This window comes from Psammomys obesus, unplaced genomic scaffold (genome assembly GCF_907164565.1).
Source record: "Psammomys obesus unplaced genomic scaffold, mPsaObe1.curated_primary_1811, whole genome shotgun sequence".
Lineage (NCBI taxonomy): Eukaryota > Metazoa > Chordata > Mammalia > Rodentia > Muridae > Psammomys > Psammomys obesus.
The window spans coordinates 30,562,451-30,629,077 of record NW_026596040.1 but is presented as its reverse complement, the minus strand read 5'-3'; the positions used below and the strand labels follow the sequence as shown (position 1 = coordinate 30,629,077).

Genomic DNA, 66,627 nt, shown 5'->3' with positions numbered 1-66,627 from the left:
AGGGAGGTTCTCCTCTTCTTTCTGATCTTAGTCTATCAGTTCTCATCAAAAGTGGATGCATTGTCCTCTACTGTGGCCTGATAAGGCTACTCCCCCCTCAGGGGGAAGTGATCAACGAGCAGGCCAATCAGATTATGTCAGAGGCAGTCCCTCTTCCCATTACTATGTAACCCACTTGGACACTGAACTGCCATGGGCTACATCTGTGCAGGGGTTCCAGGTCATCTCCACGAATAGTCCTTGGTTGGAGTATGAGTCTCTGGGAAGTTCCCTGTGTTCAAATTATCTTGTTCTGTTGTTCCCCTTGTGGAGTTCCTGTCCCCACCAGCTCTTACTATTTCCCACTTCTTACATAAAATTCCATTCACTCTGCCCATCAGTTGGCCATCAGGCTCAGCATCTGCTTTGACAGTCTATACTGCAGAAGCTTTCAGAGGCCCTCTGTGGCAGGTTTCAAGGTGGTTTCCTGTTTTCTTCTGGCTTTCAGAGGCCCTCTGTAGCGGGTTCCGAGGTTGTTTCCTATTTTCGTTTTCTTCTGATGTACATCCTCTTTGCCTTTCAGGATGGGGATTGAACATTTTAGTTAGGGTCCTCTCTTTTGCTTAGTTTGTTTAGATGTACAGCTTTTAGTGGGTTTATTCTATATTGTATGTTTATATGAGTGAGTATATACCGTGAGTGTCTTTTTGCTTCTGGGTCAACTCACTCAGGATGATCCTTTCCAGGTCCCACCATTTACCTGCAAATTTCATGATTTCCTTATTTTTCATTGCTGAGTAATACTCCATTGTATAGATGTACCACAGTTTCTGCATCCATTCTTCAGTTGAGGGGCATCTGGGTTGTTTCCAGCTTCTGGCTATTACAAATAAAGCTGCTACAAACATGGTTGAACAAATGTCCTTGTTGTGTACTTGCGCCTCTTTTGGGTATATGCCTAGGAGTGGTATGGCTGGATCTTGAGGAAGCGCTATTCCTAGTTGTCTGAGAAAGCGCCAGATTGATTTCCAGAGTGGTTGTACAAGTTTACATTCCCACCAGCAGTGGAGAAGGGTTCCCCTTTCTCCACAACCTCTCCAGCATGTGTTGTCCCTTGAGTTTTTCATCTTGGCCATTCTGATGGGTGTAAGGTGAAATCTCAGGGTTGTTTTGATTTGCATTTCCCTAATGGCTAATGAGGTTGAGCATTTCTTTAAGTGCTTCTCTGCCATTCGATATTCCTCTACAGAGAATTCTCTCTTTAGCTCTGTTCCCCATTTTTTAAGTGGATTACTTGGTTTGCTGCTTTTCAGCTTGTTTAGCTCTTTATATATATTGGATATGAGTCCTCTGTCAGATAAAGGGTTAGTGAAGATTCTTTCCCAATCTGTAGGCAGTCGCTTTGTTTTGATGACGGTGTCCTTTGCTTTACAGAAGCTTTTCAATTTCATGAGGTCCCATTTATTGATTGTTGCTCTTAGAGCCTGTGCTGTTGGTGTTCTGTTCAGGAAGTTTTCTCCTGTACCAATGAGATCTAGGCTATTCCCCACTTTTTTTTCTAGCCGATTTAATGTGTCTGATTTTAGCTTGAGGTCTTTGATCCACTTGGACTTCAGTTTTGTGCAGGGTAATAAGTATGGATCTATTTTCATTTTCTACATGTAGACATCCAGTTGGACCAGCACCATTTGTTGAAGATGCTATCTTTTTTCCATAGTATGGTTTTGGCTTCTTTGTCAAAAATCAGGTGTCCATAAGTGTGTGGGTTTATTTCTGGGTCTTCTGTTCGATTCCATTGATCCACCATTCTGTTTCTATGCCAGTACCATGCAGTTTTTATAACTGTTGCTCTATAGTACAGCTTGAGATCAGGGATGGAGATACCTCCAGAAGATCTTTTATTGTAGAGGATTGTTTTAGCAATTCTCGGTTTCTTGTTATTCCATACGAAGTTGAGAATTTTTCTTTCCAGGTCTGTAAAGAATTGTGTTGGCAATTTGATGGGAATTGCATTAAATCTGTAGATTGCTTTTGGTAAGATGGCCATTTTTACTATGTTAATCCTGCCAAGCCATGAGCATGGGAGATCTTTCCATCTTCTCATATCTTCCTCTAATTCTTTCTTCAGAGACTTGAAATTTTTTTCATACAAGTCTTTGACTTGCTTGGTTAGGGTTACACCAAGGTACTTTATGTCATTTGTGGCTATTGTGAATGGTGTTGTTTCTCTAATTTCTTTCTCAGACCTTTTGTCTTTTGTATACAGGAGTGCTACTGATTTTTTTTGAGTTAATTTTGTACCTGGCCACTTTGCTGAAGGTGTTTATCAGCTGTAGGAGTTCCCTGGTAGAGTTTTTGGGGTCATTCATGTATATTATCATATCATCTGCAAATAGTGATAATTTGACTTCTTCCTTTCCCATCTGTATCCCCTTGATCTCCTTCAACTGTCTTATTGCTCTCGCAAGGACTTCCAGCACTATGTTGAAGAGATATGGAGAGAGTGGGCAGCCTTGTCTTGTCCCTGATTTCAGTGGGATTGCTTTAAGTTTCTCTCCGTTCAGTTTGCTGTTGGCTATAGGCTTGCTGTATATCGCTTTTACTATGTTTAGATATGTGCCTTGTATCCCTGATCTCTCCAGTACTTTAAACATGAATGGATGTTGGACTTTGTCAAATGCTTTTTCAGCATCTAGGGAGATTATCATGTGGTTTTTTTTCTTTCAGTTTGTTAATATGGTGGATCACATTGATGGATTTCCGTATATTGAACCACCCCTGCATACCTGGGATGAAGCCTACTTGGTCATAGTGGATAATATCTTTAATGTGTTCTTGGATTCAGTTTGCAAGTATTTTGTTAAGTATTTTTGCATCAATGTTCATAAGGGAGATTGGCCTGAAATTCTCTTTCTTTGTTGAGTCTTTGTGAGGTTTAGGTACCAAGGTGACTGTGGCTTCATAGAATGAGTTTGGTAATGTTCCTTCTGTTTCTATTTTGTGGAATAGTTTGAAGAGAATTGGAGTTAGCTCTTCTTTGAAGGTTTGGTAGAATTCTGCGCTGAAGCCATCTGGTCCTGGGCTTTTTTTGGATGGGAGACTTTTGATGACTGCTTCTATTTCTTTGGGGGATATAGGACTATTTAATTGATTTACCTGGTCCTGATTCAGCTTTGGTAAGTCGAATCGATCAAGAAAATTGTCCATTTCATTTAGATTTTCAAATTTTGTTGAGTATAGACTTTTGAAGTAAGTCCTAATGATTGTTTGGATTTCCTCAGTGTCTGTAGTTATGTCCCCCTTTTCATTTCTGATTTTGTTGATTTGGGTGGTGTCTCTCTGCCTTTTAGTTAGCTTGGCTAAGGGTTTGTCGATCTTGTTAATTTTCTCAAAGAACCAGCTCTTGGTTTCATTGATTCTTTGAATTGTTTTATTTGTTTCTAATTGATTGATTTCAGCCCTGAGTTTGATTATTTTCAGCCGTCTACTCCTTTTTGGTGTGTATGCTTCTTTTTCTAGGGTTTTTAAGTGGGCCATTAAGTTGCTTGAATGAGCAGTCTCGAATTTCTTCTTGAAGGCACTTAATGCTATAAACTTTCCTCTTAGCACTGCTTTCATTGTGTCCCACAAGTTTGGGGCTGGTTTTGATTTTTAGTTTTTGGTTCTTATAAAGATGTGGTTAAAAGTAACATGAAAACTTACCTAAGTGAAAAGCTTTAGTGTCCCTTGAGCAAAAGACTGTGAGATCGAATGGCTAGATCATATGACAAACATACATCCAAATGCTTAAGAAATTGCCAGTTTTCCAACGTAGCTTCACCACTTTTCCTGTCCTATCAGGAGTGCTTGGGTTAATTCAGTTGCTCCAAATTTTCAGTACTGGGCAGACTGTGATTTCTAGTATTCTAAGGGATGTTGGGTGCTTAGCTTCTAGAGGTTTTAATTTGCAAATGTCTTTTTAAAATTTTTTTAATTATACTTTATTCACTTTGTATCTCCCCTGTAGCTCCCTCCCGCCTCCCCTCCCATTCCCTCCCTTCCTCCTTCTCCAAGCATGCTCCTCCCCAAGTCCACTGATAGGGGAGGTCTTCTTTTCCTTCTTTTTGAGCCTAGTCTATTAACAAAGATGCCAAAACCATACAATGGAAAAAAGACAGCATCTTCAACAAATGGTGCTGGTCTAACTGGATGTCTACATGTAGAAAAATGCAAATAGGTCCATACTTATCACCCTGCACAAAACTAAAGTCCAAGTGGATCAAAGACCTCAATATAAAACCAGACACACTAATTTGCAAATTTCTAACAGCTAATGCATTAAGCATCCATGGGCTGGAAAGAAGGCTCAGCCATTAAAGACTAGGCTCACAACTAAAACATGTGTCAAGCATCTTTTGTGTTTATCTATGTATCTTATTTCATAAAGTAATTGTACAATCATTTTTGTTCATTTCTGTCACATTATTGTTTTATATTTTAATAAGCATATAGTATGGGTTTAAACAAATCTATATACATTGTGGAGGGCATCTCTAATTCCACAGTAGTAGTGGTTTAAATAAGAAATGTGTACCACCCTAATTGCCACCAGAATGTCAGACATTAGAATATGTGCTCTCTTGTTAGTGACACTGTTTGGGCAGGTTGTTACTGTAGCCTTCCTGGAAGAAGTAGGTAAGTAGGGGGCAGGCTTGGAGATTTAAAAGCCTCTATGACTTCAGTTCACTCTCTCTGCTTCATGCCAGCTGTTCAAGACGCACTGTCAGCTTCTAGCTCCTGCTATCAGGCTATCCCTACCACTGTGGACGCTAACCATCTGAAACAGTAAGTCAAAATAAACTCTTTCTTCTATAAGTTGCATTCGTCATGGTGTTTCATCACAGCAACAGAAAAATAACTAAGATGATGACTTTTTGGTTTGCTTAACAGTGCTTTCCAAAGAATGAGGATTTGAATTTTAAGGAATTCAGGAAGATCTTTTAGACTTTTGTAGTTCCTATTATTTGTGTGATACTGTAAAATCTCCCCCATTTACTGCTGCAAAAGTAATTCTTCTTAAAACTTTGTTCTTGCTTTACATTTAGTATTTAGACATATTGTTAATTTAAATAGTATCATTGTATATGTTATCAATATTTTTCTCCAATCATAAATTTCCAGTGTCTTTAGAAATATTAAGAAGAATTTCTCTCTCCCAAGGGATAGCCTTCTATGCTTTTGCCAAAAATAAATTATATGCAAACCTGTTCTGGGCTTCTCTTTTTTCTTTATTGACATATATGTTTCCTAAGATAATGAGTTTTGCTTGTTAGTTTTATAATTGGTGAGCTTTAACTTCACTTATACTAGTAATGTTTTACTTTTTCCAGTTTGAAGTATAAGCAACAAACTCAAACTGTATATGTTTAAGATATACACCATACATTTTGATGTGCATAAACCATTATAATTATCACTGTCAATTTAGTAAAACTATACATCATTCCATGTATACACTGAAGATTTAGGAACTTCTTTCAGTAGATTTTTCTGTCTCTCAGATATCCAGAATCTAATACTTTTGGTTCATTTGAGTTCTCTGTGCTAACTGTCCTAGATATAAAAGGAAATTCCTACCTTTTCCTTTGTCACCTGTGTGCTTCTTCTTTCTATTTTTATTACCCTTCCCCTTCTAGTCAGTGCTACAATATTTAAGACAAGTAGTATTAGCAGGCATCTTTGGCTGTTTGTTCTTTTGCTGGAGGTTGGTATTCCCTTTATAAATGTGTGAACTGAAAGGTTGTCATGAGTGCTCTTTTTCACAATAGCAAGGTCTTTTGATTCTGTTTTTCACGAATTTTCATCATAAGTGGGTGAATTTCTTCAAGTGCTTTAATTCATTTTTTAAATAGTCATTACTCTAGTTGATTTTCTAATTATAAACCAATCTCACATGTTTACAGTACATTCCAGTTTTCCAGGATTCTTCCATCATTTTTAAAACACACCTTAGGCTCTTAAACAGAAGGCAGATTACCAAAGAAACAGATACAATTTAATTTAAACTTTATACAATATAGATACCTTCAGAAGCAGATGAAGAAATGGATAAAGTGAGTTTTAAGGTAGATTTGAAGATAAAGTAGATAAGAACTAACTTATTTGCTCAAATCTTTTCCTGTGTCTGCCTTTAAAAGGGGGGGGGGCAATTCCTTTATTCTTATTATAGGAAGGGTACCCCTCAAATGACGGTGACATAGAGAAAGATTGGAAAAATTCTTGCTGTATTTTCTTACTTGTTCCATAGCATAAAGAGAGAAGGTAAGAGTGATATCCTGTTTCTGCTATTTTTTTTCAAACACCAATGTATCATAAATGTCATTAAAGTCCATTTAACTGTAGAAATTAGCAAAGAAGATTATTTTGATTACTCAGATATTTCCTACATTTTTAATAGTTTATATGAAGAATAGCAGGGGGGGAAGGAAAGAAGGAAAAGAAGAAGGCAGGGGCTAAGGAAAAGGAAAGGAAGGAGGGAGAAGGTAACTACTCCAAGTTTGACACAAGGTGAGCTCCCTTTTCATTTGAGTTAATACTTTACTGTTGATGTGACTTTTAGAAATCTTTTGTAGGTTTTTAAAAGGCAAGGATTTCAATGGGAAGAAGTACAAAAGAAAGTGAAAGTATGTATGCTTCTCCTAAATATTTTAAATATTATTTTTCAATTTACAGTAATAATTTAAGATTGTGTGTCTAAGTAAGTAAGAGAACAAGGACCCAGGTTTAATCCTCAATACTAGGAAAAACTGAATGTAGTTTTTTTTTTAATTAAAAATTGCATCAGAGAAAATTAACAACAACAGCAGAAAGGAAAATTTGAGAAGGTGTTTATGTTCATTAACTAGAAGACAATCCCTAAGTTATTTTTATGACATAAACAATCAAATAAAAATTAACTTATTTATAAAGCTTTCAATATAAAAATATATACTATAAAATTAATTTTAACAAAGAATAAATAATTGCTCAAATATCTAATTTGTAAATTTATTATAATAATATTTTGTAAAAATTTGCACATTCATGGAATGAAGGGAGATTTTTGAATGACACTATTCCTGAAGAGACATGATAAGAACAAATACCTATTCACCCCAATTAGGGAACCAACCACAGATCAAAGTATGGATACCACAAAAATTCAACTTGATGAACAAATAAAATTTAATGGAATTATGGGAATAGGGGTGAGGGGCTACTTAAAGGAACATACATGACTCAAAGACAGCTGTATCACCACAGTCTCCCCCCTCCCACAGCACAGGAGTACGCCCATGAAAGCTGAAAACCTGGAGCTGACTGTGTGACTTAACAGACATATTGCTAACTTGGAAAGTGAGTCTTTCAGGCATTCAGATCATCTCAGCCTGTTCTGGATGGCTTGGGTGTTCTCTGTCTCGTCCAGGTGGTTTTACTGTTCTGAACCTCTTCTAGGCAATTCAGCTTGTCTGAGAATGTGTTTCAGTAGTCTAGCCTGTTAATATAGGCTTGGGGAAGGAAAGGCTTACAGAAACTGCTCGGTTTCATGGACTTCCTGAAACCTTTCAGTTGTTAACTTTCCGAGCTTCAGGAGCAGTCTTTGCAGAATAAAACATAAGACAGCCTCCTTTTTATTAATCTTCTCTTCAAAATGGAAGGTTTATCTCAGAGAAATTGATACACAACACAGATCTATATTTCATTTTATTTCCTGGTTTTACAAATGAGTTCATGGCCCATCTCAGACATTTCTATCCAATACGTTGATTAGTGCAATTAAAGCAAGTTATCGAAACCACAAAAAAAAAAAAAAAAAAAACCCAGTGGTTTTTGCCTCTATTTCCTTAGCAGATAGTACTTGCACAGTAATAGTTGTTGTGTCTTTTCATCATTCAGTACTATTTATTTCTAAAAACATTTCAAATAATAAAAGCCAAAACCACAGAATGTTGAAAGTGAGCCACAGGTAAGAAATGCAACACTACTACAAAGACACGCTTGCATTTGAAGTCTTTCTGGACTCAGAAATGGCTCACTGTTTTTTTTTTCAAGCAGTCTAAAGATGGTTCCAAAGTAAACCATACATCATGAGTGACTGTCTCATCTATAATGTGCCAAACTGTGTTTCAGATTTAAAAATAACATACTAGTCGGACATGGTAATTAGTTATGTCTGTAATCCCAGCACTCTGAGAGGCAAAGGCAGGCCAGTGTCTGTGAGTTTGAGGCCATCCTGGGCCACAAAGTGAGTCCAGGACAGCTAAGGCTACACAGATAAACTCTATCTTGAAAAAAACAAACAAACAAAAAAACAGCGAAAATAGCATACCACAATCAATGCAATATTCAACAGTGTCTTTGCTTTAGAATAAACTATTATAGTAGAAGTTATCCTGTTAGCAATAAGCTATGTTCCTGACTGCCATCCACAGCCATCAAAGATGCTGAGTGTCTGTTCACTGAGGCAAGAAGGAAGACATCAGCATAACTGAGCACCATCTTAGACCCTCAACTGAACAAAAAGAATTATAAATTATCCATGTAGAGTCAAAAGGTTCAGATCTATGTCTACTGTTGGGGCTGGGCCAGTATCTTCATTGCTTTCATATATCTTCTTTACAAAAAGAAGGATAGTAGTTTGGATCTGTTTGTGAAGGCTTCAGGGAAGAGTAAAAGAATTTATACAGTAAGAGGGTTAGAATTTTCTTGACATAAAATAATTACATCCTAAATATATCTGTATTTTAAAATCTAGTAAACATGGCTGAAGAGATGGCTTAGTGATTAAGAGTACTTGTTTTTGCAAAGAAATGGGGTTCAATTTCCAGCACCCACATAGTGCCTTACAACCATCTGTAACTTCATTCCCTGGAGATCTGATGACCTCTTCTGAGCTCTATGGGCCCCAGGAATGTACACCTACATACATGCAGGCAGAACATTTATAGACATACAATAAAATAAATAAATCTAAAAATTAATTTAGAATATCTAGCAATCATTAGACATGTTAGCAATAACACCAAAAAATATCATTATGTAACATTTCCAGGACTGCTTTACCTGGATGGATTTATAAATACATCATGTTACTTCACCTGTACATGCATTTAAATACTTAAAAGGTAACATATTTCACATGGCAATTGGACAGATTGGAAGCATCCTTCCTGAGAGAATGCCCCAAGGCTTAAGGGAAAGTTTCCTTTTGCATGACTGTACTGGCTAGTTTTATGTCAGCTTGATACAAGCTACAGTCATCAGAGAGGATGGCGCCTCAGTTAAGAAAATGCCATTTTCTTAATTACTAATTAAGGATCCATTTCCTTAATTAGTAATCAATGGGAAAGAGCACAGTACATTGTGGGTGGGGCCACCTTTAGCCGGTGGTCCTGTGTTCTATGAGAAAGCATGCTGAGCAAGCCATGGGGAGTAAGCCAGTAAGCAGCATCCTTCTTTGGCCTTCTCACCAGCCCCCGCTTCCAGGTTCCTGCCCTTCTTGAGTTCCTGTCCGACTTCCTTCAGTGATAAAGTTATATGGAAGTGTAAGCCAAATAAACCCTTTCCTCTCCAATTTCCTTTGGTCATGATGTTTCATCACAGTGATAGTAATCCACGCTAGGAGAGTGACTGAGTGCCTCTCTCTTTATTCAACAGAAACGTGGTCTGCTTTCCTGCAGGTCAGCATTTCTGAGGTTCGAGTTTGTTTGTAACTCATAGCCCTCACAAGCCTCGCCTTACATGCAGGCATGCATCAGAATTTGTGCACACTTTCACGAAAACGCCAGCCGTAACATTCCAGCTCAGAAACTAGGATTCTTCCTGGCTTGGATAGCAGCCATTGTTCCACTGAGCTGAACAGTTTACATTATTATGGAGATAATGATTACATTATGTTGTTGCCACGTTCTGTCCTTCTACCTAATTATTTTAGATAGCATTCATATCAAGAAGAAAATGAGTAACAGAGTAAAATGCGCCACGTGCAGCCATATGTGTGTGTGGTTTTCCTCTAGCAATCTGGAACCCCTAAAGAGCAATGGCCTTCTAAGGTGGTAGAGGCAACTAGAAGGCCATGATTCTCAACCTCAGAGGCCAGCATTCTGTGTCAAACAATCCTAAGAGAATCTCTTTACTTCCTCTTTATATCAACCAGTACACACCAATTCTCTTAAAAACAGGGTGAGAGATGAGACTATGACATAGTGAGATATTTATTATCTAAAAGCCAAATTAAATTAATTATTCATTCATACACAAATTTTACACACTTTCCTTTACTTATACATAGAAAAACTATCAAAGGTCAAATCTGACAACCTTAAAGGAGCATCCTTAGTAAAGTATTTGAGGATATAAAATCAAATTTTATTTTTTATTAGGTTTAAAGCAGAATTCATCTTCCATGTAAGAAAGATCCTGATGTCTTGGCCTGTTTTTTTTTTTGGGGGGGGGGATGGAGTTTCTTCTCTTGCATAGACATTTGCTGCATTGTCTGAAATATCATCTTCCTATTATGCTACCGATGTATAATAAGTTACGTTTAAATAAATACTGGCATGACGTCAATTTAACTTGGGAGCTGAAACTGCATTTCAAGGAATAAGTAAGATCTCTGTAGTCCTCTGTCAGAGCTTCATCCTGACAGTTCATTTCCGTAGCCTAATCAACATCAAGTAGGGAGAAGCACCGTCAGTCTTCAATTCGCTGTAGGAAAGACAACATAAATTATCAAAGTGGAACAAGGTATAGTCTAGTAATACGATGGCTATACTATCATTATCTAAGGATTGGCCTAGTAGGCCGTCCTCAAGTGCTACCAGACTGCAAAGTCTGATCTAAGAGGCAGCCGCTAATGTATCTATTCTGATGGATTTCCCCATGGGGTATAGTAAAATCATGCAGGGAAGGCATTTATCATCAATAATTTCATATAGGTTGAGTCGGGCAAGAGTGAGGCAGAAGGGGGGAGGGCAGAGAGTTGGTGACTTTCCACTGGGTGGAACTATGCAACAGAGCAAATTGAAGATGAGAACATTCAAAACGTCTGTTTCAGTTCTGTGGATTCTTCAAGCCTGAACCTCCTCCCTTACCATGAGAGTCTAGTATTAAAAACTATGCACATATGTGTATATGCATATATGTACACATCTATATATGTATGCATGTGTTTTGTAACAAGATGGAGTGTTATCTCAAACATATCACCTCCTGTATTCAGCATAAGAAACAGCCCTATGCTGCTTAGGGACTAAAAATCCTGTGTGTACATAGTGATGTTCAGGATAGAACAAGGTCTTGTGGGAAATATGATCGATTTATTCAGACAAGTTTTAACTGTTCTCTCTCTCAAATTATAATTTCATTGTATATTGGAAAAGTCCAGGCTTCACTTACCAAACCGTGTAGCAATGACATTCTTAAAGCAACTAGCCAACTCAGTTTTGAAAATGCACAACAGAATTTATGCCCTTAACACTGGAGCTTTTGTGCTTAAAAAAAACACAAAATGTCCAGTTTCAACACTTCAGTTAGGAAGTTCCTCTTAGTTGAATTTTTCTAATTCATGGAAAGAAAACAAACTCTTTAACAGTATAATTTTGAGCTGTCAATTAATTGCAGGTCAAAGGCATCACCAAAGGAATCATTGTTCCCAGCATGCCTCCCCTCTACCAGGCAGATAGGCACCACTCAATGCAGCATCACTGTAAATAGGCACATCCAGCACTTCCTCCACAACCCCCCTCTGGCTCTGTTCCCTGTGCATGATGCTCACCAAGTTCTAGGAAACACTTGTGCAAGGCAGGAAACAGAACACCGACCACACTCCCTTCTTCAGGAAAGCTTGCTTTCTCTTTAAGACCCTCTAGGGCTTAGCTTTTTTTCTTTTTAGAAGTTGCAATGCTAGTGACCAACAAGTTGAGATTTTCGCACCTGGAGATCTGAGGACTTGATTCAAAATGGCTTCATCTCTACTCTCTAATTATGCACATCATTAGCAAACTGAATCATTGTTGCTAGGAGTTTTAGAGACCAATCCGTCTGAATTCCTAGACTAATGTTAATCATAGCGAGTCTGATTTTCCACCTCAGGCCTGTGCCCAAGAGTCTCTGAAAATGAGATTCTTCCCTGTAGGGACCAGACAGTGGAATTCAAAAGCAGCTAGAACAGGAAGTTTTTAATCACTTTTTAAATGATTCATGTAATTACAGGCTATGCTTTCTCTTAAGTGATCATTTCCTAAAGCTTATGGAAATGAGATTTAAGTTCAGATTCAAATTCTGATTTAGCCAACAACAATAAATATCATGCACAAAGAAATCTGTCTGGTTTTGAGCATCATTTTGATTGCTTCCTTGGGTCATTATCATTGCTTGAAATCATCCATTGGTAACTGGCAGTTGTTGACGTTACATGTTCTTAGTAGTACAGAAAATGAAAAGAAATAGGAGGACCCAGTGATTTCCTGGGAGTATTTACAATCTATTTGATTGAGAGCTGACATGAAAATTCTCGTAAGAACTAACAACTCATGATTGAAACATCCATTAATGGCACAAAGAACAGATCAGCTGAGAAAGGAGAATAGAGGAAAATTATGGGTAACAATTGAAGAAAGTTCTGAAGTTTGGGCTTGGTTTAAGGCAGAGAAGGGAGAAAGATATACAAGCACGTGCATTTATTTAGTTGGCACTAGTATATCCAACCATTAGTATTCAGTACATAATAATATGGACTGTTTCGAACAGTATTTGGGTGATAGGCGGTGAGGTAGTTAATCTTCATCATCAACCTGATGGGTTTAGAATCACCTAGGAGACACACCTAGGGTCTTCTGTACAGAATTAAGGTGGAAGATGGAACTGAATGGGAAAGGCCTTACCTTGTAGAGACAGCCTTAGATACTGATGTCCTAGGAGTTTCTGTCCAATGTGCCACCTTAGTTTTCAGTTCTTTATTCTAAAATTAGAAGCCATAAGGCACAGAGATCAAACAGCACATTCACATATTGCCTCCATCCTTCATGCTTCTGCTCTACTCTACAGCTGCCTCAAGCTGGAGAGTGAGTTTATTGTGGTTATTTTATTAGAACCAAGGAACACAATATGTACACGTGCCTTGAATAGTACATAATGTAGCAAGGGGTTAAAATATAATACCCTGAGACTCAGCCTTCGAACTACTTAAGTTTACAAATATTCCTTTTCATGGGCAAATAAAAATATTCCTAGATGATACTGATTATATAATTATCTTTTTGATACATCTGCCTGATTATAAAGCTTATAAAAATAGGCACAATCTCTTCTTCATAGTTCATGCTGTCTTCATCTTCAACTTTCTTCTTAAAGGTTTATACTCTTCATGTCTACACTCCTAGTAAAGATACCAGTCCTGCCTCGCTTTTATAAGTTACTATAAGAAGCAGAAACATATGCTCATATTTCAAATTTCTTGGTAGATTAATATTATATGATTATATAAGTTTGGGGAAAAAAATACAACACTTGGCAGCAGGTAAGGGAAGATGTTCCCAGGTATAGTCAGTTGCCACCTATGTGATGTCTTTTGGCTTGCTTATCTGTATGTCTAATTTTGTCATCTACATAATAGATACCATGACAGACTTTAAACAGGGTAAAGGTATATAAATTACTCATTCAGACAATGTCCACCACAGACGTTAAGACTTACAGACAGAATAGTTATTATTGCAGTTTCATGAAAAGTTGAGGATCCATTATGCTACACAACTGCCATGATTATATTTTGTTTTGTTATATTTTTTCTCTATTCTAAATAACTGAAACAAACAATCCCAGTAAGATGGGCAGATGGTGCTGTAATCATTTCACATATCTCAAGTGAAACTTTAAAAAGTCAGTCATCACCTACGTTGAGTTCCCAGTTGGCTGTAATAACAGGTCAGAAGTCATTAAACCTAAAATTTTTCTAAACCATACACATCTACAGAATTAAGCCCTATATAGGGAGGTAATACCTTTTCAAGATACCATAGGCTATCAAACAAAAATCCAGTTCCAGGTAAAGGTTACCTCTTTTCCAGCTGTTGATCAGTAATATACCATAAATCACCAAAATTTTACAGACTGTTGCCATTGCTCCTGATTACTCTCCAGAATTTGATAGTAAGACCCTATTGTTGAAGACACCACATAGCTGAGTCAGAACATGAAAAGACTCTAACTAGTGCTGACCTGGAAGCTTCATTCCTATTGGTACTCTGTATTCTACTGAGGAAGAAAACAAATCAAGGTTTTCCCTGGATATGAACCTTCAGCTACAATAACAACTGACTTGACCAGACGTGCTCATTGGTATAGGAGTGGTATTAATGTTATGGAAGCAACCAATCATCTTCTGATTGGATTTAGAGTCTATTCTACAAGACAAAACTCATGTCTAGCACTGTTAACTAAGCCAAGATCCCTTGGGTAGGTAGGTCACAGGCCCCAAAGGAAAATGTACTATATTACTCTACTAAATAAACATAGTATTAAACTTCTCCTTTGTCATTATATCCATAGATTAGTATATCTCTCAGTCTTCATCCAAGAAACTTTTTTTTTTTTGCAACAGGTGGTGTTTAAAGGAGATTCATAATTGGTCAAAGTGCAGCCAATACAAGTCTGTGGACTCTTTGGCCCTAAGTGGGACATCTATCTCACACCTCTTCCCCTATGGTGCAGGGATCAGCATAAAAAAGGATGTGGAAAGATTGTAAGAGCAGGAGGTAGTGAAGGACTGATACGTAACAATGTTTTCTAGACAGGGAAGGGACACTGTACGTATGAACTCAGTAGCTATGACTCTGTGCACAAGGCCTTCATAAGATCAAGCCAGTTAAACTCCCAACATGAATGGGAAAGAGATTCACGAAGTTCCACATCCAGCTGAGGAGCTATTGACCACTGGCAACTGTCAGGAGAAGGATTTCCTCAGTTTTCTTTAGGGATGTGACCCTGGACATCTTGCTCATGCTCCTATGGACGGTCCTACAGTCATATACATACTGATAGCACTAAGTGGAGTCAGTGAGTTTAAGCCAGAGCACAGAAAGTTGGTAGAGGAAAGTGGGAGGGAGTATTGGAAGATCTGGATGAGAGGAAGCGGGAGTGGATTTCGTCAGAGCATATCGTATGCAGATATGATTTTAAAGTGTCTTGGACATAGCTGGGTGAAATGATAGCAGAGGTTGTTATTTTCAAGTCATATGATTAAGTTTATTGACTTAAGTTTGGAAAATGCCAACACCAAAATGCATAGTTTTAAGAAACAGACATTAGAGTTTTCATAGAAGTTAGAAAATTAATAAATGCCTAGCATGCAAGACATTGGTCAGGTATTTTATTTGTATTACTTCTCTTCATATGCCTGACTCAGCTTTAGATAATATATTATGAATTAAAAGATTCTGCATAACATATAGTTAATATGCATTGTCTTTTATTAACAGAATAAGACTAAATAAACTCCAATTGACCAAGTAGCTGCTTTGGGTAAACTATAGGCAGTGAATGCAGCTCTCAAATTCAGCTGTGGTCTCTAGGCAGGCTGTTTGACTCCATGGCCCATTTTCTTTTTCCTCCAAGACATTACTTTTCTCTATGACCACAAAATTTAGCTCAGCCTTCTTATTTTGCAAGTGAATAAACAGTGATTACAAGAGGTACAGACATTTAGGGGTGTCTGGGGAGAATCCAGGTATGGTAAAAATGTAACTGGGAAAAATCAACAGTCACAACAGTCAACTCAACTAGCCATTGATATTGAACCTCTACCCTACCCACCCCAGTAATCCAGTACCTGTCACATGTACAACACTAATCCAATTCCAGGGGTATATGAAGAAGCCCAAGAAAGCATTGGAATATTCTCTTTCAATATGTAGGACGCATTATTATCATTAAAGTGACAGCAAAGATAAAATAAAAACAATTATGCCATAAAATAATAAATAGCAGATAATTACAGAAAAGATATAAACTAAATTAGAGGGACCAAAATACAATTCAATACACATAGATATTGAACCTGAACCTTAAAGACAAAATGAAATGGGTGAAGTAGAAAAAGGAAAAAACAAAAACAAAAACAAAAAAAACATGGCTGTAGTTCCTACCATGTAAACCTGGTGTCATCAAGATCACCTGGAAACTTGTGGGCGCTTCAAAGTCTCCATTATCTGAGGACAGCCAGAATCAGAACCCAGATGCCTGCTGATGATGCACTAAAACTCAACAGGTCCTTTAAGGGTTGGTCAGTTTTAAAAAGTAGTAGACTGAGAGTCAAATGCTGTCTCCAGCCTGTACTAGGGCTGTGGGAAGAACTTTAAGATGGAAGATGGGACCAGCATCACTGGACACTCTTTTATTGTAGTATTGCAAGAGTTAAGCATGTATATCTCATCCAGAAAAATATTCTTCAGATATGACAAAATGATAATAAACATTGTCCTTCTATTATGAGACAAGTCTAATGCATGCACACAGTGAGTGCAGGCTCATATCTTAGGCCATGCATGTGACTGAGAAAAGTCCCTCTGTTCAGAACTCCTTATGTGATGAAGCAGTTGAAAACACCGTGACACACTGACAACTTTGATTGAAGTAAAAATATACTGTGATTGAACAATTACGTTGAAGCTGTTTGGATTTTCTCCCAAACAAACCCCTACTTGTTCAAGTTGGGTCTCAAACGCAAGCAGGAGATTTGGCCCATCAAGCATCAACTTAAATGCTGAATTGTTTCATCCATTCTTAGTTTTCATTCCTAACCTTTTCTATTTTTTTCTCTAAGACAACCATATACCTAAGTTTTCATTACATCATCCACATTACAAAACTACAAACCACTGATCAGACTATGTTTAATATTATTATGACTCTACCCTATAGCAGTTCATTGACATGGTATTCTGATAGAGCATAATTTTTGCATAATTAATTTTTTATTGGTACATTGAAAAAATTGTACTTTATAAAGGCAATGATGATTTTCTAAAGTAGACTAATCTTTAATATTTAGAAGATACAGTGATTTCTGAGGGCATACTTCCCCATGAGAAGATCACTGGGAAGGTAGAAATGAATGGAACAGAAAGTGAATGTCAGAACTATAAATTAAGGTGATGAATGACATGGAATGGTAGAAAAAAAAAGAAAATTATTTAGTTTGTGTTGAACAGATTTTTTTTCTGATAATATTTAAAAGGCTGAAGGGAATGCTTTTAAATTAGAGTTTATAAGTCAATTTTATCACCCAATTAGAGAGAGGGAACAAACACCCAGATGGAAAGAAAATAAAACCACATGGAATAACTTCTTTTATGACCTGACGATCTATAATAAAATCCAGTGGATTTAATATAGTAACTTTGGCAATGGCTAAAACACACAATTAGGTAAGTTTAATGTAACTTCATGTCTTTTGTTCTTTTTTAGGTATATTTATTCATTTTTATTTTTTGTATATGAATGCTTTGCTTATATGCACATCTGTGCTACACTTTCATGCTTGCTGTTCTCTGAGGGCAGAGGACGTCATCCACTCCTGGAACTGGAGTTATGGACAGTTGGTGGATACCATGTGATTATCGCGAATCACACCCAAGTCCTCTGCAAGAACAAGTATTCTTAACCACTGAGTCATTTTTCCAGTCCTGACTATTCACTTCTAATCACTAACTACACGTTTTATATGTATTTTATATACGTATACCTACACGTACATTTACCTACACGTACATTATCACCTACGTGGATACTGGAGTAGGCCATACGCTTTAAAGTCAAGTACACTCAATTGTAGTGACTGCCATTTGCTGACTGTGGCATTTTGGGTGAAAATGGCCCCCATATGCTAATATTTAAATGTTTGTTTTCTAGCTGATAGGCTACTGAAGAAGGAAAGGACGTGTAGGGTAGACTAGGGGTAGACTTTGGGCTGTCAAAAGTTCAGACTAGGCCAGGTCTCACTCTGTCCTCTGCCCGCAGATTAGGAGGTAAGCCCTCACCCACTGTTCTACCATTCCAGCCTTCCTGCCTTCCACCACAGTTCCCGTGCTGACGAATATGAACCAATTATGTAAGCAAGTTCAATGCTTTCTTTTTAAAGCTGGTCATGGTATCTCTTCACACTACAACAGTAATTAAGACACTGAGAAACTTTAAACAAATTTCTTATCTTCTCTAAATTTCATGCAGCATTTTCAAAATGTAATTATAAAAAAAAAATAACTTTCTCCTGGAGTAGCTTTGATAATTGAACATACACAAAGTCCTGAGTTCTATTCCAAGGAGCTAATAAATCTCAGACAGGCCTGTAATCTCAACACTCGTGGGGAAGTGGTGGCAGGAATATTCAAAATTCAAGGGCATCCTTGACTGTGCAGAAGTTCAGGGCCAGTTAGTTAAATAAGACTGAGGCTTTTAAAGCTCTGAGGGAATGATTATAATGGTGACATGGAAAACATTTATCTACTGAAGAAAGTAAAAGTTCACAGCATTAAGGCCAGGATTCAGCTATCCTCCGAGAATCCAGAATAGCACCAAAGGGTGTTGTCACATCATTGTGAAGACTCTGTGGCCAACTAACATGATTCCATGAGGGGCAATGCAGGTCTGCTCATGTCCCCACTAAATGGGGTCAACAATCCCTGGCTGAAACTGGAAGAACAAGGCAGAATGGGATAGAAACAGACACACTCTCTTGGTTCCACTACCGGACCTCAAAGACAACTGAATCAATGCACAGCATCTAGGATAAATTATGATGTACTTATCAGATGACAGAAATCTTCTCAGAGAGATTCTCCTTGTAGGGGGCGCTCCTGTACTTCCTGTGAAGCAGATGGAATCAACCTGCAAAGCCAGGAAGGGTTTTCCAGGGGAGAAAATGAGTGGATGGGAACAAAAACATGTCTTATCACAGAAAATGAAAATCTGTTGTTTCTGAGTTTCTCTATTTCATTTTTATCAAAAAGAATTTTAATGACATATAATTTAATTTAACATTTATTTAATTTAAAGATGGTTGTCCAGCAGTGGAGGAGGGTTCCCCTTTCTCCACATCCTCTCCAGCATGTGTTTTTTATCTTAGCCATTCTGATGGGTGAAAGATGAACTCTCAGGGTTGTTTTGATTTGCATTTCCCTGATGACTAAGGACTTTGAGCATTTCTTTAAGTGTTTCTCTGCCATTCTATATTCCTCTACAGAAAATTCTCTGTTTAGCTCTGTACCCTACTTTTTTATTTTTTTTATTTTTGTACCCCACTTTTTAATTGGATTACTTCCTTTGTTGCTTTTTAACTTATTGAGTTCTTTATATATTCTGGATATTAGCCCTCTGTCAGATATAGGGTTGGTGAAGATCCTTTCCCAGTCTGTAGGCTGTCATTTTGTTCTGATGACAGTGTCCTTTGCTTTACAGAAGCTTTTCAGTTTCATGAGGCCCCATTTATTGATTGTTGTTCTTAGAGCCGGTGCTGTTGGTGTTCTGTTCAGGAAGTTATCTCCTGTGCCAATAAGATCAAGGCTCTTCCCCCCTTTTTATTCTAACAGATTTAGTGTGTCTGGTTTTACGTTGAAGTCTTCGACCCACTTTGCTTTTGTGCAGAGTGATAAGTATGGATCTACTTCCATTTTTCTACATGTAGACATCCAGTTAGACCAGCACCATTTGTCAAAGATGCTATCTTTATTCCATTGTACAGTTTTGGCTTCTTTGTCAAAAATCAAGTATCTGTAGGTGTATGGGTTTATTTCTGGGTCTTATTTTCGATTCCATTGATCCACCATTCTATTTCTATGCCAGTACCATGTAGTTTTTATTACTATTGCTCTGTGGCACAGCTTGATATCAGGGTAGGAGATAATTCCAGACGATCTGTGATTTGTTGTTGTACAGGATTGTTTTAGCAATTCTGGATTTTTTGTTGTTGTTGTTGTTGTTTTTCCATATGAAATTGAGAATTGTTCTTTCAAGAAGTTCTGCTGTGGGAATGTAAACTTGTACAACCACCTTGGAAATCAATCTGGCTTTTTCTCAGGAAATTAGGAATAATCCCACCTCAAGATCTAGCTATACCACTCCTAGGCATATATCCAAAAGATGCTCAAGTATACAACAAGGACTTGGTTTGTAGATGCTTGTTGTATACTTGAGCATCTACAAACCAAGTTCGTAGCAGCTTTATTCATAATAACCAGAATCTAGAAATAACCCAGATGTCCCTCAACTGAGGAATGGATACAGAAAATATTGTGGTACATTTACACAATGGAGTACTACTCAGCAATTAAAAACAAGGAAATCATGAAATTTGCAGGCAAATCATGGGAACTAGAAAAAATCATCCTGAGTGAGCTATCCCAGAAGCAGAAAGACACATATGGTATATACTCACTTATAAGTGGATATTTGGCATATAATATCGGCTAAACATACTAAAATCTGTGCACCTAAAGAAACAAAGCAAGAAGGAGGACCCTGGGTAAGATGATCAATCTTTATTCAGAAAGGCAAATGGAATAGACATTGGAAGAGGAAGAAAACAGGGAACAGGACAGGAGCCTACCACAGAGGGCCTCTGAAAGACTCTACCTAGCAGGGAATCAAAGCAGATGCTGAGACTCATAGCCCAACTTTGGGCAGAGTGCAGGGCATATTATGAAAGAAGGAGGAAATAAAAAGACCTGAAGGGGATAGGAGTTCCACAAGGAGAAAAACAGAACTAAAAAATCTGGGCACAAGGGTCTTTTCTGAGACTGATATTCTAACCAAGGACCATGCATGGAGATATCCTAGAACCCCTGCACAGACAGAGCCCATTGCAGCTCAGTGTCCAAGTGGGTTCCCTAGTGAAAGGAGCAGGGGTTGTCTCTGACAGGAACTCAGTGGCTGGCTCTTTGATCTCCTCCGCCTTATCAGGCCACAGAGGAAGAAAATGCAGCCAGTCCTAATGGACCTGATAGGCTAGGGTTCAGATGGAAAAGGAGGAAGACCTTCCCTATCAGTGGACTGGGGGAGGGAGAAGAAAAGAGGAAGGGAGGGTGGGGTTGGGAGGGGCCGAGGGAGGGGGCTACAGCTGGGATACAAAGTGAATAAATAGTAATTAATTAAAAAATAAATTAATAAAATAAAATAAGCATCTTGCTTAAAAATGAAAGTTTAAAAAAAATGGTTATCCATCAGGAACTCCACAAAGAGACCAACAGAGCAAAAAAAAAAAAAAAAAAAAAAAAAAAACCTGGGCCCAGAAGGTTCTGCAGAGACTGATACTCCAACCAAGGTCCATGCATGGAGAGGACCTAGACCCCCTGCTCAGAGGAAGCCCATAGGCTGCTCCGTTTTCAAGTGGGTTCCCTAATAAGAAGAGCAGGGGCTGTCTCTGGCATGAACTCAGTGGCAGGCTCTCTGATCAATTTCCCCTGGGGGTGCAGCCTTGCCAAGCCACAGAGGAAGATGATGCAGCCAGCTTTGACTAGGGTTTGGCTAGGGTCAGATGGAAGGGGAGGAAGTCCTCCCTTAAGAGGGGATTAGGGGTGGCACATAGGGAGAGAAGAGGGAAGGTAGGTGAGACTAGGAGACAAGGGATGGAGCTACAGTGAGGATACAAAGTGATTAAATTATAATAAATAGATAGATAGATAGATAGATAGATAGATAGATAGACAGATAGATTTTAAAAAATGGTCGTCCATGATGAATTGTTAAGTCAAACCTAAGAAAAGTGGAATTTAATACAATTATAAAATTACTTTGATTAAGTTATTTAAAACTCAGGTTTTTTAAAATATAACTGCCATATGGGAAGCTCTTCATTTTAAAGTCATAGAGCATCTTCTACTTTGAAGGAAAACTAACTCTCATCACTTTCCCAACCAACTCCCAGGAAAAGCCTCTCATTTTACAGTTTTACAAGCACTGAAAAGCGAGGTGATTTCTGCAGTCTTTGGTATGTAAGTAAGCCCTGAGGCAAACCTGGGAAGCCTGGATGGATGGAAGAAAAAAAAAAGAAGACAGAAGAGGACATTGCATGAGTGAAAGAAGTATGGAAACAAGGCTCAAGAAGCCTCACCATCCCACTAGAGAATTTACAAAGAGAAGCCTGGACCATGCCTCTAGCCCAAGTTATATATCACCCCCTCTCTGCCAGTACAGCGAGTATCCAGGGTCGATGTGGATGAACCTTTGACATTTATTTTGTTTCTAAAGCTAATAATAATAAATTAATATATTTGTTCAATAACAATAATTTAGTCACAATTTTAATTTAGTAGCAATTGGAATTAAGCTATAATTTCTCGTGCATAGCGGATGCATATACACTCATAAAGATACATGCATAAACACCAGGGTACACGTACTTACATAGAGACTCTGAGACATAGTCAGGTGTGATTTTACACACAAACACATTCAAAGTTAGCCAAGCAGAGAATCACGCACAAGCACATACATGTGCGCTAATGTATCATTTACACGCAGGCGTACACTTACACACACAGACCAGGCGTGTACCAACACTGAAACGTTCAGCACAGATTCTCTTCTCACCTGGGCTTCAAGTGTGTCGACCTTCTCTTTCAAATTTTCGATTTTTTTATCTTGTTCCTTTAAAGTATTTTTTAGTCCTTCCATCTAAGAGTCAGGAAGAACAATTGGGAAATCTTGTCAGATCATGGGGAATAGATACAGAAGTCAAAAATTATACAGCATTCTGTGGTCAAATGGTGTTCATCAAATGAAAAGATGCAACGTCACAGCATGAAACATGGCCAGCAGAAACTGGACATAGCCAGAACTGAAGACCACAGCCAAACTGGCACCCAGGAAGAAAAGTATCAGGTGATGCTACCCTCCATTCCCATCTATAGGAGAACCCTGCCTACAGAAAAACCCATCAGGGGCTTAGGCGGGGGAAGGCTCTGGCTGGTACACATGTCTCATCCTCAGGAAGAGCACAGGCTAGCTCTTGCTCTAAAATACCCCCCCCCCCCGCCAGATTCACTGTTCATGAATATGTTACAGTCAAGTCTGCCTGTGCCTGGAATGCCAGTTACCCAGGAAGCTGAAGCAGAAGGATTCCAAATTCAAAGCCAGTCTGGGCTGCATAGCAATGCTCAGACTATCATGGTCAATTAAGCAAGACCCCCATCTCAAGGATCAAAGTAAAGCGGGGCTGTCGCTATAGCTCAGAGTTACAGCATGTAGCTAATATGTGCAAGGCATAGCGAATGCACAATATGAAAAAGAATAATAAATTACGCAAAAAAAAAAAAAAAAAAAAAAAATCCCACACAACCCAAACCTGATTAGCTAAGAAGGGACGAGGTCTTCCATAGACCAGTGAACAACGCCCGACTCAGAACACTTAAACGCTTATACAAAAATCACTAAACTATCTGAAGAGCAGCTAAGCACAGTTTCTCAAACTCACTTCCAGAACCCAACAGGTGTGGGCAAGAGAAGCCCGGAGTCAGGTTGCCTGCGAGACTTAAAAGGATATGTCAGTGAGAAGACGGACCACGGAGCTTAGCGTGCCAGGCGGTCCGGGGTCGGTCTTTGCCCTGGCAGCCTGCCATCTACTGAGAAACGCACTTGTGAGGCTGACCTCCTGGATGATGCTGTGCAGGTGCTGGTGCTGGGAGTGAATCACGAACTGCAGATGACAGATCTGCTCCTGGAGGATGGAAATCTCCGACTGAAGATGCCGGCAGCTGAGAACGCAACGCAGAGGAGGAGCGAGTGAAGGATTCTCTGCCTCACCAGCCCTCCTTTCCTGCTGTTGAGACATGTGCGGGGATGTGTCCCAGGGATCCACATAACCGCACAAGGAACGGGGAAGAGAAGAGGCCTGGGCTCCGCTTGCATATGAACTTGAACGAGAAGTCAAAAGCTGCTTCGGGGTGGGGAGATGGATCGGAGGCTAAAAGTGCTTGCCCTACAAGCAGGAGGACCTGCGATGGATCCCCTGGACCTGTGTAAAGCTGGTTGTGGTCACTGGCATCTTTAACCCCAGTATTTCTACAGCAATATGGTAGGCCAAAACTAACAAATACTTAGACGCTCAAGAGGCCAGCATGCTTGGCCTATGCGCAGGGGGAGAGGAGGCCTCGGTTCTGTAACCCGGTCCTTTAAAGGACCCATTCTCTTTCTCTTATAGAGAGGCAGTGGGAGTTAACACCAGTTAAATGCACCATCAGTCTGTTGTTTTTCTCCATGTTGGTGGCCAGAAGATGGCTGAGCTAAGATGGTGACATAGAGTAGGTGTTATCTTGACATCAAAACATACCGTGACCACAGCGAGCTTAGAGTCAAAAGCGGAAGAAAATAAAAAATCTCAGGAAATGAGATATTTATCAGGACCTAACATTCCAGAGGATTTCCTCGGAGCAACTGAGCATGCCAGCTGCTGTGATGACCAGAGTCCCTCCCCTTAGCAAGGACCTAGAGAGATCAGGTTGAAAACTATGACTACGGGCAAGACAGCCCAACAAAGAAAGGCTGCTTTCTGCAGTGCTTCATTCCTTTCTCTCTCTCTGCAGTGTGAAGAGGGCCAGACTCTCATAGCTTCACTTGGGGACCGGCCAGTTTGATGTAGGTGTTGAAGATACCCACTTACAAGGATGAAAGCAAAGGGGGTAAAGATACCTCCAGCGTCTTTCAGTAAATGGAGGATCGACTCCCTCTTCAGCAGAGTGAACCCCCCAACTGGGTCTCCAGGGCCCTCCTGTACTCTGGCCCCTGGTCCCTCGTAGGAGACAAATCAGATGCATGTCTGTTAATCGTAGGAATTTGCTGTTCCTTCTCCCTGCCTTTGCCCCATTTCCTCTACCTGCCTTAGAACAGAGGTTCTCAACCTGTGGGTCCTGACCCCTTTGGGGTTCCCATATCAGCTGTCCTGCATATCAGATGTCTACATTACAGTTCATAACAGTAGCATATTTAGTCATGAAGTAGCGATGAAATAATTTTATGGTCGGGGGTCACCACAACATGAGGAACTGTATGAAAGTGTCGCAGCTTTGGGGAGGTTGAGAACCTCTGCTCTAGGCATTTAAAACCTGCCTGTGGGCAGCCCCGCACACTCACAAACAGAAAGCTACCAGGAACTGCATTTTAGGAGGTAGATTCTCAAACCTTTTGGAATGTGCAGCATTGGGCCCGAGTTGCAGCAGCTTCCTTTCCAAACACGATTTTCTCTCTAGGAGTGTTTTCTTTTCCTAGGAGAGAAAAAAAAAAAAAAAAAAGATACAGCTTGTGTGTGTGTGTGTGTGTGTGTGTGTGTGTGTGTGTGTGTGTCTGTGTCTGCATGCACACATGCTTGCTGGATGTCTTGTATACTGGAAATATGGCCTGCTCTCCAGAGCTCATTTCATCTGAGTAGTTACAATGTGCCCCCAGGAAGCCTGGCTGGGCCATGCTCTCTGGTTCTAAAAGAAAGTCAGTGCTGTGTCATGAGCACTGCTTAAGATGGGCACGGTTCTGCCTGTGGTTCATCCTTTGGAGGTAGAAATCGGAGGATCAGGACCAGCTGCTGCTACGTGGCAAGTTCAAGATCAACCTTCGCCACGTGAGACCCTATCACAAAAGAAATAAAAGTCTTCATAACTTACTCATTTAGCCTGAATGAGACGGCCCACTCCTTCTCCAGCCCACTGCCAAAATGGAGCCTTTGTAGCACAACCTGGCCCTCCCGCCTTCCCCACGCCACCTGGAGTCCAAAGCCTGCAGGGCCTCTCCTGATGTGAATTCCCTGACTGCCGCACCTGCCTCGTCACCACATGAGGAGAGTTGTTGGTACCCAAGGACACCACTGCACATGCTTCGACGCTGCCACCTGCTCTCACAGCATCTGTCACCCGGTAGTAAAGAGGTAAGTGTCCGCTTAATGAGGGATCGAGGCCCCAAGTGTTAACACCACTGCCTAATGAGACTGCGGGAGAAACTACCAGACTGAGAGTCTCTTTTAGAACGTCGTGATTTTAATTATTAAACCAAACTGTTCACCTCAAGGGGAAAGCGATGAGTCCAGGAAAGGCCGAACTTGGGAAAGTGGAGCTCGAGTTACTGCTTAGTGCCAAGTTGTGGAAACCAGAAAAGGCTGCAAAGGGGTGGACGCTGGCACTGGCAGCATGGGCAGAAGAACGGCCTGGAGCTGTTTCAGAACATGGACAACGCTCATAAAATTTCTTCCTGCCACAGCATATAAATGGACACCGTATAAAGCATCGCTGACCACAACCGGAAAGTGCCTGCCACACGCCGGGCTGGGTTTGGAGCTCTGGCCAAGGTTTTAACTTCTCTGCACCTTCTCCTCGTTAAGAACCTTTAACCAAACTTAAAAATAAAAGTAACCTACATCATGAATCTTCTTTACTGGTGCCCTGGGTCACTGTTCGATAATGGGATGCACCAATTATTTAGTTATGCCAGACAACTTCCTTGTTTTACTTTATTGTTAATTGATTGGAACCCCACTCCTCTGAAGTTGCGTGCCAATTTTCGATCTTGTTTTGGTTCGTTTTAGACGTAGGTCTCTTTCAGTACAGACTGTCCCTGAACACAAAAGTGTCTTTAAACTACCGTCCCCTTGCCTCAGCCTCTCTGCTAATAGGATTGTAGGTGTGATGTTCCACATCACATTTAATTTATAGATTTCATCTGGTAAAAGACAGTCCTAAAGGTTATAGTTTAATTGTCTTAAAGAATATTAATTAGATATACCTAGAGTGGTAAAACAACCCTGTATTCTCCTCATCCCTGTGCCTCTAATGCCCAATGCCTATAAATACCCTATAGAAACAAACTTTATTATCATACTGGTTCCAAAATTATTAATGAATTTAATAAAGAGCAGCCATTCTCTAATTGTATGAGCCGTGTTTTTAACTATATGAATATCACTAAAAATGACGTTAACACGGAACAACTGGAGACAATGTGTGGGGGATGAGAAGCCTACTCGCTTCCCTGACAGATATTTGGATTTCAATATATAGTGATTTAAAGGTACCAATTACTTCATCTCCTGTGTGAGTTGTGACTTTTAATTATGCTAACTTATTTAAATTATTTTCTTAGAGCAATCTCACCTCATAGAAATTATTCCATATTAACCTTTTCCATGTTAGCCTTAAGTGTCTTCAAATAATTTCTGAGGGATATTAAATATAACTTGAGGTTGATGTTGATGCCTGTATTCACAAAGAATCACTGTCACTGACTATGTATCATACATTTGAACAGTGCAGAGAACAGGTGCATGACAAACAGTCCTCTTGGTGGACTTTGTCTTGATTAATTCATGGCCAGGGCCAGAGACTGGGCAACTAAGAAAGTGTTCTCCTCTGCCCAATGTAAAAGGGCTTTTATTTGCCTGTTTCATATGTTGTCTCTGAGGCTTGCTACCTCTCTCTGTTAACACAGACCTAGTCCTGGAAGCTTCTAGCCTCCATACAATCTAATCGAGGCCTACAATGTTTCAGTCTCTGAGACTTACTGCTTAATAAGCTCACCATTTCTTGCTCTTTCTGAGCTCTGGACTGGCTGGTTCAACTCAGCTGTTCTGGCTGAAACTCCTCTCCTAGCTGACTTATTCAATCTGGCTTTTCTCTCAGTCCCTGAATTGCTCTACTTGGCCTCAAACTAACACAAGCAAGCTGCTCTCTTCTCTGGCTCCTCATTCTCTGGCTCGTTCGATCTTCACCTGAGTGCTCTCTCTGCAACCTGTCTCTCATTATTGTATTGGTAAAAACTGCCTCCTCTCTATCTGCATTGCCCATTAAGTAGTTTCCCTTTCCTTTCTCTTCTTGTGAGAATTGGGCATATTCTAGTCTGTCAAATCTTTCTCTGATTTGTCACTGTTTCTGCCACTCAATTAGACATCACTTTCAAATATGGGTGCTTGAAACATGGGTGCTTCTATAAACTAAGTTTACCTTCATTGTTTGGGATTAAAGGCATGTGCTACCATGCCTAAGCTTTTCTTTGCCAGACACTTGCTCTATACCAGGCTGTCCTTGAACTCAGAGATCTGCTGGCCTCTGTCTTCTGTATTAAAATCATGTCTGTATTCCAGTGGGATCACAGAGGCCTGGAAGGTCTTTGGATGTGATCTCTTGCCAGAGCAGCCATGTTCTGAATTAAAATTCCTCTACAGGCCAAGGCTGTTTGTACATGCCATGAGCTCTTTGAGAACTCCTCTTCAGCAGCATGTAATGTCACACCTGCCTAGCTCACACTTCCTGGCAGTGCCTTCCTCATGCACGCAGCATGGGTACCAGTTCTACCTACCTCTGAGAGTTCAAGATTTCCCTTCGCTGTTGATCAAAGTAGAGCGATGCAGATTTAAGACATTTTAAATGTTAATATGTGAATGTCTCAACAACCCAGAATATAATAGTATAAAAATAATTACCCTTTCCTTTACTTACTGTGGGTGTGCGTATGTGCCACAGCATGTATGTGGAGGTCACAGGACTGTTTGTGGGAATGAGTTATCTCCTTCCACAGTACATGCCTTAGGGATCTACTCAGTTTGGCAGGCTTGGTGGCAGGCACGTTTACCTGCTAACCATTTCATTGGCCCTAGGACATAATCTTCATCCCACATTAGACATAAAACATGTGGGTATAATAGGAAGGGATATGAAGTAGAAATGGCAGATAACGGGACGGTTTCTTGTTTGTAGGTGCTCTCTGAAGCATCTCTGAGTGCTGAGAGCCTAGTGGAGCCCGATCAATGATGTTAGCAGACAAATGTGAACCAATAGACCCGCACTGCTGGCAAAAGGAGCATATGCCGTGCTAAAATGCCCTTGCAGGGCGTTTCTGCTAGCTCCTTGCTGTGTGTTCGGAATTCATTCTCACCGCATTCATGATTAAAACGGGACAGATGGTGGGGGTTTTAAGTAATGTGTTCATTACCAGATCTCACAACACTAATGGCTACTTATTGGAGCAAAGCCTTGCTCGAGTGAGTAGCAAATGAATCCTTCTCAAGGGGCAGCCACTGCTAGGGCAGTGTCTAGTAGCCTTTCTGAGGATGTGTGCTTTTCGTGTTCACTCCCATTTTGAACTTGCATCTGCCCCCACGAATACAGAAGGGTCAGCATACTCCCTATTATTCTGAGACACATTCCCCACCCAGGAAACTTCCATAGAGCCCCTCTTCTCATTATCTCCTGAGCCCAGGAAGGTGTTACTAAGTTCTGCTGTTTGTTTTACTTATTTCCACACATTTGGAGGAGATGAACCCACGTTAGGCTAAACGTGTTTTAAAACAAGTCTTGCTCATTGCTCCTCTGTTTAATTGCCCTTAACCTCCCCTAAATGGAGAGACTCTCACAGCCCCCAAGCTAGCTGCCCCTGAATAGAGAATCTGGAAGTTTGTCTCATGGCCTTGCTTGAGCATGGCATCCTATCTACTTAGGGTGTCACAGAGCTCTGAGCGAGAATCACAATTATTGGTCAGGATCAATGTTCTTGGATACACTGTCCTACCTCAAGTGGGCTGACAGCTTTTCCAAAAGACTGTTAGGAGAATTAAAAAAAAAAAAAAAAACAAAAACAAAAAAAAACAGGAAACCTGCAAAGTTCCTTACGCTCAGAACAGTCTAGTTATATACGCTGTAATCCCCATGAAGAGTGATTATCTCCAGCTGGTTCTCAAGTGTTACTGCATCTCTCGTGCCCGACTGTGGGCAGCACGTGCGTGTGTAGCACATGGTAGGTGCTCAAAGACCTTGAAGTAACAGCACGCAACACTTCCAGGAGTCTGACAGAGCTGCGTCAAGCCCAGAACTCCAGGAGTTGCCACGAGAGGGAATTTCCCTCCACTGTTCTTTCATGAAGTTTCATGCACCCAAAGGTGGCCGTTAGCCTGACTCTGTGTTTTACTGATGGAGATCTCATCTAATCTCCCATTTCCACTTGTTTAATCAGTTGTTTGGTTAGGTAATTCTATTTGCTTTACAGAATTGTCTTTCTACCCTTCGTGCAAACATGTGCTGTGCCGTCTTAGTCCTTCAAATTATTTACTGCAAGATAAGATATTCTAACACTATCGTACACTCAACAAACACTGAAGGTTTTCCAAAAAATTATAAACTGGCATGCCGGGGTAAGCAGACTGCCAAGGATGAGTTAGTGGTTCTGGGAAAGACAACAGTGACCCATGGCCTAACAGAGATGTGGGTGAATGCTGTTATCATTATCAGGTCCTGTTATGTTTGTGCTCATGTCATACTTATTTCCTGGCATCAAATTTTACATTATTGAGATATATTTTAAAACTAATTAAATTCCCTTTGGTCGGAAACCTGCACAGTACAGAAATGTAATGCCCAGGAAGTGGAAGTTCCCTAATGGCAAAAACCCAGGAAAACTCAAACACCTGAAGGCTGAGTAGACCTGGGGCCAGACCAGGGACAGAATGAGTGAGAGATGAACAGGGCATTACTTACAATAAGCCTAAGACTGTATTCTCATTTACTCATACTTTGGTTTTGGATGCCCACTTGTTTTGCTAGTAAAAAGATCATGTCCTTATTTTATCTGAGTTTTGAATTCAAAAGCACAGTCTAAATTTATGTGATTTATATTGTAGTGATAACCACTGGGATCTATTCCAGGAGCCTTTCAGTGTTTTTTTTTTTCCCCTGCTCTTCCCTAAATAGACCTTTTGAGAGTTCCAATGGTAACATTTCTCTCACACATTTTGTAGTCAGTTTGGTATAAACCCCATGTAGTCGTGGGTTGCTAAAAAAAAAAAAAAATGTATATGACAGCCCAATTCTAAAATTTCTAAGTGCTACATTACAGGGATCCACTGTGCTGTTGCTCTAAACAGAGCCACTCTGTGAGCTAACCCGTTATTTCATTCCCAGCCCATGAAAGGAGGACTCAGGCAGCCAGTAACTACAGAGTGGGTCGTAGGAAGTGTCTAAGAGGAGAAGCAGAATTATGAAGCATGCCCCACAGTCCCGCACTCCAAGGAAGACTTCCAACTCATCACTCTAACTCCCTTTCTACAACACTGTTGGGAAGAAACGCCTCTGCTTCTCCGGGGACTTACGTTTTCCATCCTCTGTACGCGGTTCTCCAGCCCTATGATTTGGACGTGTTTTGCTTCGAGTTTTTCTGAAAGTTGACTCAGGCTTTCAGTTTGTTGCTTTAATGCCTGCTCCTTTTCAAGGTTGTTTATCTGTGGTCAGAAAAAAAAGTTACCAGTCTTTTGTTTTTATCCTTTACCTAGAACAAAATATAACATCTTGTATATCCAATTAAAAGTGGTTTCCTTTCTATCAGAAAATGTCTTAAGCAGGATAATTACCCCCACTGTGCCCCAAGGTTGCTTGTTAGATATGTAGCTACAGCTAGATCAGGCACGGACGTGTCCCCATTAGGGAGGGGTCTTCAACTGACTTCCTCTGTAGTTCATATGCCTATATAAAACAGAACTCAAAACGGCACAGTAGAAAATGAGCTATGTCTCTGCCTCTGAAAACACCAGGTGAGCCTTCTTGCCATCGCTCGGGTCAGGGATGAGCCCCTAACATATGCCTGCCACCTATGGCTAGGCGGAACTGAGCTCTCCAGTCCCTGAGCTGTGGCTGGGGATAGTACCTGCAGCAAATGTTTACTGTTCTCGTGCTTTTTCTTCAGGTCCTCAGACTGTGTTTGGTAGTTCTCAAACAATCTCTGCGCCACGTTTCTCAAAGCTGCTGCTCCTGCTTCTCTGGAAGCTTCCAGCTACGAAAAACAAAAGTCACCCAGCATGTTTTAATATTTCCAACAAAAAGAGCTAAAAGCAGAACGGTTGTGCGGTCAGTTAAAAGCGGTCCCTAATCACGATTTGCATCCTGACAGATAATTTAGGGGAGAGAAGTTGATGGCGTTGAGTAAGAGCAGAGTGTTAAATGATGATACTCTCTAGTAGGGCACTGAACGTGGGCATCTGCCATGGTCAAGCCAAACCTGAGTGCTTGGCACAGGTAGATGGCACCCTGGCAGTGCACTTAGGGGCAAGCCTTTTATCACCAGTGTTCACAGCTAACCAACAAATGCAGCTCTCTTTATAGAAATAGAAGTGGGACAAGACGGGAGCAGTTAAGAGCCCTGAGGTTCAAGTGTCAATCTTTCAAGGATATAACCTAAGGAAATGATCATGCCTGACTGTGGAGGTCTACATACACGGTAATCCTTTTGAGGCTGCACATAAAATTAACCCCAAAGGGGAAACAGAAAGCACTCAACAATAGATTAATTAGACAATGACTGAGGCATCTGATAATAAAGACTGGAATCAGTATTTGGGTTTGGGGACATATGTGCGTGTTCCCGTGTGCACAGATGTGGGGGTGAAGATGCACAGTTTATATATACACATACAGAGGCCAGAAGTCAATGTTGGTCCTTCCTCAGATTCTATCTTGTCTCCTTTTTCCTTACTATGGAGTCTCTTGGTAGGTCCTGAAGCAGATCAGGCTAAGATGTCTGGTTAGCAGACTCAGAAATCCTCCTGCCTCTGCCTCCCCAGCACTGGGACTGCAAGCACATACCTCAATGCATAGCTCTCTCTGTTGGTGGAGAGGCTCTAACTCAGGCTCTCAAGCCTGTAGAGCAAGCACCTCGCTGACTAAGGTATCCCCTACCTCTGATATTTCACAGGCATGCAAACTCTTTTCAAACTGCGCTGTGGTAAAAAGCAAGTTAGCCTGAGAGCTCCCTGCTTAATAAATGTGTAAGTACACACAGCACTGTTACCCGCAGTTGTGATGCCATTTCAGAAGCTGCCAGAACCTGGCACTTTTTCATAACTAGGACTTTCTAGCCATGGACCTTCAGAAGATTTCTTCAACACTAAAAGTCATCTCCAAAATCAAACAGTAAGGTTCATTTGTATGACCTTCCAACATTTTGGCCACGTGCTTGCACAGAATGGCTTCTGGGTGTGAGTGGGCATTTCCCAGTATGAACAGACCCATGAAGGCTAACTACTCTGAGCTCCTAGTAGCCATACCTTGATTTGCAACACTTCATTCTCTTTGTTCATTTCTAGCAGCTGCTGGTCTTTTCTTCTCATGTTTTCCAGGAGCAAATCCAAACTGGTGGGGTCTATTGCGGAATCAGATCCATTCTGAATTGTTCCAGATCTCTGAAATAAACACACAAAGCATTGAGTGGACTATCCCTTTCCTCTAGGAACATGGGCAGCAATGATTATCATTCTCCACACAAGTCAAAGAGAATTCAAGCCTGCATAAACAACTCTCTGAATCTCAACTTCTGGTGATTAGTTCTAGATTAACGAGCTAGCTTCTGTGTCCACTCAAATTTAAACATAGTCTCATACATCTTTTTATGCCTTTCACACTTCCTGCAGCTTTAAATACATTTAAATACATAACAAGCAATAACCATGAGACTGGATTAATTAAAGTCATGCTTATAAATAGATTTTGGTTAAACAGAATTGGACCTGGTAACATTCAGTGTTAATGGTGTTTCCTTGCAATCACTTCATATTGAATTTCTAATCAGATATCAGAATAGAGCACCACAGCGATGTGATCCCGTGCAAAGCCATGCTCCCTGGAACAGACATCTCATGTGGAGTCACAGGCATATGGAGGTGAAAAGGAAACTAGAAAACAGCTTAGCCCACCAGTGTCATGGATGTGGAAACTGAGGAGTAGAGTTGACGCTTATGCAAGCAAGCACAATAGCTCACGACATAGCTTCTTGGTCATCGTCTGCACTGTCTGCTCCTTCACCGTATTTCATGGCGGATAGAAACACTACCTTGCAACTCCACATACCCCGTGGCTTTCATAACAACTTCTCTTTGTTAAGCATCTATGATGCATGACGTTATGCCTTCCATGTTATATACCCTCTTTCCCTGGATGCTTAAAATACAAGAGATCATTATATTCTTTATAAAAGTGAGAAAAGTTAAAATTATAGAGTCTCATATACTCAAGTGTTCTAGCTTGATTTTTGCTGCTGTAAAAAAAAAAAAAGTCACTCTGATCAAAATCAACTTGGGAGATGAAAGAATTTATCCCCCATAAACTTCCAGGTCTGTCATTGAGGAAAATCAGTGAAGGATCTGGTGTGGGGCTTTAGAACTATGGAGGAACACTGTATGCTCATTCATTCAAACATAGCTAGCTTGCTTCTACAACTCAGGGCCACCTGCCCATGAAATGGTTCAACCCACCATGACCTGAGCCTTTCTACCTCAACTGACAACCAGGATAACCTCACACAGATAAATCTGATCAGGGCAATCCTTCAGTTGAGTTTCCTGTCTCAGGTGGTTCTAGGCTGTGTCAAGTTGACAGTTAGAGCTAAAGTTACACCTATATAAATAATCATGAGACCAGATTTAGAGTCTGAGATTGCTTAACAGCTAAACCTATACTTTTTCCACTACAATAAACTATCTATAGTTCAGAAATAAAAACCAAGCACATAACACATACACCGTAACTCTTTGGCTTTTCTTTTTGTGGTCCAGACCTTGTGTGCATACCTTCCCTGACAGTATATAGATATATACTACAGAATAACTGACAGAGTCTTCCAGAAGGTAGATTGCTGGCTATAGTTGACGGTTATAAAAGAGATAAGATAATTGTCCTCATAGGAGTTAGCTGATGGGAAAAGGCTACAGACTATCAGTCAGGAGGCCTGGGTGGAGGCCTAGACAGTACGAATCTAATAACCCTATGGAGATGCTGCTGCCAAGCCAGCAGCCCACACTTGACATGGTAGCAAGATCCTCCATCACAGAAGCAGCATGTCCTCTCCATTCACACAGAGACACTCCTAGCAAGGTCAGCAAAACTCCACTTCAGTGTTTCTAGTGGCCATTGGCCAGTTCTCGGTTTGCACGGGCAGCACTGCACAGTTACTCCTGCCCACCCTCAGGAGCTCCATCCTCTACTGCTCTTCTTCCTAATCCTCCAGCATCCATTTCAACCTCTGGGATGCTTTTCATTCTTGCATGGACACAAGCTTTGGGAAGCTCATCATTATGCCTTTAGGTCATCCATCATTTATACGTATACTCACTTACTATATAATCCTCTCCACTGTCAAGACTATTGTATTTTACTATTTATTCTGGAGATTAAAGTCTTGCCATGTCAACCAGGCAGCCCTTTCTCTCTTGTCCTCCTGCTCAATGTCAAACTCAGCTCCACTTTCAGAACATTACCAACCATAATGTCTCAGTTCTGAATATCGAATCCTGAACTTCCAATCCAGATTAGGCCCCTCAAATCTAAATTGTATGTCTACCCACTGATAGATATATAAAACAGGATAAACATACTAAAATCTGTGCACCTAAAGAAGCTAAGCAAAAAGGAGGACCCTGAGTAAGATGATCAATCTTATCTTCTTTGCCATACCCCTACATAACCCCTTTTCGCTTTGGAGCACTTAACGTAAGAAAGTCTTTAGCACCAGCTGTGTTAGGTTGGAAGCTGAGAGTGACACAGGGGCCTATGTTTCCTTTGCATATACTACCTCCTCATGTGTTGTGTGAATATGGTTTATAGTCAGTAATGCCAATGAGATGCACGTGGCTCCAATGAGCTAGATTTGTTCAAACTTAAGTACACAAAGATGCTATTGGAATCAGAGGAAGGTCTTAAACTTATTGATCAGCAAAGTCCTCACTGAATTTACTGTCTGTCAGTTGCTGTGCCCCAAAGTAGGCTTGCACGCTTACACCTTGATCACTGAAGCAACATGTGTTGCTGCCATGTAGTCTCCTTGATCTGACATCTTGCTGTATGGTTCATAATTATGTTCTGTTTGCAATATTCCAGCAAGGGTCTGCCCATTCTGATCTGATCCTTGTAATGATATCCCTGATGATCATGTCACACATAGAGGCATTAACATCTTTAGATGTTAGACATGCATGAAATATTTTAGCACTCGGCTTCAAAGAGTATTAGCCGGCAAAGTTGATTGAATAGAAATTTATATGGCTTCGTGTTAATTTTCTGAAACAATGCAAGTAATGGCTCTCGATGCACTTACTACCTCCGCATCCAGTTTGTGACTGGCATTGCCATGTCCTTGTTCATCTGTAAACATGTGACTTCGGATCTTCTCCAGGGTAGTTCGAATCTGGAGGGGAAAAAAAATAGTGAATTTGTTTACGAGGCATTTAATTACAAATGCATTTTTCTTTCTTTATACCAGTTACAGGGCGCCTTTTTTACACATGTATCCTGATGTCAGATTTAAATATTAGCCTCTAACCTAAATTATGTTTAGGTTTATATTGTTTAGATTAATGAAAATAACTGTTTGGGTTTTTTATATCTCTTTTTTTTCAGATAAGCCTAAAATATGGCAAACTAAATTAATTATACTGTAAAATAATTTAGTAATTAGTACCTTAAAACTGTGCATTTGTTCACTCTCTTCTATAATTCAGTACTAATTTAGTGTTTAGTAATTGCTATAAGACAATTACTACTTAGTAATCACTACAAAATAATTATTATATAGTAATTACTACAAAATGATTACTACATAGTAATTACCACAAAATAATTGCTATCAGTAATTACTACAAAAAATCACTAAGACATGATCATATGAATTTATGCATGAAATTTGAGCTTCATCTTGCTGACCTGTGGAATTACAAAGATAGTCCAAGATAATTTAATTAGCTGATATGAACAAATTACAAACTATCAATGTCGGAATTCTTCTGTGTTGTAATAGACAGTTGATGCAAACATCTTTTGTTAGTTCTTTTCATAGAGGAGTCTCATAAGTTACATTTCTAAGGAAGGCTCTTGCAGAGGAGTCACTGGCATTGGCTAGCTGGAAAGTGCATTCAGAGGAGGCAAGGAAAGAGAGCAAGGATCAACAGGCAACATAAACACCTAATTGGGAGCACAACCTCCACATTCAGGAAACCACCAGGGAAGGTTAGAAAACAGCAGGAAACCCAGCAGTGGATGGCGGGGTAGGAGCTAAATGCTGACAGGTGTTCAGAACCCTCCTGGCCATTATTCAGTTTACTGAGCGGAGAAAATCACTTTACTTCACACGTAGGCGCGGGTTCATATTCTAAAGAAAACTGACTAACCATGTTTAAATCTAAGCTGTCCACTGGCCTAAGCCAAGCAAGGATGCCTCGTTTCCATAAGTCGCATGGGTAAGGAAACAGAGCCCACCAGTCCACGCTGGTGCTTATCCTAAAACGACCGTGTCCCGTAGATGATGTCTGCTGCCTTCATACCTTTCTCACGTACTCAGTTTCTTCAGTGATGTAAGCTGATGTAGATCCATACAAGACAGAGTCGTCTTCTCTCTTACTTCTTGGGGGAACTTCTGAGGTCACGGTTACAGTTGTCATGATGAACGCTGGCTTTAGGAAAACATAAGTTAGCTCAGCAACACAGCATAAAGGAGTTTTGTCATAATCAAAGGTTTTTTTATTATTACAATTTTTTCATTTTATATCCCAGCTGTAGCCCCCTTCCTCGTCCCCTCCCAGTCCCATGTCCTCCCTCTTCTCCTCTCATGCCCCTCCCTCAGTCCACTGATAGGGGAGGTCCTCCTCCCCTTCCCTATGATCAAAGTTTTAGCATCAAATGTTTAGTAGCATCTTAGACTGTAAAATCTCTAGAGAGGGCCCCTGCTTTATTTTCTGTTATATCTGACTGTAAGTGTTTACTAGACACCGGTGAAATTAGAAATACAGTTATAATCAAACTGGGTTGTGTGTGTCGTGTAGGAACTCTATAAAAGCTGTTTACTAAAGGATTCTGTAATGGAAAACAATGGAAGAAACCCAAATGCACAAAGGTAGAGAATATGAATGTCTCACAGCTTTAACAAAGTAAGTTTCAGATCGGCCTGGGCTCCAGGATGAGATCCTGCCTACACGCACAAACACACACACAGAAAGAGAAAGAGAGACAACCTTTTATGTTTCTAAGCTTAAAGGAATTAAGACATCCTTTTAGAAAATCATGTCTATTAGTGGCACTTGCTGAGATATTTCTGGGTAAAATGATGACAACCGTACCTGCTGTGGAGGAATACACAGTAAAGATGGAGTTGGGATAAAGATAACTTTCTTGTCTTATTCAAAAGTTTGGCAGACGGTAAGTGGCTTGAACCTACGACATTCTCTAGTGTGTTCGGACACCTGACGCTTAGCTGATGGTGCTGATTGGGAACGTTAGGGAGCCTTCAGGAGATGACTTTTGGCTAAGCTGTATGGGTCACTGAAAGGAGCCAGCCCTGCTTTTGATCCAGAGTCCACCTCCTGGCTCAGGCTCTGAGTGAGGAACTCTCCCACAGGCTCCCACCACAGAGCCTCCCTTCCAAAACTGCGAGTCACGGTAAGTCTACCATCCTCTACGTTGAGCCTCAGACACTTTGTCACACTGGTGAGAAATTAACCAGGTGAAAACAAGCTACAGTAAAAATCTGAGGAGAGAATTATTGAACCTTCTCTACTGATTAGGAAGTTTAGCATCCCTTAGTGATGTCAACTTGCCCAAGGTCACAGAAAAACTAACAGAGGCAAACCTCAAACTCTGTTTTGCGCCCCGCCCCAAGCTCAAGGATATTTCCACACCATTCAGACTATCTCCCCCACAAAGAAACAACAAAATGCCTAAAATCCAGCAATGACCCGTGCTACTAAAAGACAGAGAGGATTTTTTATATTGGCCCACAGCACTCTGAAAGAAGATTGCCTCAGGGGAAGCCACAAAGCCCTCTGTTTATCCTTTAATCTTCAATGAAATTGACAGGGCGTGCCAAGAATTTTCCATTTTATTGCAAATCCTCTCAGAAGGCAGCAACCGCTCTTTTTGTTTCAGCCGAACTCAATTTGGCAGCTTCAACTTCGTGGGTCTACCGTGTGGAACAACATGGAAGTCCTTCTCCCTCCTGGGCCGCCGAAGTCTCTTCCAGGATTAGGAACCTGCTCCACCACAACATCTGAATGCTCAGATGTTGTGCAAAACCCCGTAGAGACCGTAAAGGATGTGTTCAGAAACTCAAAGGAGGTGGTCAGCAAGCTACATTCTGCGCCTTCCATCTGGTTTCCCCCGGCTTACACAGCCTACAACCTAAGTGTATTCTGATCCTTTTGAATGTTTGCAAATAATTGGAAAGTATGTCATCTCATGAAATGTGAAATGCATGTGAAGTTGAAATTTGTAAGCCCTGAATTCAGAAAACACATGTAGTTCGAATTCGAAATGACCAGAGGTTCATGTTTGGTGCAGCCGTTCCTCTGGCTGGTGGTACTGCTTTGGGATGACTGTGAAAGTTTTGGGTCCTGAGGAACAGCTAGCCTATGTCGCCTTTGAAGGCCCTTTTCAAACTCCCTTTCTGGTACCCGATCTGCCATCTTGCACAAGTCTATCTTGTGTGCTCCTGCTCTTTTACCTTCCCACCATGAGGCAGTGAAACCTCTCAGAAACGAGTCAAAATAGACCCTCCACCCCTATGTTGTCTATGGTCACAGAAACACAACAGTAATTAAAACAGTGTCTGTGTGTGAGGTTTCAGCTGTGGCCGTTTGCTGGCATATGCTACCTGATATTTTGGCCCCACAATATCACAGAAGTATAGCATTTACCACAGAAGCAGTACACAGCAAGCAAAACTAAAATATTTATTTCTAGAAAAAAAAAATTCTGCGTCATGGTGTTGCAGGGAACAGGGACCGTGGCCGTGGGCAATCAGAGGCAAGCAAGGCCATCTCTGGGCTTGGGTTGAGTTCTCTTCTCCCCTGCAATGAGCTGCTCCATAGCCTCACTGGACTGAAGTACTTTCATTTTCCCTTTCCATATGTGCGTGCACATGTGCATGCATTTTCTCGCTGAAAAATGAAACTTTAGAAAAAAAGTGCCCTGCTTTCTTAGTCTTTGCTAATCTGATACATTGGAGCTAATTCATATATCCTAAAATACATTTTCTTCTCTGCCTTCCATTCTTAATAACAATCAGATCTCACCTTAATGCCTGATAAGTGATCCTCAATTACTCTTCTCTTCCCTGCTCACTAGTTACTAGTAAGAGTTATGTAAAACTTTAGCTTATATGTCTGTAAAATAAGGGGGACAACCCCCTAGAGACGCAACTTGAGTTGTTTTCATGGCTCACTGTGGGAGGCACTCAGTGGACCGAAGGACAGCAAACAGCAATGTTACTGCCCCTCTGATTTTATATTCCTAATGACCTCAGGAGACAAGCCATCCATAACAAGGGAGAGAGGTCAGATCTCTATGGTCTGGAAGCTTTACATCCAACACTGCCTATATGAAATGAAATTCCACTTCTCTTTGGTTCTGAAAACTTTTGTGCCTACAGTCCCCGGGTTGAAAAAAGAAATCACAGATAGGAGTGGGGGGAGGGAGAGAAGGGGCATAGCAAAGTCCAAGCAACCATATGGCATTATCATCCTGAGGAAAATCCATGTTAGCATTTTATGTCAGCCAGAAGTAGATTAGACAGATAAATTTTTCAAAATAAAACACAATCAGTTAATTAAAGTGAGGAAAGGCTTTATTTGTTTTATGCTAGGGTGGATTGAGGATGGCTTACACGAGGCATCCCGCCAAGAGGGGGTATTTCCTATAGCAAGCCTGGTAAACAAAGCAGCAGGTGGTGCTGGGCAGAGTGCGCTGGCCCCTCGTCGGGAGCCAAAGCAGATCCTTTGTGTTCTTCCCAAGAACTTTTGGTGACTAGAACAGATTCTGCAGCTCAAAAGTTTAGAGGGAATTCTCTTAGCTTCATGGCCCCGGGAGATACACCACCACCACCCGGTATATAGGCACCGTGGCTGCTCCCCCATCGTTCAGGGCCTCAGTTTCTCTTATGGTAAAATGTAGGTAGTATTAATTATTAATAATAGAAATCAACAGGGGGTGATTGTGAGTTAATATCTGTCACACACTTAGCACATATAATAATACATAATAAATGATCTGCACTTGTTTGTCAAATGAGTAAATAAAATATGAGGCAATTATCCATAATTAAAGATGAAGAGCAGTCTGAGTGGTTTTGTTCCCATCGTGGGGAAATCAGGTAATGTCTGTAATAGTCTGCACTCTTAGCTGGGCTATAAAGGAAGTTTGCTTGGTGGCATTTTGGCGCTAGTAATTTATGGTAGTGATTTCTTATTGCTAGAGCATCAGTAGTTTGTCAACATATCCAAAAGATGATGCTAGCAATAGCTTACCGTCTTCACAGCAATACACATGTATTGTTGTGTACTGTTTCCTGTGGGATAAGCCAGCACACTACTGGACTAGAATGATGTAATTAGATCCATTTCACTGCTCAAGACCCCGAGAAGAGCTGAAGGAATACTAAATACGTTCATCTAAGGCTTTGATATGGATCGATCTTTGATTCCCTCCAAATTTACAGGCCGAAGTTCTAGAGCCCAGCGTCGGGGCACGACTTTCTTTGAAATAGGGTAAATGTATAGTTAGTGTGGTAACACATGTGCCGTGACACAGTTGTAACATGATCTTCCCTCCAGTTGTAGATATCTTTATGTGTAAGTAGGCTTGGAGATAGATGGGCTCATAAGAACAGGGATATATGAAGAGGAAGACAAATGGACTGCTGGGTAGATGAAGATGAAGGAAATGCGTGAGTGACGCTTCTACCAGCCAACGGATACCAAAGATTTGCCTCAATGTCTGGGATCCTGGAGGGAGAAATGCAACACACTCTCTTCCATGCTCTCCAATAGGTCTAACCTGCAGACACCTGGATCTCAGACTTCCAAACTTCAGAAGAGCAAGTTGCGAATGTCTGTTTAAACCACCCAGCTGGTGGCTTCGGATTTGAGCTGCTCAAGGACTATAATGCAGAGCTATTTACGGCCAAGAAGCATTGAGAAAAACGTTTCTTTCCCTTGCCTTCCATCATTTCATCCTTCTTGCTGGAGACAGCTCCTGACCAGTGCTGGGAGAGCAGCTGTGTCCACAGGTCGGCCTCTAACGACTGCTACGCAGGGCTTGGAGTTCAGGAGCGCAGGCAGAGAGGAGTAAACACATGTGGGAGGGCAGTATAAAGGATAAAGCAGATAGGGGGGAGCCTGACGAAAGGAAGTTCTGCTTGGAGTAAACATGAAGGAAGCCAACCAAGGAGGTCCCACTGGAGAGAGGTCTGGAATGGAGGAAAAGCCGGTGGCTACTGAGAGGAGAGGATTCCAGGCGGTGGGGCAGAAGGGGCAAAGCGGGATTTTCTAGAGCTGGTTCTGAGAGCAGCACGGCAGACAGCACAGTGCGGCTGACACCGGCCACCCAGAATATGACAACCTCCAGATCGACGCAGTCTGCATCTGCATTTTGCTTGAAACTTGAAAGAAAATTCCTTCACAAATCCACTACAGGGAGGAGCCTGAGGCCGAGGCTGAGCACTGGCTTGTTTTCTGATGCAGGAAGTCCTGTAGTGGAGGCCATAGTCGCCCCTGGGGGACCTCACCTGCATTAGCCCAGTCCTAATCTTGCAGAACTAGCTGTACAGGGACCTCCTGCCTTCCAAGTCTACCTTCTGAACTTCCCTGCCACTTCCGGGGAGCGGTTCCACAGCCTTACAGCAGGTTCTTATCTGCAAAGCCATCCAGCGTCCTGTGGGAAGGAGCCCAGACCAGTTTTGCCACATATCTTGAGTTTTCAGGTTTCAGATCTTTGGCTCTGGGCTAACAATATTGTTTGGTTTCGATTACTAGGCTATGCATGTGCCTAGATGTCAGCTAAACTAAAAGAAACGTCCTGCAGGAGGCGCAGGTTGTGGGGGCGGGGCAGCACATCCCTAAGCATTGAAGAATTTGTGCATGCCTCCCATACTAAGTGTCACACTTGTTCTGTGACATGACACAGCACAGCGGTGACATCCAGTGACTGGCTGCAAGCCTCAGGTGACAGGGTTTACCTGAAAATGAAGTACAGCCCACCAAAGGCATGCATGGATCAGAGACACCCAGGCTCTGCTTTCAAGCAATTCTCTATGATATTCTTAGCAAGCGTTAATTGTTTGTTTACTCTTGTATACACACACAAGTTTGTATTATGCATAATAAACAGAAATTTCTAGAGAATATCAGAGAAAATTATCAGATATAAAATATAAGATATTTCTTTGGGAGAAAGATCAAATATTAACACAAGTACAATAAACTTTACTTATTTATTTATTTATCTATTTATTTATCTATCTATCTATCTATCTATCTATTTATTTATTTATTTATTTATTATAGGAATTGCTGCCATCATATTTAAAACCCTGCCAGCTTAAGCCTTTCAGCCACCAGTAATCTACTATCCTCCCTCCCTTAATTTACTCCCTTTTCTCACAGAAGTTCCCTTTCTAGTTTCCTGGCCTCCTTTTGGGCTCCTGGTTAAACACCCAAATCAAAAGATTTGATGCTAGAATCCACCTATTAGAGAAAACGTTGAACCTTTGTCTTTCTAGCCTTATCAAAATAGTATTTCCAGTTCCAGCCACTAACTGGCAAATTCCATTTTTCCTTAGAGCTGAGTAATATTGTATTTATGTATAAGCCACTTTTTGACCCATTCATCTGGTGGTGGTGAACGTCTAGTTGATTCCATTTCCTACCTGTTGTGAATAGGGCAGCGATGGGCACAATTTAAGAGTCTCTCTCGTAGGTTACAAGGTCCGCTAGGTATATGCCCAGGAGAGGCATTACTAGCTCACACGGAAGCGCTATTTCTTGGTATTGAAATAGCTCCAGACTTGTCTCCAAAGGGGCTGCACCGGTTTATCATCCCACCGACACTGAACGGGTTTCCCTTTCCCACAGCTACACCGGCACTTGATGGCTTTTGTCCTCCTGTAGTGGCCACGCTGACTGGAGGGAGGAAGAACTCTACGGCCGTTTTCCTGTTCCTTTCCTTGATGGCTAAGGAGACAGAGAACTCTTTAGGTGTTTCCTTGACATTTGCATTTTTTCTCTTGAGAACATTTTTTTGTTCAGTTCCACAGCCCGTTTCTAATTGGATTATTATTTTTTTTAATATTTAATACAGGGAAAAGCAGGGAAAGGAGGGCTTCCCTGAAGGAAGGTGGTATGAAAAACAACATAAAAGCTATTATCTCAAAACCCAAGCTAGAAATAAAAATTGAAGGGATAGGAGAAGAGATGTGAAATGAAATAAGAGAGGGGAATATTAACAGTTAAAGGATTAAGCACGAGTAGAAGCTAGGGAATGGAGGAAAAGGGGGAATGGAAAGTGAGTTAACTAAAACTAAGACTGTATAAAGGAGCCTTATGAAAAATCCAGTGGTTAGGAAACTAATTTCAAAGTTCAACTTTAAAAATGAAAAGAGTCTGAATGGAATCAGCACTGGTGTTGGTCAGGGAAGCCCCAGGGGTCTGCAAAACAAGACAGGCTATTGTCAATTGCCATTGCCCTTTGTAAACCCTCACCCCATAACTACAAGGGAAGGCCCTATTACTCGACACACCACACACTCAAATTCCGAACACAGAGAAATCGACCTTAAACCAACCAGGAAACTTCTTTTCTCTTGGCCAGTTTTCATAAAGCCAGAAGGTGCTATGTAGGCTGCAGGAAGAGAAGGAGAGCGATGCTCTCACTCAGAGCTGGGTCCTGCATCCAGGCTAGGATGGCGGATGAGCTCACTGGTTTAGTAGTGGCGTGACTGCCCTGGGGTCACTCACTGCTTTCTGAGGCCTGCTCCACAGGATGGGATTTCATGCCGTGTGCTGTAACCCGAGTCAAAAGCTCATCACTAGGATAATCTTAGGTCCTGGGGTAAAACTCGTTCTTGTTATTTTGCTAAATGATCTTGTTATCAAATTGTCCTCTATGTGTTATGTTATACTCATAGACCCAGGCTGCTCTCGGCCTAAAGCAGAGAAGCTTCTTTCTACAGTGGACAGTGGCCCATATATTCATACTTAGTCGAAGTTCTGGGAATAGGACATTGAACAGGTGATGGGGACGAGCGCCGTGAAATGGTGTCTTCTGAACCTGACACATCTATCGCATTCATCAGTTCCCAGCGGCTGTTGTTACCTGCACAAGATCAAGCCACCAAAGTCCAGATGTAGGTGGGGTAGATGATCTCCAGGCCACATGTCTTACTGAGGAGGTCCTGGCAGTTGTTAGCTTCTCGGAGCAGGAGAGCCAGTCTTTGTTAATGGCACTGCACCAGTATGTTCTCTGTGCTCCAATATGGAATAGAGCCATGTTCTTAGACACATGAGTAGCACTAATTGGACATAATGGTTATTGACATGAAGTTCGGGTGTGCATGTTGGACAGAAGTGGGAAGATCATATTTCACTGTGTCCGTGAAGGAAACTCTCTCAAAACGATGGCTTCCCATCGAAGAAGAAGAAGGAACCAGGGTATGCTGAACTTTACAATACGCCAGGACACCACGCCCCTACGACATTTCTCGCATACCCTCTGAAAGGCCAGTCTTATAACGAATGTCTAACAAATGAATAAAGAAGGTTCAATAACACTAACCAATAACAGCTAGCTTATTACAGCCCCAGATTCAGACCAGTCCACTGCCTCTCCCCATGATCCTGCTGGCTCTTTCCCACAGTTCTGCTGGCTCCCTCTCCCTTTCCAGCTTTCTCTCTGGCCATCTGCCACATTCTGAACGATTTCAAAGTCTCTCTTCTTCCAGTCAGGTAGTTTAGAAATGAAGTCTCTCATTCAGCAGCACACAGTGAACTCCTGATTGGAGCTCCCAGGTGAATGACTCAGGAGTCTTAGAAGATGCTTCAGTCAAAGCAGATCCATCCCATCAACAGGGGCTACATGACTTCAGGGCTTAACGACAAGAGATGAGCTGTCTACAAGATTTTCTTCCACTTCCTTACCAGGTCTTAGAAAATTATTTAAACTCCCAAGTACTTAGTTTTTTTTTTTTTTTTCAAATAAAAAAAATGCAGGTGAAAATGTGTACTTCTACAAAGTTTTGTGAGTACTGAATGAAACCGTGAAGTATAAGGACTTACAGAATATCTGACCAGATGAAAACGAAGTGAATATTAAGTAATAAAATGTATGTTCACAATATCCCCATGTTGGACATCATTGGAATATGGCAGTGTTTGCTCTCTGTCGATACCTTACCCGGGGAGCCTATTCTGTCCTCAGCTTACACAGACCCCCAAAGCCTCAGGAACAAAAGACTGTGAAGCTTCCAAAACCGAGAGTCAGAACTAACCTTTCTTCCAGTAAGTTGCTTATTTCAAGCATTTATAATAGAGAGGGAAAGCTGACAAATATACCAACCAAAAACTATGTCGTTGTGGTTTTTTTTTTTTTTTTTTTTAAGGAAAGAAAATATAAAATGAGAGATACGAGTGCTAGACTACAGACATTCATAGCATCCCCACTCTCCTCTCTTAGAAAATTTCTTGAGTCATTCTAGGGAAGATTTTAGGAGGAAATAGTTCAGGAATTTACAAAATGTCACTAGCTTTTCTAGATTGGTCCTAAAGCCTTTGGCTGTTAACAGTAACTCCATTGTAAAAAAAAAAAAGAGCGACCCGGGAGGAGGGAGGGTAACAACCTAGTCTTACAGCTCACAGCTGTCCTACATGAGAATGCAAAACACATTGCTGCTTTGGCTAACAGTCCAGCAGTGTCCTGCATAGCTGAACACAAACGGTATGGTGCAGAACTCCTACTCTTAGTCATTCACCCAAGTGAAATGAAAATGTCTGCTCTACAAATTGGAGCACAGCTGTTCACAGCTCCCACACAATTCAGATGTCCATCAGCAGGTGAGCATGACCCAGTGACCCAATGGAACTGCTAGAATCTGGATCTGGAGTGTTCCCTAAAGGTCCTTAAGGTGAAGTTGTGGACCTCATCAGGCCACAGGGGGATAATGGAGCCTTTACAATGTGGGGCCTCATAGGTGGTCTTTAGACACTGTAGGGGAGCCCTGGAAGGAGAGTTTAGGACTCCCAGAACCTTCCTCTCTTTTTCTACCTGGTTGTAAGGTAAACATCTGTGATCTGCTGTGTGCTTCTTCCCTGAGGTAATGTCCTCTCACCAGCCTAACGGTGACAGGGCCGAGTGATCTGAGTCAGAAGTCGTCAGAGTGGAGAACCAAAGCTTCATGGACTGCTTACAGATCCATGTCTTCCTAGGTCTGGCAGGGCAGGAAGGGCTGAATGGGAAAGCAACATGGGCAATAGTTTCCCACTGTGATATGATGGGGTTTCTATGGGTGTAGTCACTCACCAAAGCTTACCACGTTCTGCAGTGGAAAGACTGTGATCTTCACTTTACACACTTATAAACAACATGCACAGGGCCCCACATACACACTGGCACTGACACCTGTAACACATGAAAACACACACACACTACTGATGACAAGAAAGTGTATGTCGCAAAACACTGAAATAAAAAATGTCAGTCACGCAGCAGGCCACTGTGCTGCAGATAGCTGGCCTAGGACATGGAATGAACAGCTGACACGTAGAGAGTCATGGGTGAAACTTCCCCTGTGATGTCAGAGGGGAGGCAAGCCTTCTGAGAATATCAGGGAAGTTAATCGTTGATTTTTCCCTGGATGCCCACCTGCCACGCTGACCAGGGAAGCAGCCAGATGATCTTCACTCTCCCTCTTCTCCTATAATCCAATCCCCCAGTCTCATCCCCAGCTCTGTGCCTGCTGTGGCCTCCCCTCCTTCTTGAAATTCATCTGCAGAGGATCACACTGATCTTCTATTGCCCTTCTCACCACAACACCCCTTTGCCTCAGCTGCCAAGTCCCACTGGCTTTCCCTGGAAACACTCTGGCCACTTTAGCCAGGGAACCAAGCAACCACTGTCCTGACCACCCTGTCTCAGCCTCAGCTTGGTAGCAAACCACCTGCTGTGGCCTCTGCCCTCTCCCCCACACACACACTCTCAGGGGTCTACACAGGTCCCAGTGGCACCCTTTGCTTTCCTCCCTCCTGTAGATTCATGGGCCTTTACCTCCCCTTAGGCCCTCAAAGCTTCTGGCCCTTCTGCATGCTATCCTTAAGGCTCTTTACATGCAGATTATTGAGTTGATGACTATGAAATCTATTCAGGGCCTGGAGCAGCCAGGACCTTTCTTTCTGTTACTATCTGTGCTCCTTTCTGTACAATAAAGATGCCTGGCTTCTCCAAAACACCATCCTACCTAGATCCAAATAATAATAGAAGGATACCAAAGAGAAGCAGATGCCTGGTGTGAGCAATATGGACTTCTGTTTCGTAACTTTCTAAACTTTTACACAGGTGAATAAAACAGATGACGTTACTGAGATCAGTCTGGGTCTCATCCAGGAGCTTCAGGAAGCTCCTTTGACATTTCAAACAGAAAAACAGAGCTGTCTGTAAGAATACATTAAACATGGAAAATAATATTACTTGACTCGGGTTATCTTGTTCTCAAATGTAGAATGTTTTTCAAAAATCCCTTGCATTCCAAGTTGCCAAAAAAAGAACTCATGCTATCTTACTGTTCATGTTTTCTACAGCGGGAACTTTGATTTGAGTGGCAACAGAAAAGCACTCATTGAGATACTGTCTTCTCGCAGGTTCTCAGAACCCATGGACTCTTTATAAGAGTTTCAGCTCAAATACAGAAAACTCCTTAAGCATTAGTCATCAGGCATAACCGTCCTCCAAAGGTGCCCATTGCCGCAGCACAACACAAGCTAAATGAGAGCCTAGAAAGCAATCAGTTTCCTGATTCCTAACAGTTATCCCCAAAAGTCATTGCTTTTGCAACATTGGAACATTGTTACTGGATTTCCTAGACAGTTTAGCACAGAAAACCCTACCGTTTAACGGGAAATGTGATGATAAGTTCTTAATGCTAATAATGGAAATTGGGCTAGGGATGCAGCTAAGTCAGAGCTGTGCTTTCCCAGCATGCACCAAGCGCTGCAGTTGATCCTCAGCACTGCAGAAAACCAGACATGGTGGAGTAAGCCCATACCAATAAACAAAGAAAGCAAACACTTGGCTCAAAGGATGAAGTGTTTGCTACAGACTGTGTGGACCAGCCATCAACCCCTAGCACCCATGCCATGCTGTGCAGGGGGTTAGCCTCATGGAATTTCAGTGCACAGGTGGTAGAGAGGGCCAAGCCCTGCAGCTAGAAGTGAACTGGCCTAGCTGATTTAACAAGCTCTGGTTCAAGTGAAAAAAAAATCCTGCCTTGACATATAAGATGGAGAGAATAATACCTGTGTCAGTCTCTGGCCTCCACACACATGTACCTACACCTGCAAACACATAAACACACCGCAGGGAAAAAAAAAGTATACACATATGTGTGTAGGTGTGTGTGTGTGTGTGTGTGTGTGTGTGTGTGTGTAAAATAAAATATTTAAAACAATCTCAAGTGGAGTTGATAAAATATAACCAACCACAGATACATGCTATAACCAAAATCTTTATTCTATGTAAAATAAGCTAGATATTAAGAATTGGTCCTTAATCCTTTGTTTGATTCCACTAGGTTGAAGTGTTCAGAAAAGATAAATCTGAAGAGTCAGCATTTCCCTGCGACTGAAGACAGGGATAGTGAAACTACAAACGTTTAGGGATGGTGACATGGCTGGACACTGGACTGTGGTGACAACGGTGCCGTTCGGCAGGTTCACAAACACTTGCTGAATTATACAGCTGGATGTGTTTTAGACTATTTTGATTTCACCTCCAATAAAAGCAAGGGTAACTTGAACATAACTGATTTTCCCCCTATGGGGAACTGCAATCATTGTTTCTGTGTTTTTCTAATATAAAAGAAAAGAAATAATTCTTGGATAGGATTTCCTTAAAGTTAAAATTTGTGCTCACATTTTCCCTCCAAAATCAGTGCCACCCAGGGCAGCACACTTAAACTTAAGTTATTCTTCATGAAATTAACATCTGACTCTTTAGTCCTAGTAGTTCCAGTTTAACGATGTTAAACCTAGAATTCATAAGTCCTAAGTTTCACAAAAGAGAACAGCACCAGCCAAAATAACACGGCGTTCTTCTCTAAGCTGTAGAATTAGTTATACGTGACACCTTGGGCAGAAAGATGTCTCCCTTATCAATGGTGTGCTTCCTGATACATGACTGTACGATGCCCTGAAGGAATCTAGTACAACCAGACAGGAAGGTGTCTTCTTGTGCCGTCAACATGAAACACACTGACCTAAGGATCTGGTCCACAAGTTCACGACTGCTTAAAATAGTTTCAAAAACTGATCGCATATACACTATCCCAAACCAACATTTGTTTGTTTTCCAAGCCCATGTAGAGGACAGGATTTTGTGCTTGGCAAAATGTAAATGTATTGGAACAGGTTATTAAATTAATCAAGGAAGGCACTGTTGGCGCCTAACAGGAACAACAACCAGAATGAATCTGCAGGCTCTGTAGAACATTGTTTTGTCCTTATGAAATGTTTCAATCACTAAATGGTCATCAGAGTCTAACTGGTCATCTAACACCTGTCTCAGTTCAAAATACTTGAACCTATAACCTTAAAAACTTTTCAGTTCCCTTCAGAATCTCTATTTATCAGCAATTATTTGTAAAACTTTTTAAGGACTCAGCCAAATCTAGCTTATATTTTTAAGCATCTTGGCAAAAAATAAAAAAATAAAAAAACAACAAAAAAAAAAAAGAAAGAAAGAAAAGAAAAGAAAAAAACACAAAAATGTGGATTGCAACCCAAGTCCACTGTTGGAGCATATTTGAAACAGCCAAACTAAAAAATGATAGTAGGTGGATTTATTCAGGTTGTAGTCTCTATTAGTAAATTACTGAACAGTGCCTGTCCTTTTTTCAGTCTCTTTTCGGTTAGGACAGAAAATCAGTTTATTTTGAAAAGAACAAATTAAGAATCTGCAGCCCATAGGGAGCTCAATCTTCTTGTGGGTTTCCTAGTAAGTGGAGCAGGGCTTGTCTCTGACATGGACTCTGTTGCCTGCTCTTTCCATCACTTCTTCCTGATTGGGTGGCCTTGCCAGGCCACAAAGAAAGAGGACAGGCAGTCCTGATGAGACTTGATAGGCTGGAGTCTTTTGGTAGGGGAGGCCTAGGGACTAGTCTGAGGACTAGGGGAGGGGGAAGGGAGTAAGAGGAAGAAAGGGAGGGTGGGATTGAGAGAAGAGGGAAGGGGCTACGATCCAGATGTAAAGTGAATAAATTTTTAAAAACACACTTAAATAAAAATACAATTTAGAAAAAGAATCTTAACTAGTCTGCCTAGGTCCTAGGACATGAAGCTTCTTTTCATTATTTCTGGAATAGAACGATCATACAGTGCTCTTCCCTGCCTGAAACACAAATTCTTTGTCTCCCTCCTCTCTCATGCCCCTCCCCTCCCTCTGCAGGGAGGTGGGGAGACAGGGGAGAGCACTTGCAACAACTGAACAACAGCACTAATTGTGCACAGGCACCTGACACTCAGGCCCAGCTCAAGTTTCTGGGAAACCAGTCTTAGGTAGAGCTAAATATTTAATGGCGTCTGGTAAAACTGGGAGGCTAGGTCACCTTTAGCCATTCCTAAACTTCCTGTTTGTCATTCCTAAGCTTCATCTCTTCTTACTAACCTTTATATAGCACAAAAGGAAGGGGGCGGGGTCAGGGGACGGCTCCATCCTTCGAATAAAATAACTGTGATGTGATGGAGAACCCTCAGTTTTGCCCTGGTCCGGAGGCAAGCTTTATGTTCTCAAGTTTATGTTCACTTTTTTCCTTCTGAAAGAGGCTGAAAATTCATTACCATGACGATCCACCCTCACACCCCAGTTGCTCCTGCAGAAGATACTGGTCGCTGGCAAAGCTGCCCCGGGCCCCTCTACAATCCAAATGAAGAGTAGGAGACACCGGTGGGCTGTTCCCTTACTGTTCTTGCAGCTACGGAACAGCGAACACCCTCGCTCACCTTTGCTGCCAAAAATCGCGGAAGCAGCGACGCCGCTCCAGGGAGATGGCAGCGTTTTCCGAGTTACTTTTCTCCAGGGCCCACTTAAACAAGCAGACAGACGACTCCGGACTTCTGGTTAAGGGACTAGACGACAGCGACAGCCTAAATAAGCAAGCTGGTGTGTGTGCACTGGGGTTGATTCCATTGAAGCAGAAAGGCAACTTTTTCTCTTTCTCGAAACTTGTGGATCAGGGAATCCGAACCCAGAAGAGAGGTTCAAAGAAACACCCTCTTCACTTCTCCCAAGATCTCTTCCCTCGTTTCCAGGAAACTTCCCAGGGTGCAAAGCTCCGCTGGGTGGTGACCCGCTCCAAGGTCACCTGGCGTCCCCTCACCTGGCGGGCCTCAAGTGCGGGCCACAGCCGTCCACGGCTCGCCTACCTTGGGGGGGGGGGGGGGGGGCGGGGGGGGGGCCCCCCCGGCCCCCCCCCCGGGGGGGGGGGGGGGGGCGCTCGGCGGAGGGCCCCGCCGGCTGCAGCTCCGGGCGATCAAGCAGAGAGCCCCGGGTCAGGTCCCAAACTGGTGCAGTTTAGCGACTGAAGGCTATTAGGCGGGGCACACTGAAGGCAGAGTCCGGTGCTAGGCGGGCCCTGGGAGGAGCCTAGCTAGGCTCTTCAACGCCTGGGCTGCTTGCGCCACTGCTGTAAAGACCAGACTTCGCCCTAAGGCGCTTGTCCCAGGAGAGAGGGCTAACTGAGGACAGGCCCTCCTGAGGGTGTTCTGTTTGCACCCCAAGTCCACAAACTTCTCTCTCTCTCTCCTTCCCTTCTTCCCTTTCTCCTTCCCTCTTCCTTTCCTCATCCTCTTCTTTCCCTCTTCCTTTTCTCTCCCTCTCCCTTCTCTCTCCTTCTTCCTTTCCTCTCCCTCTCTCTTCCTTTCCCTCCTTCTCTCTGTCTCTCTGTCTGTGTGTGTGTGTATGTTTAATACAAAATTTTATTTCGGGATGATCTGAAACCAAACAAAGGCAAAACCCAGAGTAAGAGCTCTCTCTACTGCTAAGCCAATGCTGCCAATGTTTACGCTTCCATGGAGGTGGCTTCGTGGAAAAAACTACGAATTTAACAATGTTCGTTGCTATTAACAAACCCCCAATGCTTTCTGCAAATGCCACAAGTTTTTGAGCTAATATCTTTTATTTTTACCCCAAGATCCCATTCGGAATACAACAGGCATCATCACCTTGTCTCTGCTGGCCTGGGGTAGCTTTCTAGTCCTTGCTTGATAGACAGCTTTAGAGATTTGAGGTACACCAGAGAGGTTTTGCGGGTATCCCACCTGTCTGTCAGGTGTCTTTCACATGTATTAATGTGTACACCAGGAAGAACACCACAGGTTCAAGTACCCCTGTCATCCCATTCTCTGACGGTCAACATGATAGCAACAGGACATCACAAACAATGCTGACCTTGATTCCTGATGAAAGTCAAGTCAGCTAGGTTTTTCTCTCCTCACACCGTCTTCCTTGCATTGAAAAAAGCTATCAGCTCAGTTCATTTTACACCAGATGAGAGGAATATTGAACACTACTTCCTGTAGCATTCAGACATTATTGTTGGGATTGTTAGTTAAGGGAATTTTTCTTATCTCTCATTTATCCGTGCAATCAGCTACATCAGCATAGACTTGCATATTTATCTACGTGTGGGTATGAATCAGTTCTACAGTTCTTTCTGTTACATGAAGAACCATTTCAGTTATTTTCTATGTCCCTCTGAAAGTTCATAAATTTTTAGGTGTTTTTGAGGAAAAACAAAAAAGACAGAAGACAAAACAATAGCAAAAGCACAACAGCACCTCTTTCTTTTCACCCCTCTCACATTTAACAGGATACAAAAAACTGTTGCCAAACCCCTCAATATCAAAAGGCTTTCAGAATTTTCCTTTGAACCCAACAATTTCAACACATTGGAAGAAAGTGGGGTTTTCACAACAAATTAATTTGTATGAATTATGGCCCGATTGGACGAGTGAAAGTTGATAGCTTTTTTCAGAATTTAACATTTTTATTAAGGCACAAGAAATGATTATTTTTCAATATCCAGGCACCCTTATAAAATTAATGAAATGATGGCTTGGTGAGTAGAGGTGATGTATGCAGTTCCTTCCCCCTGAATTCAGTCCCAGGATCCCACCGGAGGGTGGGAAAGACATAACTCCCAAGAGTTGTTTTCTGATCTGCACAGACATGCTTAGTACACATACACACACATACACACACACACACACACACACACATTAATTAATTAATTTATTTTAAAATGCAAATAAACTAATGGGAATTATCTTTGCCGAGAAAGAGCAAGGAGGTTAAAGAAGTAAGAACAATAAGCTTAGGGTGATGGCTCTCAGGTAATTTTCTGTTCCATAGCTAATCTACATGACTCTGTTAAATGCACACATGTATACTTATTTTAAAAAAATAATCATGACCCAAAGATAGCCATGGATGTTTACGCCTGGCTTAAACACAGAAGTTCAGATGCTACCAACCATTTGTTATGTTGCTTTGGTTTGCTCATGTTTGCTTCTGCCAGTCTGTTTGATAAACAGCACACTTCCTTGGCTTGAGTTTCTCTCAGCCTTTGGTGCCACTAGGAACCTTTGCTGCCTAGGAACCCTCCACCCCTCTTTCTGGCCAGACTTCTTAGACCACGAAGTATTTCTCCATTGCCCCAGGATGTACCAGGAAAGCATGATGAGCAACCCACAGAGGTGACCTGTTTCCTACTTCACAGCTGCTTTCTGACTTTATATTTAAGTGGCACCAGTTTTGCTAATAGAGTAAATGTTTACCTCCTCCACACCCACTACTGAATTTCAAATGACCAAGGTCATTTAAAGATGAGATCTTTCTTAAGCACTTAGATCTTGGGGCCCTGTTGGTTTGGTGTCCTTTTTAGAAGAAACAGGAGAGAAGGGATCTATCATTTGAGGACACAGCAAGAAAGACACAGAGGGGGAATAAGGTCTCACATGTCATATCTGTGTGTACTTTGATCTTCAACCTTCCAGACTTTAAAAGGTGAGACATGAACGTTGACTGTTTAGCCAGTTAAATATAAACCTATGGCATCTTCTTATCAGACAGATGAAGATGATGTCCCTGAAGAAATCAACAAAGTTGGCTCTAGGAGTAAGAGTTTGTGCACTTTCCCAAAGCCGCTCTTTGGGTGTACAGTCTGGAGCTGCCAAGGAGTCTGGTTCACCTGGAATGAAAGACACCGGCTGTAGGTAAAACAGGAAAGGGGATAATAGGTATAAGGTCCCAGAGATGTTTTGTGTTATGTTTCTGTCCATCTCTGTGAAGAAAAGATGAAAAGAATCCTTAGAGGAACTGAACCGACCATCATTGTTATCAGTTCATGAGCAAAAACACTTCACAGGTATTCAGGAACAATAAGCATGTCAATCTGTGTACACAAGTCCGTGTGAACAGGTAAGTCTTTTATGTGTGAGTCCTTTCACACCACAGATGCAGAAACCATGACATAGCCAAGAGTGATATTTCAAAATATGCATCTACCAGTTAAGCAACCAAATGCTGCTTAACTACAGCTGGATATGGTGGCGCATGTTTTTGATCTCAGCACCCCGGGAGGGAGAGGTAGGTGGATCTCTGCCAGTTCGAGGCCAGCCGGCGGTGTAGAGTCCAAGACAGCCAAGGCAACACAGAGAAACCCTGTCTAAAAAAAAAAGAAAAAAAACCAAACCAACAAACAAAACTGCTAACCACAATCCATCGTCAGTATTTCAGCCAACAGAACATGAGCCCTGCATCCTAGATATCAGTATTTGCTGCACTCTTTGCAAAGGAGCTGTGCAAGGCCAAGGAATACATGTCAATGCTAAGATACCTACTTAGTATGCACAGGCCTATGTTTGATCCCAGGCACAAAAAAAAAAAAAAAAAAAAAAAAAAAAAACCCACAACATCACAACAACAATGTTATACATACACACATCTGCTATTCTACCAGAAGTGTCATCTCAAAACACTGGTATATATAGTTATCTAAACATAGCCCTGCTCTCAATGGGATTTCTTGTGCTTGCAAGCTTGGCTTTCACCTATCTTGGCTATAGCTAGAGTACTAAGTGCCACGTCCATCTGCCCTGTGAGCCTTTCCTGTGTTAAAGTTTCTACATGGCTGGCTGACTGTGTGTTTATGGAGAGATGGGCTGTTCAGATCACAGTCAAATTATCTAGATCTCTCTTTATCCCTCTTAGTGACCATTCCCTGCTCAGTTCTGTGACCCAGCATTCATCCTTGTACTAGTAGGTAAATCTTTTTTAAAAGACCCCAGCTCTTGCTTTCACCAACCCACAGGTTAGGAATGCCATCAGATAACACTTGAGGCCTGTAGTAGAGACTGTTTAGCTTTGCCGTAACCTGCCTATGTGATGTTCTGTACCACTACATTTTAAATATCTTGTTTTTAAAGAAAACTAACTGTGTCTATGTATATATGCCTGTGTGTGGACACGTGAGTACAGTGCTCTGAGGCCAGAGGTGAGAGGCTCTGAAGCTGGAGTTACAGGTTGTGAGCCTTCTGGGAAATATGCTGTTGCCCAGCTCTGGCCCTCTAACAGAGCACAGTGTGCTCTTGACTGATGATCCACCTCTCCAGCCACACCAGTGCACGCTCTTTCTTTTTACTTGTTCTTCTCTCATACAATACATCTGGACCACAGCCTCCCTTCTCTCCACAATTCCAAGTCCTCAACCCCCCTCTTCCCCAGATCTGCTCCTCCTCTATTTCCCTTCAGAAAAGAATAGTCCTCACAGGGATGCAAACTGAACACAGTCTAGCCTCATAGTAAGGCTAGAAGAGGCAACCCAATAGGAGGAAAAGGGTCCCAAGAGCAGGTAAAAGATTCAGAGACACCCCCACTCCCACTGTTAGGAGTCCTGCAAACCTCAAGGTAAACACCCACAGCATGGTTGCAGAGGACCTAGCATAGACTCGTGCAGGCTCAGTGGTGGCTACTTTAGTCTCTGTGAGCCCCTCTGAGCTCTGCCTATATGATTCTGTGGGCCATGTTCTGATGTCCTCCAACCTTCTCACTCCTACAATCCTTTCTCCCCCTCTTCTGTGGGGACCCCTCAGCTCTTCCTACTGTTTGGCTGTGGGTCTCCGCATCTGCTCCCATCAGCTGCCAAGGAAACCCCTCTGATGAAGATTGGACTAGGCAACCATCTACGTGCAGAGCAGAATATCACTGGGAATTTTTTCATAGATTGTTTGGAGGAGGGATGTGAAGCTCAGAATAAAGATACAGGAAGGTATGTTAAACAACATTTGCTGGTTATCCCTAGAGCTTACAGCTCACGACTACTACTGTCCTTATTACTTTGTGATCACATTCTCTCTCTTTGTCTTTACCACCTTCAGAGGATGTCAATAGCACTTCTGCAGCTCTTGCATTCTTTAATAAAATGAAGTCTAACAGGTTCTGAAAACTTTCAGCTTTCTTTTGGTTCTAGTTTTTTTTGGGGGGGGAGTTTTTGTGTATGTTAACTCACATGAATGGGCACATGTTGTTTGTGAGTACATATACATACATGCATTTGCATGCTCCTGAAAAGGCACCAAGTTGACATTGTGTGCCTTCCTTGAATTCTACGTTGTTTGTTGAGGCAGAGTGTCTTAGCTAGGGTTTTATTGCTGTGAAGGGACAACGTGACCAAGGCAACTCTTATGAAGGAAAACATTTAATTGGGTCTGGTTTACAGTTTCAGAGGTTTAGCCTGTTCTCATCGTGGTGGGAAGCATGGTGGAGTGCAGACGGGCATGGTGCTCAAAAAGGAGCTGAGAGATCTACATGCAGATCGGTAGGCGGCAAGTTTTCCTGTGACTCTGAGCCACTGAACCTGGGTTTGAGCTTTTGAGACCTCAAAGCCCACTCCCCACAGCATCATACTTTCTCCAACAAGGTCACACATACTCCAAGACTATACCCCTAATAGTGCCACTCCCTATGAGCCAAACATTCACATGAGTCTATGGGGGCTATTCCTATGCAAACCACCACAGAGGCCAAGAGTTTGTTCTGAAACCAAATATGTTCTGGAAAGACAGCGTCAAGTTACCCTTGTGGTGATTGAACAAAGTCAGTCATCAATCAAGAGACTTTTTAAAATCCATTGCTGGAAACACCAGGTAACTGGGTTACAGCAAATCAGAGAAATCAGGCATTATCTGATGGCATTTTTATCTTTAAGTTTGGGAAAGCTGGGGATCTATTTCTACATTCTAAGGTTTGTTTACATAGTAGCCACAAGACCATTAGGTCATATTCAGAAGTGGGGTTAAGATAATTCAAGATAACTTGTGTCTAGACCTGTAACATTCTAACTCACAACAATCATTGATCAGCTCTAATAAACCAACTGTGTGATGTGCTTAGATAGATGTAGCTTTTTTTCTTTCAGAACTTCAGTTCACATCATAAATTGACTGCCGTTTAAATGAGTATGTGTTTCTCTTCCCCTCTCTCCCTCTCTCCCTCTCTCTCTCTCCCCTCCCCCCCTCTCTCTCAGACTTAGTAACTACGTAGTAGTGACTTCTGTTGGAGAAAAGTCAACAGGGACTCGGGTGTGACATGTCCTTAGAATAGAGACTCAATGAAAGCGCCATGACTCATGTCTCCAGCACAAGGTAAACAAGGAGTGACCCCAAGGAGCTTGTCATTGGGTTGGGCAGGAGTCTGTGGCACACCCACACTTGATTCTTCTCCTTCATTCACCCTAGGAGGATTCTATGATGGCTTTACCCCCACAAAAAATGATAGCTGCATCCTATACCAAAGACTTCTATTTGTATGGTCCTATATATAAAATTATATATAGGACTCATATAAAATTATTGTTATTGTTATTATTATTATTGAAAAAAGGTGAAAACTGACAAACAATGGAAGTTATCACAAATGTGTGTTTGTACTTGAAAGAAAAGTTATCTCCAGAAGTTAGTTCAAATAGTTCAAATAACTGCTATTGCTCAAATGTGTCGACCAACAAAAGATAAAGGAATTTATCTAACAGTGGCTTAGGCTTGTGGGCAGTAGGCCTTTGACACATTTCAGCATTCATGGCTACCCCTTCTGCAACCATGTTTTCTTTAGAGACACTCAAAATTACTTTACAGAAAGTGTTTCATTTTCTTTAAGGGTTCTCTGTACCTTAAAGAGTTAATGTCTTATTCCCACTGTTCTCTGTAAAAAGTGTGCCCCTCTGTCACTATTTCTTAAGAATGTGTGATTACTGCTTGAAGCTAATTGAAGTTTAAATCGTGTCCTTATCAGAAGTTCATGGTTTAGCAAATCCTTTTTGTTGTGCCTACACAAATTCTAGAAGTTAAACTGAAGGCTGTGCACCAGTTAAAGGAGAACGCCACCTATGTCTCTAGGACAAGGCAGTTGAAGCTTGAGACATGTTTTTACACCCTGGGATGTCCTCTTGGTTAAGGTTCTATTGCCCTGAAGAGTCCCCAAGACCAAGGGAACTTACAAAGGAAAGCATTTAATTGGAGCCTTGCTGGTCTGTAGCATCAGGTCCACTTCATCCCTTTGGGGCATCCAGGCATTGGACTCCAGGGAACGAAGCAGGTCTTCAGGATCCCGACTCAGCAGTAAGTGCGGGAGGCAGGGAAGATATCAACCCATATAGTGACGGCTCTCGCAGGGACATAGCTCTCTTCATTGGGGAGGGGAAGGGCTATATAAATCTTGGGAAAGTGGGTGGGGGTTCTCGGGTGAGTGACCATCATTGGCTGGGGCTGAGATGTTGGGAATGCTTTATTTGCATGGAGAGGGATTCCAGGTGCTAGGCCATGTGGTTACCTCAAGACCTGTGAGAATGGGGATCACCAGACTATGTGTGCAGGGGCATGTGGGCACAAAACAGGGAGGGAGAAATCCTTACCCCTGCCAGTCTCAAGACTGAGATTTTCAGAATTTGGACAAGTCTCATCCTCTGTCTAGCTCCGTGCTGATTTCCCTTGTCACACAGTCCACGTGCTCCACATCACCTTGCTTACGTTTTCAGAGGCTTAGTCCATTATGGCCATGTTGGCGAGAGTGGCTGCTGGCAGGCACTGTGCTGGGGAGGTAGCTGAGAGATTTTCATTTTGATCCACAGGGAGCAGGCAGAGAGACACTGGGCCTGGCACAGGCTTTTGAAACCTCAAAGCCCACTCCCAGTGACACACTTCCTCCAACAAGGCCACACCTCCTAATTCTACTAGATATTCAAATATTTGAGCCTACAGGCCACTCTTATTCAAACTACCACAGATGTCAATGAAGACCTCTGTTTCAGGGTCTGCTGTAAGAATGGGTGACCGTTGTTCTGGGCAATCACCTGGGCTGTGTTTATGATTTTAGCAGCCATTGCTCTATCAGAAATTTGAGTCGCTTATCCCATTACAGAATCTGGCAAGCACAGTGACCCTCTATCACCCACATCTCTGAACAGACTCTTGGTCAGAGACCACAAAGAGAGCTGTGTCTGAATTAGTGCCCTATGGGCTATCAGTTTACACTTGGCAAAAACAGCAACTAAGAACGGTTATTTTATCAGCTGTACCCTGCCGCTAGGAACTTTCCTGGCACTCATAATCAGGCTATGGAGAAACCAACCAGAAAACTACAAGAAGGAAAATGCCAGGTCAGTGGCTTTCATACTCATACATGAAACTGGGCCTCCAGAGAAATAAAGCTGCTTCCCAATCAAGGCAGATTTACTCCAGCAAGACTGACATAAGATTGACTAAAAATCAACAATATAGTTGTCTATGTGAAGAAAATATCATTTTGATCATTTCAAAATGTGAGGAAAGTACTTGTTAAAATAATTTTTTACTCTAGACCTGAAGATCCCTGTCCTTCTCTATCTCCATTCCCTAGAGAGTCTACAGATCCTCACAAGGCCCAGCCTTTCTCCCTTATTTCATTTTTTTATGTCAGCCATCAATACCTCGAGGCACTCTCTACCTGGGAACCTGCTGGCCACACTGACCTAGGTATCAGGTAGGCTGTCTTCATTTTCCTTCTTTTCCTCCATTGCAAATTTCCCTGTCTTATCCCCAGCTCTGCAAAAGACCACTTGAATGGGCCAGTTCTCCCTCTTACCTCCACTCCCAGGGGAAAGTTACAGCTTCCCTTCTGTCAACCCCTTCATTCCTCCTCCAATTTCCATTCCTTCTAGTCAGCCTCCAATAAGTAGAAACACACTCTACCCTGGACCTCCTGGGGCCGTGTGTAGCAGGGATTCAAAAGCATCCTTTACTAGACAACCCAAAACCACTACACTCTCTTCAGATCCAGACAGGGCAACAAAAAACAAGAAACAAAATACCCACCCAACAAAGACAAGACCAGGTATCAACACCTAGAATTATAATCATCCCAACTCCAGATACCTATACTCCAGTGTAAAACACAGTAACAGTCAGGACAATACATCTCCACCAGAACCCAGTCAGCTCACCAAGTATTAAAGCCAGATATCAGCAAGACCAGAAACAACAGAAAGCTTTCAAACTCATGGAAACTGAACAATTTACTACTAAACAAAAAATGAGTCAATACAGAAACTAAGAAAGTTGAAAACATTTTAGCATTCAATGAAAATGAAAACGTAACACTTCCAAACCTATGAGACATAATGAAGACTCTTCCAAGAGGTAAATTAACACTGTTTACATTAAAAAATGGACAGATACGTATTTGCAACTTAATAGCACATCTGAAAGCTCTAAAACAAAAAGAAGAAATAATGCCCAAAAGATGTCAAGAAACTATCTAACTCAAGGCTGAAATCAATAAAATAGAAACAAACAAACAAACAAATATAAACAGTTCGTGAAGAGTTATTTCTTTAAGAATATCAATAAGAATGATAAACCATTAGCCAAATTAACTAAAAACTAGAGAGAGGATATTCACTTTAATAAAATTAGAGGAGAAAATGGAGAGTTAACAACAGATCCTGAGGAAATCCAGCGAATCATAAGGATATACTTTAAAAACTGTACTCCACCAAATTGGAAAATCTAAGAGAAATGGGTACATTTATTAATATATCCAAATGTCACAATTAAATCAAATCCAGACAAGCAACTTAAACAAACCTATACTCTCTAGTAAGATAGAAGAAGTAATTAAAGTCTACTAACCAAAATGGGGGGTACAATGGATTTGGCACAGAATACTACCAAACATTCAAGGAAGAATTAATACCAATACTCCTTAAACTCTTCCACAAAATAGAAATAAGGATAATTGCCCAATTCTTTTTAGGAGGTCACAGTTACCCTGGTACCCAAACTATATAAAGATCCAACAAAGAAAGAAAATTAAAGGCCCCTGTTTTGTGAGTATAGATGGAACAATTCTCAATAAAATAATTGAAAACTGAATCCAAGAAAACATTAAGAAGTTCATCCACCAAGATAAAGTAGGCTTCATCTCAGAGTTTCCATACATAAATCAATCAATGTAATCCATTGTATAAATAGAATAAAAGACAAAAACCACTCATTAGATGCTGAAAAAGCCATTGACAAAATCCAACAGTCTTTCATGATAAAGGTCCTGGAGAGGTTAGGGACACCAGTGACATACATAATAAAGGCAATTTACAGCAACCCCACATTCTTCAGCCAGCTTCAACCAAAATAAAGAGAAACCAAAAGCATTTACACTAAAATTAGAAACAAGACAAGCTTGTTACTCCTTTTGATACCTATTCGATATAGTGCTTGAAGTCTTAGCTAGAACAATAAGGCAGCTGAAGGAGCTGAAGTGGTACAAAAAGAAAAAAGTCAAAATACTTTTATTTGCATATTACATGACTATGTGTAAATGACCCTGAGAATTCCACTGGAAAACTTCTATAGCTGATGAAATATATTCAGCAGTGTAGCAGGATACAACACTAACTCAAAAAAAAAAAAAAGGTAGCTTTTCTACATACAAATAACACAGTGAGAAAGAAATCAGGAAAACAAATCTGTTCACAGAAGCCTCAAAAATATCTTATGGTAACTTTAACTAAGCCAGTAAAAGACTTTTATAGTAAAATCTTTAAGACACTAAAGAAAGAAATTGAAGATTTCAGAAGATGGAAAGATCACAAGTTTATGGATAGGTAGGACTGATATACTAAAAACAAACATTCTACCAAAAGCAGTTTACAGATTCAACACAATCCCCATCAAAATTCCAACACAATTCTTCACAGATCCTGAAAGGACAAGTTTTAGCTTTATATGGAAACACAAGAAATTCAGGATAGCCAAAACATTCCTGAACAATACAAGTACTAATGAAGGTATCACCATCCCCCAATTTCAAACTGTATTGAAGATCTATAGTAATAAAAACAGTATGACATTGGCACAAAAGTGAACATATCTGTCAATAGATTATAACTGAAGATTGCTGAAGAAGCCCACATACCCATGGACACTTGATTTTTGATAAAGAGCCAGAAATTCACACTGGAAAAAAGACAGCCTTTTCAACACATAGTGATGGTCAAACTGGATGGCTGCATGCAAAAGAATGCAAATAGATCAATATTTATGACACTGCACAAAACTGAACTACAAATGGATCAAGGACCTCAAAATAAGGGCAGGTACACTGAATCTGACAGAAAAGAGAGTTAGGAATACTCTTGAATGCATTGGCCCATGAAAAGATTGGGAGTAGTCCAAACTTGTACAGCCACCATAGAAATCAGTATGGTGGTTCCTCAGGAATCTGGGAATCAATCTACCTCAAGATCCAGCTATACCACCTGGGTATATACCCAAAGGATTGTACATTGTGCTACAGAGATACTTATCCATGTTCATTGCTGCTCTATTCATATCAGCCAGATATAAAAAGTCGATGTCATTCAATGAATGAATAGATAAAGAGACTGTGTTACATTTATACAATGGGCTATATTATTCAGATATTTTAAAAAACAAGTAGTGAAATCCTCAGGTGAAAGGATGGAGCTAGAAAAACCATCCTGAGTTAGAAAACTTAGACACAAAGAAACAAATATAGTGTGTATTCATATCAGATTTGTATTGTGGATGCTGGCCCTTAGGTCTTTGATAAGAATGCTACAATTCATATAACCACAGAGGTTAGGTACAGAGTAAGGGGCTAGAGGGGAGGGAAGGATCTCCCTAGGAAGGGGAGACAGAATAGATAGTTGTGGATTGACCGGAGTGTGGGGGCTAGACCAGGAGGGTTAGACTAGTAGTGGTAAAGTACATGCCTATGCGCTGGCACAAACACACACACACACATGCAATTAAAAAGTCGACATTTTGGCTACTTGGGGTGCATGATACCTGGAATGGAGCACAGGGCTCTCTGCTCTAGAAGGTCCATTTTATGACGTGGGCAGCATTGACCTTGAGAAAGGCTTCCCAGGTTACCTAGGAGTTTTGCACATAGTATTTGTTATATTTCAATTAAGATGTTTAGTAAAAACAAAGAAAGCTAGATCCCCTTCCTTGTATCACCTCCCGTCTCCTTGTGCCAGTGAGGCGCACACATTCCTGAAAAGAATTACCACCTCTCAGTTACTCTTTCTTTATTCTCATTTAAACCAGTTTCAATCAGGTCTTTGCCTGAACATCTATCATGCTGACAAGATGTTGCAGCCTGGGCCACAGTGACAAAGCATCTCTGAGCACAGCCACCGTCCTCACGGCTTGATTCAGGTCCACGAGCCGCACCCCCTACCCCCACTCTCTAACTTTCGCTGGATCACTGTCTGTTTTTTCTGAGCTCCAAGACACCATGTTTTTCCATGTTTTGGTTCACTGGCAGTTTCTCACACCTTCTGAATTTTTTTCCCTCAACATATCCCCAAGTTCTTAATCTTTGGAATGTCTACCTCACTCTTGGTTCTTTTTGCTCCTAGGTTTCAACTCACTTCCTTGATGAAAGGCAATGTATGTTTTGATAACTCAGAAATATAAATTCCCCACCCAGAGTCTTTTCTTTGTGAACACACAGACACAAACACAGTAATAATTAATGGTTTAGTAGAAAATCTCTGTATTACATATTACAAATTTAATTCATGATCTTTCTGTAACCTGTCTCTCTGGCAATCTTCACTACTCAGTAGATACAACTTCATAATTCCATTTGTTTAGACCCCAAATATTAATGACAGCTTATTTGAATTATTTCTAATTAAGTGTACCATGCAGCTCTTTTTTTAATTTTATTTAGCCAGGCATAGTGGCACATGACTTTAATCCCAGCACAAGGGGCCGCAGAACACGTAGATCCTGTGAGTTGGAGGCCAGCCTTGACTATAACATCCAGTGCTGTCTCAAAGAAGTACCTGTTTATTTTTATGTGAATGAGTGTTTCACTTGCATCTATGTATGTGGCCACTGTGGGCAGTGCTGGAGGAGGCCAGAAGAGGTCATCTCTCTCCTGGGATGGCAGCTACAGAAGATTATGAGCCATGCTGTTGATGGGAACAGGGCCAGGGTCTTCTGCAAGAGTAGCAAGTGCTCTTAACTGCTGATCCTGCTCTACAGTCCCCTAGTTATTAATTTACGTAGTCTATGAGAAAATACTGTAGATTGTATCATGAAAACACATGCAGCCCTCTAGTACAACTCTGGGATAAATCACCATTATTTATGGCTCTAATTTTAAGAAAATACCCTCCTAAACCAGTGACTTTAACATTCTTCTTGCTTCCTGTCTTCTGTTTGTGTTCACTGATGTTTTCTAAGACATAATCTGGCATATGATATATGTCCACTAATTAATGAATTTATAAAACTAAAATAACAGAAAAATTGAATTTTATATGGAAAAATTGAATTTTTTTGTTTTAAAATTTTATATCTAAACTGCAGAATAGATATCCAATTGGATAGAGATAGTTTTTAGGAATTGAATCTGAGCGTAGAGTTCAAAGTTGGATATTTAGGAATTATTTGGTTTATGAAATATGAAATAATCTAGGGGTTGTAAGTAGGTAGAAAAAATTGAGGAGTAAACGGCAAAGAGATTAAAAAGATAGCCTCCAACTAAACTTTCAAAGCTTTGAGTTTTCATTTTTCTTTTTCAGTTTCATGATGCAATGAATACACAAGGTTTTGATCTGAAGCTCAATAAGCCGATCAATTAGTGTGAATTGTAGATTCCTGTTTAAGGCTTGTGTTTGAGTGTTCTTTCGGTGATGCTCTCTGAAATAGGTCATTAAAACTAAAAAAGGAAACTATATAATAGAGCTAAAACAGGTGAATCAGTTTAAAATTGGGAAAGAAATCGAGTTTGATCCTGTTCTGGAGAACGAATGATGGGCAAAAGTCACACTTATCTTTACTGACAAATTACTGTCCCCTTTGTGAGCAGATGACACGATGTCAAAGCTGTCACAGAAGCCTGGCATATCCTTTCATCCAGCTCTGGTAACAGAAGCGGTCACGAGGGCTCTATTGTGCTCTGCTGACCCTGAAATGCTCCCTTGATGCCCACCTTCCTCCCCTCCTGAGCGTCTCCAATTACCTCTAGACTTGCT

The 66,627-nt window shown here is 41.3% G+C and overlaps 1 protein-coding gene across 6 annotated transcripts; it reads right to left on the bottom strand.

Annotated features, from left to right (window-relative positions):
* Positions 1-10,230: 10,230 nt before the first annotated feature.
* Ccdc68 (coiled-coil domain containing 68) lies at positions 10,231-52,419 on the bottom strand. Of its 6 annotated transcripts, none has more exons than XM_055622974.1 (12): positions 52,019-52,419; positions 47,331-47,429; positions 37,316-37,444; positions 36,094-36,183; positions 33,053-33,187; positions 31,657-31,782; positions 31,106-31,234; positions 25,168-25,250; positions 23,639-23,744; positions 22,582-22,665; positions 12,882-12,958; positions 10,231-10,704 (listed from the first exon to the last, which is right to left on the bottom strand). In XM_055622974.1, the coding sequence occupies exons 3-12, from the start codon at positions 37,430-37,432 to the stop codon at positions 10,647-10,649; spliced, it is 1,005 nt and encodes a 334-aa protein (XP_055478949.1). In that variant the 5' UTR covers positions 37,433-37,444; positions 47,331-47,429; positions 52,019-52,419; the 3' UTR covers positions 10,231-10,646. The 6 variants fall into 6 exon arrangements, with proteins under 6 accessions (XP_055478949.1, XP_055478950.1, XP_055478951.1 ...); XM_055622975.1 differs by having other exon boundaries at positions 37,316-37,440; XM_055622976.1 differs by lacking the exon at positions 47,331-47,429 and adding an exon at positions 43,687-43,990.
* Between the last annotated feature and the right edge of the window lie 14,208 nt (positions 52,420-66,627).

What these genes read in the sequence shown, in the direction of transcription:
- Ccdc68 (XM_055622974.1), bottom strand. Translation starts at nt 37,432, where the DNA reads ATGACAACTGTAACCGTGACCTCAGAAGTTCCCCCAAGAAGTAAGAGA. An exon ending in ATGAAGTGTTGCAAATCAAG is followed by an intron (nt 31,783 to 33,052) that starts GTATGGCTACTA and finishes TGTTTTTCGTAG; the next exon opens with CTGGAAGCTTCCAGAGAAGC. An exon ending in TCTAAGGCTGTCTCTACAAG is followed by an intron (nt 10,705 to 12,881) that starts GTAAGGCCTTTC and finishes TCTTTCCTACAG; the next exon opens with CGAATTGAAGACTGACGGTG.